At 45.2% G+C, this 52,326-nt stretch overlaps 1 protein-coding gene and 1 pseudogene across 1 annotated transcript; one reads left to right on the forward strand and one right to left on the reverse strand.

The window, feature by feature from the left end:
• Positions 1–26,675: 26,675 nt before the first annotated feature.
• On the reverse strand, positions 26,676–38,826 carry BNC1 (basonuclin 1). Its single transcript, XM_035024330.1, has 5 exons — positions 38,815–38,826; positions 36,994–37,258; positions 35,417–35,652; positions 31,748–33,609; positions 26,676–27,357 (listed from the first exon to the last, which is right to left on the reverse strand). Exons 1-5 carry the CDS (start codon positions 38,824–38,826, stop codon positions 26,676–26,678), a joined length of 3,057 nt encoding a protein of 1,018 aa, XP_034880221.1.
• A 578-nt stretch (positions 38,827–39,404) lies between these two features.
• Positions 39,405–39,969, forward strand: LOC118023203 (annotated as a pseudogene).
• Positions 39,970–52,326: the final 12,357 nt, after the last annotated feature.

Here is a 52,326-nt window from a genome sequence, read left to right on the forward strand (position 1 = left end):
GCTTAACGACTGAGCCACCCAGGCATCCAGGTCCATGTTAATTCTTCTGCTCTCTACCATAATCTAATCAGTAGGGAGATCTTGGTTGTCTTGACATCCTATAGAAAATCATAATAACCTACGACATCAGTGATATAATGATGAACAGTTCTGATGATGAACTGGAAGTTCTGATGAACAGGCATAACAAGTATTTAGGATGTTTTATTAACATACGTGTGTGTCAGAAGGTGGGAAATAAGAACCACAAGATTTCAGGGGCATACTTAACAACAGTTTTTGGAAGTTCATGGGTCTAAAGCTTGTTGGGATATTCCTTCCAAAGGGATCGACACATTCTTTTAGACTGCCTACCGTTATAAAAGAGATAAAATGCTTGACTTACCACTTGGAGGTCACCTATATGCTACATCTGAATGGGTTCCAGCTCCAGTCTTCTGCAGCAGGTCTAAGGACTGCCACTTGAGTACCATTACAGACATGGGGTAGAGTAGCCATGCCTATTTCTTCCTTGCTTGACATACGCATATACATCTGTATGTATATTATTTTTTCCTTCCCACTTCTCCTTGTTATTTTATTTTATTTTTTTTTAAGATTTTATTTATTTATTTGAGAGAGAGAGAATGAGAGAGAGCACATGAGAGGGGGGAGGGCCAGAGGGAGAAGCAGACTCCCTGTCGAGCAGGGAGCCCGATGCAGGACTCGATCCAGGGACTCCAGGATTATGACCTGAGCCGAAGGCAGTCGCTTAACCAACTGAGCCACCCAGGTGCCCTCCTCCTTGTTATTTTATATAAGGCTTGCTGTTAGTCTTTAGGTTCCAAATGGTTCATGTGGATTCCAACTGAATTAGAAGAGAAATCAGCCTCACCCAGAGATGTGTATGGGGATGGTTAGGATTTTGTGTTTCCATTTTTTTGGAAAAGGCAGAGGGCTTTGATGTACAAGAAATAGTCCCCTCCCGTTTGGTGGAATCGTGGAGCTATTGTTCTCGTCTTGCACCCCTGACTTTTGGCTTTGTCCTTTTGGAGACTTTGTTCCCCAAAAGAGGTGCTTGCCCCTGTGGCAACACTGTTCTTCAACTTTAGAGCTGAGAAACATCTTCAGGATATGTCTCAGCATTGATGTTAGTATATCATATTTCCCCCCAGCAACATGGTCACTTTCAGTGGCCTGACTTTGAAGATAATAGTTCTTTCTTCATTTCAGGGGTGTTTCATCTGTCCTAATTTTGGATACTTTTTTTTGCATCCCATTTGTTTATTCTTGGTTTAGGGACATCATTTATCTGTGTGTGTCTCCCATAGTCTTCATTTTATCTCTAATTACTTTCATTTGTTTGCCTTTTTCCTTTCTGTGGGATTTGTGTGTGTGTGTAATTCATTATCTTCCTTGAATTTTATTCTCATTTATGAATTAGTTCTCTACAGGCCTTTTTTTGGTCTTCAGTTTCTTTCCTTGCCTCTGAAATCTTCCTATTATTCTTAGTCTATTGAGTTATGTTTGCACATTTAACCTTTTCTTTCAGACATTTCATGGTCTTGAACTTTGAGGGCACAACACATTTATTCCTGGTATTTCCTTTTCCCCCCTAGGGTACCTCTGTTGCCTGAAAAGGACTTTTCACTTGTTTAAAGGTCTGGAATCATTTCTCTAAGGAGGGCCAGTCCATCGTTTGTGAATAGCCCTACCCATGATTACACTTGTTCATTCTCACAAAGAAATTACCTAGGTACTTGTACTAGTCAGAGTTCTCCAAAGAAAAAGAACCAAACAGCATGTGTGTATGTGTGTATCTGATGGCTTAGGATAGCAGGCTGGAGACTCAGGGAAGAGTTGCAGTTTGAGGCCAAAGGCAGTCTGCTGGCAGAATTCCCTCTTTCTCAGGTGAGGTCAGTCTTTGTTCTATGAAGGCCTTCAACTGATTGGATGAGGCCCATCCACATTATGGATGGTAATCTGCTTTACTGAAAGGCCACTAATTTAAATGTTACCGGGGCACCTGGGTGGCTCAGTTTGTTAAGCATCTGCCTTTGGCTCAGGTCATGATCTCAGGGGCCTGGGATTGAGCCCCATATCGGGTTTCTTGCTCAGTGGGGAGTCTACTCCTCCCTCTCCCTCTGCTCCCTCCCCCGCTTATGTGCACTTTCTCTCAAATAAATAAACTTAAAAAAATGTTAACCTCACCACTTTCTTACACCAGACACAAAAATAAACTCAAAATGGATTGAAGGCCTAAATGGGAGACTGAAACCACAAAACCCCTAAAAGAAAACAGAATTCTAAAAAGAAGGCAGAAATCTCTTGGACATCAGCCTTAGCAACATATTTATGGATATGACTCCTCAGGCAAGGGAAACAAAAGCAAAAATAAACTACTGGGACTACATAAAAATAAAAAGGGTTTGCACAGCAATGGAAATTGTCAATAAAACAAAAAGGCAACCTACTGAATGGGAGAGAATATTTATAAATGACATGTCTGATACGGGATTAATATCCAAAATATACAAAGAACTTATAAAATCCAACATCAAAAAACAAATAATCCTATTAAAATGGGCAGAAGAGGACCTGAATAGACATTTTTTTCCAAAGAAGACAACCAGATGGCCAACAGACACATGAGAAAATGCTCAGCATCACTCAGCATCAGGGAAATGCAAATCAAAACCACAATGAGAAATCAGCTCACACATGTCAGAATGGCTTGAATTAAAAAGACAAGAAATAACAAGTATTGGCGAGGATGTGGAGAAAGAGGAACCCTCTTGCACTGTTGGTGGGAATGCAAACTGGTGCAGCCACTGTGGAAAACAGTAAGGAGGTTCCTCAAAAAATTAAAAGTAGAAATACCCTATGATCCAGTAATTATACTACCACATAGTTACACAAAGAAAACACTAATTCGAAAAGATATATGCACTCTATGTTTATTGTAGCATTATTTGCAATAGTCAAGATATGGAAGCAGCCCAAGTGTCCATCGGTAGGTGAGTGGATAAAGAAGATGTGGGGCGTGTGTGTGTATGTGTGTATTATACATATATACTTATATAAAATACATATACAAAGGAATATTACTCAGCTGTAAAAATGAATGAGATCTTGCCATTTTTGACAACAGGAATGGACCTAGAGGGTATTATGCTAAGTGAAAAAAAGTCAGAAGGAGAAAGACAAATACCATATAATTTCATTTATATGTGGAACCTAAAAAACAAAATGAACAGAAAGAGACTCATAAATACAGAGAACAAACTAGTGTTGCCAGAGGGTAGGGGGTTGGGGAAATGGGTGAAATAGATGAAGGGGATTAAGAGGTACAAACTTCCAGTTATAAAATAAGTCACAGAGATGAAAAGTATAGGAAAGGGAATATAGTCAATAATACTGTAATAACATCATCTGGTGACAGATGGTGACTATGCTTGTCTTGGTGAGCGTTATATATATAGAACTGTTGAATAAAAGTGTTGTACACCTGAAGCTAATATAACATTTGTCAACTAAAATAATAAACATTAAAAAAATGTTAATCTCATCCAAAAAAACCCCCAAAAAAACTTCACAGAAGCATCCAGAATCATGGTTGACCAAGTATCTGAACACTGTGTCCCAGCAGAGTTGACACATAAAGTTAACCATCACAGTACTATGCTAATATTTTCTGAATACTGGTGTTATGAAAAAAACGGGTAACCAGAAATGGGCAAATTATCTTCAAACATGTAAAATGGATATCATCAGCCAACTGTACTTTCCAGAAGCACAAAGCTTCTGAGGTAAACACCTGTACTCTTTAATACAGGCTGATCCAGTAGGTGGCATTTTATTCATTCAAGAGGATGGCAACAACAATTACGGATGATGAGTCAATAATTGTACTCACAGCTTTGGGAAGACCAGAATTTCTTCCAAGCATTCAGAGAAAGAAGGTAACTTGCATCAGCTAGTGATTAAAGTAAAGCACTGTTATAGCTCACCCAGACCACACTAGACGTCCTATTATCATCTTTGTTCACTTTCTCTCTTCCCCAAGTTCCCTTTGGTTGAGGGTTCTCTCGCTTTGGGCCCCAATTTTGTTCATTTCTCTTGCACCAAAACTCCCCTCTATGATTTAGGTCCCTCTCAGATGCTGTAGCATTTGGTGTCCATACCAGGCATTTTATTACTGCCTGTTATTTATCCTACATATTCATCCTTCCCCTAATGCACAAAAGTACAAGTTTCTTGAGGACCATGTCTTATCTCTGGAGTCCAGCACACAACGTGGGCAGTTAATGAGCTGTTAACTTCTGTTAAGAATGACACTGTACATTTTTTCTTAACATTGTATTTAGATGTTGCTATAAAAGTATAATATCCTTATATAAGATTACAGGGTTAAATTTGGACTTGAGTAAAGGCAACCTACTCCTATCTAAATCCCAACGGAAATAAACAAGGGAATAAAAACACTGGAAATTGTCTTATCCCTTTCTGTGGAAGAGGACTGTCACATGACAGAAAATGAATTTCTGGAAGTCACAGTGAGCTGGGACATGATCAAGAATACCAAGAATTAATCTGTAATTCCCTTTCCAAGAGAGCAGCCTGAACTTCTGCATTCTTGAATCCAAGAATATTCCCTAGGTTTTTTCTTTTCTTTTCAGATTTATTTATTTGAGAGAGTGACAGAGAGAGAGTGCCTGCAAGTGAGCCTGCATGAGCAGGGGAGGGGCAGAGGAGAGAATCTTCAAGCAGATTCCCCACTGAGTGCAGAGCCCAACCTGGGGCTCATGACCCATGAGATCATGACCTGAGCCGAAACCAAGAGTCAAATACTCAACCAACTAAGCCACCCAGGCACCCCTCTTTTCTTTTCTTTTTTTAAGTTCAGGAGGAAATAGAGTGGGCTATAGGACACACTGGCAGCACTCAACCCAGTACCTTCTCGCCTATAAATATCAGTAACATTTATGGGTCTTGGTTCATGGTGCAGAGTCTCTAATAGATACAGAGAAGACAGAGACCTTGGCCCACAGCTCTGGCCCCCTCCTTGTTCCCTTTGAGGTCTTGATCACAGAACCATTACAAGGTCTTGATCTTAAGATATGAAGGAAGAATGCCATCAGCACCTGAGTCATGCATGCGATGATCTAAGGAGAATGTCAGGGGCAAATACAGGCATGGATGGAACTCTCAGCAGCCAAGTCTAAATAAATACATGTGCATAAACATAGAAGCAATATTCTATGACTTGAAAGGAGTCTAGCAAAATGCTCATGAGCCAGAAAAGCACATGTTTGCAGCAGACATTTTGTTGTTTGGGGTTCTGAAAGTGCAAGAGAACTACCAGGTATCCATGGTATGGGTGGGTCCTTAAATTTGTATCTCTCCACATTTTCTTCAAAACACTGTACAGAACAACAAGAACAAATAAAACTACCATCAACCCATAACTTTAGCATACTAGAAGACAAAGAATACTATAAATGCAAATAATTTAACATATTAATTGTAGCTCTAAGACTAAAACAAAGGGGAGGGAGGGGTGGAAGAAAAATATATAAAGGGACATTAAACTAAGTTTATAGATTGCTATATAGGCAATAGGGAGGAGTCAGTGAATACTTTTCAGAACTGAGAAACCAAAGGGATAAAAAATATAGGACAAAGAGTATTGTAAAAGGTTTAACTATAAAGGTAACTAAACAAATATTCTATGACTTGGCCAACCTTCCTAAATAACGAAACAAAATTTAAAAATTAGAACAAAGAAAATACATCAAAGAGAGAAATATAATAAATACACATATGTAGTAATTATAAAGTAATAAGACAGAATTGAGGCCAAACATATAAACCATATCAATAAATGTTAGTGGACTTAACTCACCTCATAGAATGATTTTCAAGTTGGCTCATAAAGTCAATATATATACAAGAGACATACCTAAAACAGTTTTTCAGAAGAGGTTTTTTTAAAAAGGCAAAATAAATCAGGTAAATGGAAATGAAAAGAACTGAAGTTGTGATCCTCATGTCAAACAAAATAGTATTCAAGTCAAAAAACATGAAGCATAACAAATAAAGATTTTAAAATTACAACTTACAGTTAAGATATAATAATGAATAGCTATGCACCAAATAACACAGCAACCAGCTATAAAACGAGAAAGTATGGAGAGGTAAGGAGCTACAGATAGAAAGACACTAATGATAGGAGACTTTAACACATCACTGTAAGTACGAGACAGATCAAATGGAGGAAAAACAAGCAAGAATAATGACTTAACATAACCAATAAGGTAGATTTTATGCATATATAAGTTTTACACCCTCATTATGGGAAATACATTTTCTCAAGCATGCATGAGTCACTAGCAAAAACTGGTCATATATAAGGTCACAAAGAAAATATTATTAAACTCCATAAAGTAGAAAATTACTAATAGTACTCTCTGATTATGAAATTAAACTAAAAATAAAAAAAATAATTTAAAAGAACCTTCCACTTAGAAATTTAAAAATATTAGATTAGGCTTAATTTTTCCAATATCTATGGAACATCTACAAAAATTGATTGTATATTAGGCTACATAGGAAACCCTGATTAATTCTTCAAAGCTGAAAATGTACAGGTCACACTACCTTAACACCATGTAATAAAGTCAGAGAGTAAAAACCCAAGATTAAGCAAACAAAGATCTTGTAAAACTTGAAATAAAAACAAAACAAAATGCTTCTTATTAAATCTTGGATCAAAGAGAAAATAAAAGTTAAAATTATAGTACACAGAAAATAATAATAATAGTAATAATAATGATGACATTACATTTCAAAACCTCCATAATATGAGGTAGATACTTGGTATGAGAATAAAAGATTGAGCATTCAATTCATGAAAACAGAAAACAAGCCCAAGAAAGGCAGGAATAAGGAATTAATAAGGATAAAGGTAGGGTATTAGTGAATAGAAAAATGAAGCAGTGTTATTGATAAACAAATTGAAGGAAAAAAATAATGTAGATTTCTGGCCAGACTCACCAAGAAAGAGTAAAGAAAACACATATTTAAATTAACAGAATTGCTCAAATAAACAATCTAATCTTACACCTAAAGGGACTAGAAAAAGAAGAATGAAGAAAGCCCACGGTGACTAGAAGAAAGAACATAATAAAGATCAGAGCAGAAATAAATGACACAGAGACTAAAATAACAATAGAAAAAAAATCAATGAAACTAAGAGCTGGTTCTTTGAAAAGATAAACAAAATCGACAAACCCTTAGCCAGACTCATCAAGAAAAGAGAAAGGACCCAAATAAGTAAAATCAGAAATGAGAGAGAAGAAGTAAAAACTGATACCACAGAGATATTATAAGAGAATACTATGAAGAATTACATGCCAACAAACTGCACAACCTGGAAGAAATGGATAAATTCCTAGAATTGTACAGTCTTCCAAAACAACAGGAAGAAATAGAAAATCTGACACTAATTTATAAGTAATGAAACTGAATTGGTAATCAAAAAACTACCAAAAAATAGAAGTCCAAAACCAGATGGATTCACAAGTGATGGGTACCAGACACTCAAAGAAGGGTTAATACCTATTCTCCTCAAACTATTCCAAAAAATAGAAGAGGAAGGAAGGCCAACATTACCCTGTCACCAAAACCAGACAAAGACACCACAAAAAAAGAAAACTACAGGCTAATATCCCTGATGGACATAGATGCAAAAATTCTCAACAAAATACTAGTAAAACGTATACAGCAATACATTAAAAAGATCATTTATCATGATTAGGTGGGATTTATTCCTGGGATGCAAGGAATGATTCAATATTTGCAAATTGATAAATGTCATACACCATATCAGCAAAATGAAGGGTAAAAATCAGATGATCATCTCAACAGAGGCAGAAAATGCATGTGACAAGATTCAACATCAATTTATGATAAAAACTCTCAACAAAATGGGGTTAGAGGAAACATACCCCAACATAAGAAAGGCCATATATAATAAAACCACAGCTAACATTATCCTCAACGGTGAAAAACAGAGCTTTCCCTCTAAGGTCAGGAACAAAACAAGGATGTTCACTCTTGCCACTTTTATTCAACCTAGTACTAGAAGTCCTAGCCATGGCAGTCAGACAAGAAAAAGAAATGAGAGGCATCCAAATTGGTAAAGAAGAACTTAAACTGTCACTGTTTGCTGACAGCATGATAGTATACATAGAAAACCCTCAAGATTCCACTGAAGAACTGCTAGAAGTTATAAATGAATTCAGTAAAGTGGCAGGATACAAAATTAATACCCAGAAATTGATAGTGTTTCTATACACTAACAGTGAAGTTGCAGAAAGAGAAATTAAAAAACAAATCACCACATACAATTACACCAGAAATAATAACATACGTAGGAATAAACTTAACCAAAGAGGTGAAAGATCTGTATTCTGAAAATTGCAAAACACTGATGAAAGAAATTGAAGAAGATACAAACAAATGGAAAGATGGATATACCATGCTCATGGACTGGAAGAATTAATGTCAAAATGTCCATACTACCCAAAGCAATCTACAGATTCAATGCAATCTCTATCAAAATACCGACAGCATTTTTTCACAAAAGTAGAACAAATAATACTAAACTTTGTGTGGAAACACAGAATATCCCAAATAGCCAAAGCAATCCTGAGAAAGAAGAACAAAGCCAAGGTATCACAATTCCAGATTTCAAAATACACCACAAAGCTGTAGTAATCAAAACAGTATGGTACTGGCACAAAAATAGACACACAGATCAATAGAACAAGATAGAGACCCCAGAAATAAACTCACACATATGTGGTCAATTAATCTATGACAAAGGAGGCAAGAATATACCATGGGGAAAGACAGTCTTTTCAATAAACAGTGTTGGGAAAACTGAACAGCTACATGCAAAAGAATGAAACTGAACTACTTTATAACACCATACGTAAAAATAAACTAAAAAATGTATTAAAGATCTAAACGTGAGACCTGAGACAATAAAAATCCTAGAAGAAAACACACGCAGTAATTTCTCTGACATCAGCCATAGCAACATTTTTCTAGATACATCTCCTAAGGAAAGAGAAACAAAAGCAAAAATAAACTTATGGGACTACATCAAAATGAAAAACTCTTGTACAGCAAAGAAGACAATCAACAAAACAAAAGACCTACTGAACAGGAGAAGATATTTGCAAATGACATATCTGATAAGGGATTAGTAGCCAAAATATATAAAGAAATTATAAAATCCAACATCAAAAAACAAATAATCTGATTAAAAATGGGCAGAGGACCTGAATAGACATTTTTCCAAAGAAGACATACAGATGCCCCAACAGACACATGAAAAGATGCTCAGCATCACTCATCATCAGGGAAATGCAAATAAAAACCACAATGAAATATCACCTCATGCTTGTTAGAATGGATGAAATAAAAAACACAAGAAACAACAAGTGTTGGTGAGGATGTGGAGAAAAAGGAACCCTCGTGCACTTCTGGTGAGAATGCAAACTGGTGCAGCCACTGTGGAAAACAGTATGGAGGTTCACCAGAAAATTAAAAATAGAACTACCATATGACCCAATAATTCTACTTCTGGGTACTGACCCAGGGAAAATGAAAACACTAATTCAAAAAGATATATGCACCCCTATGTTTATTGCAGCATTATTTACAATAGCCAAGACACGGAAGCAACCTAAGTGTCTATTAATAGATGAATAGATAAACTATGCTCAAATAAAAAAATAAATTGCCAAAATTGGAGAATTACTATTAGAATTGGCAAAATCAAGTCATTTTTCCTTCTCTTACTACTCCCTCTCTCAAAACTCACCAAAGAGAATGTAATTGAGGCTCTGCAATAGGACGAGACTTTCTTTGATCTGGAAGAGAGCCCAAGGTGAAGCAGTGAATTCCATTTTCTGGAAGGTTGGCTGGGGTGGGGGGCTGGCTTTGGGCGCAGTGTGGTGGAGTTTCAGAACATCCAGACCCAGTGAACCAGGTCCCAGGTGGAACAGGGTCTTCAGTGGGAGAAGAAAGGTCTTTGCTGGGTGAGTCCTGCTGTGGGACAGGTAATCATGCTTCTGGCTATGTAGCCTCCAAATCTGACTGACTTACCTAAAGGTTTTGTGAGCTACTTAATGTCCCTTGATAAGTTACTTTTTTTTTTTATTAAAATCGCTACAGTGAGTTTTATACTTAATGACCAAGAACCCTTACTGATAGGAAGAAAGTCAGAGTCCTGAAGGTCCATTGATTGGGGCAGTCTTCTCCAAACTTTTTTTTTTTTTTTATGGCCACCCATTATCAGAATAAACTAGGTGTACCTGAACATACACTTATTACCCTATAGCTTATACACAGATTATGATATGTTCACGAATCATATAAATGGTAAAATAGATTCAAGTTTTATTTTTTTAAGACTTATTTATTAGAGAGAGAGGAAGAGAAAGAGAGAATCTCAAGCAGACTCCCTGCTGAGCATGGAGCCCAACATGGGGCTCGATCCCAGGACCCTGAGATCATGACCTGAGCCAAAACCAAGAGTCGGACACTTAACCCACTGAGCCACCCCAGGTGCCCTTCAAGTATAAGTTTTAATCTGATGAGACAGAAGTAAACAATACTTAAAACCAACTCATTTTTATTTTATTTATTAACAGCACATCTTTACTGATATAAAACCCACACTCCAAGTAATTTTCTTGATAAAATCTGGCGCTTTTTTTTTTTTTTGGACTGACTTTCAGTAGATCTGATGAGACTGCTGTAGTTTCTACTTTGTAATGTGGCTGATGAAAAGTTCATTTCCAGCAGTAAAACGTCTGCCCTTTTGGTCTTACTGTCTTGCTTGTGTTTGCTTTCATATTATCTTCAGTCCATAGCCTTTTTTTGGGGAGGGGGGGGAGTGTTTTTTGTGTTGCTTTGTTTTGTTTTGGCAGGGATTTTTTTTTTTTATTTTTTTTAATTCTTATGTTAATCCCCATACATTACATCATTAGTTTTAGATGAAGTGTTCCATGATTCATTGTTTGTGCATAACACCCAGTGCTCCGTGCAGAATGTGCTGGCAGGGATTTTTGTAGCGTCCTTGTTCACTTTGCGCTGGCTAGGCTTTAAAACTAGGTAGTGTAATAATTGCTAGTCCTCTAAGCTAGGCACACGTAACCACACTATCTTGTCATACCCTGGGAGGGGACAAACAGCGTAGAAGTCACTGCCAACAACACTCCTTATGCAGCTCCTGCCTTCCCCATATGTACCACGTGTCCACCTGGTATACCAGCTGAAGGGGCGTGTCCTTCCTCAACTGTGTATTTTCTTTAGTTAAGATAAAAATACCATCACCTGGAGCTCCCTCTTTCCTTCTTGGACCCCCACGGGTCGTCTTGGGCATCCCCTAGGGAGTGAGTGCCCCCCCACCCCCCCACCACAGGAGACTGGCTGGGAGCAGTGAGATCCGGGAGGCAGTCACGAAAGGGGCTCTTCCTGCGTGACCGGTGGGACACTGCAAAGGCAGCAGAGGTGGACCTAACAGAGAAGCTGCCCTGGAAGGCTGAACGTTTAGCTCGTGACCTGGTCTGTGTGGCTGAGGATGGCTCCTGAGGGGAGGCAGGATCTCCAGACCACAGCACAGGGACTTGTGACTCAGCCTCTGAGCCAACCACCCACTTGAAAGTGGAATAGGAGGGGAGACTTATGCCCAGGACAAAGGAAAGACGTGGGAGCCACTGTTATTTGGCTAACTCAATAGACAGTTCCAAACTCTTTCTTTTTCATCAACCCCACTGTAGAGGGAAGGGAAACTGAAATAATTGCTTATTCTGCCACATGACATGATTCTGGTCAAGGATACACAAGTAGATTTCTGCTAGGGCCTTTTAGGAAAACATTTGCTCTTCCTGATAATACAGAAAACCACATAATTCCTGCTGCTTCTCTACTCCTTCTTCCTACCTTCGGTTCAGGTGTGATGGCCGGAGTCGCAGCAGCCTCGTTGTTCCCTGACAACATGGAGGGAGAAGTCAAGTGACCTGCACAGATGCTGACCCCCACAGGTTGGGCCCCTGAACAAACACCAGCCATTACTTGTGCCAGATAACAAGAATGTTATTTGGAATAAATTCTGTTTGACACTAGTTTTTGTGGGTTTTTTTTTTTTTTTGAATTTTCTGTTGTATGATCTAAAGCATTCCCAAGTGCTGCAGGACACCCACATTATAGAATAAAATTACAGACCATTTCCTGCCCCCACCCAGCATCACTCATCCCCACCTATTCTGCAGCATGTAGCTGGCCCCATTCACAGATAAGGCCTCAGAAACAAACTCGTACAGGTTTTGTTCATGAGAGCAACAAAAGCAAAGGAGGGAGGAACCATAGGCAGTTGGAAAACCTGCATCTCAAGAATTACTCTTTTTTTTTTTTTTAAGATTTTATTTATATACTTGAGATAGAGCAAGATCGAGAGAGAGAGCACAGAGGAACGGTGAGAGCAGAGAGGCAGAGGGAGAAGCAGGCTCCCCACTGAGCAGGAGCCCGATGCGGGGCTTGATCCCAGGACCCTGGGATCATGACCTGAGCCGAAGGCAGACGCTTAACCGACTGAGCCACCCAGGCGCCCCTAAAGAATTACTCCTTTGACACATGGAGTTCTTAGGGGTAGTATCCAAAGTAATAGAAACATAATAGCAAAATAAATATTACTTAGATAAAAATGAAAAGTCAACGCTTAAACAAACACTCCCCCCTTCAACCAAAGAAAGGAAAAAGATGGAAGAATGTTGGCAGGGTGGTAGAATTATTTGGGAGCTTTTCTCTATCTTTGTCTTTTTGTGTGTTTCCAGCATCCGCACCCCCACCCCACATGAGTTTGGGTTACTTTCGCATTCTGAAAAAAGCCCCAGTATTTAAGAAAAGTTAACACCATTATATTCTCAGGTCTCTCCTCTGGTGGCTTGGGTTTTAGGTCAGAAAGTACGAGCCGTGCTATCCTGTGTATGTATCTACTTTTCACGTGAGCTTTGTGCAGCCGCTTTCCTGCCCTGCCCGGGGGATGCCGACCTCAGCCCAGGTCCTGTCAACCCACGTCGGGAAGAGGGAGCACAGAGTGAAGGAGGAGAGGACAGGAAGGGCCGGATCTGGGAGTCAGGAGAGCAGGTGGCTGAGCGCTCTAACCTGTGTGTCCTTCCTCCCCAGGCCGGGGGTCCTGAGGGTCGGGGGGACCACCGGGCCTGAGCGCTGTCCCAGCTCTGTGCCTTCAGGCCCCTCCGGCTTTGTGCTCCTCTTTACCTGTAAAATGGAGCTGCTTTGCAGCCCTTACAGGGGTGTTGTGACAATTAACTGTGTTATCATCTTGTAAATTATATGGTGCTTTTCAAAACCACAAGGAATTATTAATTATTAATCAATATAATTTATTATAATAATGAGACAGTGGTGTTAGCTCAGTTTACTTCTGAGGTTTTGTTTTGTTTTTGTTTTTTTTTGCCTGGGAGCCTCTCATGTATTGAACATAGAGGTTAGGGTCTTTCATGACTAAGACGATTGGATTTTTTCCCCTGCAGCTACTATTGATTCAATTAAAGAATTTCAATAGGTATAGTGATAACTTTTAGAAAGCTATTTGTTTATAAACACAACAGACTTAAATCTCCATTTTCCACAGTAGGAAGAAAATAGTTACTGTCTAAAATGGATGATTAAGGGGCACCTGGGTGGCTCAGTCATTAAGCGTCTGCCTTCCGCTCAGGTCATGATCTCAGGGTCCTGGGATCGAGCCCCACATCGGGCTCCCTGCTCAGCGGGAAGCCTGCTTCTCCCTCTCCCACTCCCCCTGCTTGTGTTCCCTCTTTTGCTGTGTCTCTGTCCGTCAAATAAATAAATAAAACCTTTAAAAAATAATAAAATGGATGATTAAGTAACAGCTTTATAAGCATGTGACTTAGAAATATAGAGACAGATATCCTTTGTTCATGGACTGGAAGAATTAATATTGTTAAAATATCCATGCTACCCAAAGTGATCTATAGATTCAATGCAATCCCTATCAAAATTCCAATGGTGTTTTTCACAGAAATAGAAAAACAATCCTAAAATTTGCAAAAGAGCCCAAATAGCTAATCTTTTTTTTTTTTAAGTGCCTTTTTTTTTTTTTTTAAGATTTTATTTATTTATTTGAGAAAGAGAGAATCAGAGAGAAAGAACAATGAGAGGGGATAGGGTCAGAGGGCGAAGCAGACTCCCCGCCGAGCAGGGAGCCCGATGCGGGACTCGATCCAGGGACTCCAGGATCATGACCTGAGCCGAAGGCAGTCGCTTAACCAACGGAGCCACCCAGGCACCCCACCAAATAGCTAATCTTGAGCGGGAAGAAAAAAGCTGTAGGCATCATACTTCCTGACTTCAAACTACATTATAAAACTATAGTAGTAAAAACCACATGGTGCTGGCATGAAAACAGGCACATATACCAACAAGAACAGAACAGAAGAGAGAGCCCGGAAACACACATATATAGTTAACTCATTTTTGACAAACGTGACAAGAATATGCACTAGAGAAAGGACAGTCTCTTCAGTAAATGGTGTTGGGGAAACTGGACAGCCACATGCAAAAGAATGAAATTAGACTCATATACAATACACAATTAATGGATTACATACTTAAATGAAAGGACTGAAACCATTAAACTCCTAGAACAAAGCACAGGATAAAACACCCTTGACATTGGTTTTGGCAAGGATTTTTCGGAATAGATGCCGAAAGCACAGGAAACAAAAGCAAAAATAAACAAGCGGGACTACATCAAACTAAACAGATTCTACACAGCAAAGGAAACAATCAACAAAATTAAAAGGCCACCTAGGAAATGGGAGAAAGATATTTGTAAACCATCTATCTGATAAGGGGTTGATATTAAAAAATATAAGGAACTCCTAATTCAATGGCAACAAAAAACCAAATGAAAAACCTGATTAAAAAATGGGCCAAGGACCTGAACAGACATTTTTCCAAAGCAGACATACAAATGGTCAGCAGGAATATGAAAAGGTGCTCAACATCACTCATCCTCAGGGCAATGCAAATCAAAACTACCTCACACCTGTTAGGATTCTTATAATCAAAGCCTCAAAAAATTCACCTATATGTGGAATATAAGAAACAGGACAGAGGATCATAGGGGAAGGGAGGGAAAACTGAAGGGGAAGTCATCAGAGAGGCAGAAAAACCATGAGACTCTTAACTGTAGGAAACAAACTGAGGGTTGCTGGAGGGGAAAGGGGTGGTAGAGGGACGGGGTAACTGGGGGATGGGCATTAAGGAGGGCACGTGATGTGAAGAGCCCTGGGTGTTATATGCAACTGATGAATTGTTGAACTCTACATCTGAAACTAATGATTATGATATGTTGGCTAATTGAATTTAAATTAAAAAAAAGACTCAAAAGATAACAAGGGTTGGTGAGGATGCGGAGAAAGGGGAACATTTGTGCACTGTTGGTGGGAATGCAAACTGGTGCAGCCCCTGTAGAAAACAGGATGGAGATTCCTCAAAAAGTTAGGAATAGAATTACCATGTGATCTAGCAATCTTTCTTCTGGGTATAGATCTGAGGGAAATAGAATCACTATCTCAAAGAGGCATCTTCACTCCCATGTTCACTGCAGCATCATTCAGAGTAGCCAAGACTTGGAAACAACCTAAGAGCCCATGGGCAGATGAATGGATAAAGAAGATGTGGTGCACACCCACAATGGACTATCAGCCTCAAAAAAAGCAGTAAATCAGGAGCACCTGGGTGGCTCAGTCAGTTAAGCGTCTGCCTTCTTGGGTTGTGATCCCAGAGTCCTGGGATTGAGCCCTCCATCGGGCTCCCTGGTCAGTGGGGAGCCCGCTTCTCCCTCTGCCTCTGCCCCCCAACCCCGTGTGCGTGTTCTCTCTCAAATAAATAAATAAATAAATAAAATCTTTTTTAAAAAGCAGTAAATCCTGCAAATCATTTACAACATGGATGAAACTGAAGGACAAAGTGAAATAAATCAGACACAGAAAGACAAATGTTTTAGGAGCTCACTTATCTGTGGAATCTGAAAAAAAAAACAAACAAAAGCTGAACTCACAGTAACAGAGGAGAATGGTGGTTAGCAGAGGATTGGAGTTGGCGGAGGAGAGGGAGACTTTGATCAAAGGGCACAGACTTCCAGTTTTAAGTTGAATACATTCTGGGGATCTAATGTAAAGCGTGGTGACTGTAGTTAGTAATAATGTCCTATACATTTGAAATTCTCTAAGAGTAGATATCAAGTGTTCTCATCACATACACACAAAAAAGCAACATGGAAGGAGATGGATATGTTAATTAGTTTGTGGAAATCATTTCAAGACATATACATACATCAAAACATATTGTATATCTTAAATACATATAATTTTTATTTGCCAAAAAATAAAAAATATTTTAAAAAATAGAGATACAGGGATAAATACCTATAAATACCTTTATAGGGTCTAAATCGCACTTCATAGGCTCTGGCATATACCGTTTCCTTAGGCTTACATTTTATTTAAAGCAATTTTTAAAGATGTATTTATTCATTTGAAAGAGACAGAGAGCAGGGGGAGGGGCGAAAAGGGAGGGAGAGAGAGAATCCCAAGCAGATGCCTTGCTGAGCACAGAGCCTGACGCGGGGCTTGATCCCATGACCCTGAGATCATGACCTGAGGGGAAGTCAAGAGTCAGTGCTTAACCGACTGAGCCACCCAGGCACCCCAGGCTTACATTTTAAAAGCTAAACTTTGGAAAATGTACAATGGAGCCGGCCAAGGAGGCTGCACCCACCAACCTTACTGGCCAATTCCAGTGAGCTTATTTTTACCGACCAAACACAAATTCTTCTTAGAGGATAACTAAGATAACTGGAATCTGACAAGGTAGGGGGCTTGTTGCCACAAGATTGTTTTCAGAGGGGGCCACGATCACACACACACACACACACACACGGAGCACTTACTTTGGGCTGGGTGAAGAAAGAGGTCGCCCTCAACCCCTACCATTCTCTTTGATGGGGAGTGCCGGGGAGGGGGGGCCCGGTGTGAACCCTACCCTGACCAGCGTCCTAGCCCGAGGCACTCAACTCCAGGAAACACGTCCTCTTTTCAGCTAGCCCTGGAGCTGGAGGACATGGATGGGTCACCAGGGGAATTTCCAAACACAGTTGTCTGGGTCCCAGAGGACTCAAGACTAGCGCTCAGCGGCGATCGCAGTAACCAGAACATTCCAGCAGAGGGCACTGTTCCCCAACAATCCGAAATGGGAAGCAGTGTCGAGGAAGACGCGAGAGCCAAGAAACTTCTTTAAAAAAGTCTCCCCCCCCCCAATATTCCCAGCTCTCTGCAAAGAATATATAGAAAGTACAACATTAGGGCGCCTGGGTGGCTCAGTCGTTAAGCGTCTGCCTTCGGCTCAGGTCATGATCCCAGGGTCCTGGGATCGAGCCCCACATCAGGCTCTCTGCTCAGCAGGGAATCAGCTTCTCCCTCTCCTTCTGCCCCTCCCCATGCTTGTGCACTCTCTCTCTCTCCCTGTCTCTCAAATAAATAAAATCTCTTTTAAAAAATCACTTCTAGGGGCACCTGGGTGGCTCAGCTGGTTAAGCGTCTACCTTCGGCTCAGGTCATGATCTCAGGGTCTGGGATCGAGCCCCGCATCGGGCTCCCTGCTCAGTGGGAGGCCTGCTTCTCCCTCCCCCACTCCCCCTGCTTGTGTTCCCTCTCTCGCTGTGTCTCTCTTTGTCAAATAAATAAATACAATATCTTTTAAAAAATACTTATAAAAAAAAGAAAGTACAACATTCAGACTAAGTAGAGCTTACCAATCACACAGATTTCCTAGGGTGTAGCTTTAAAACATCAGGTGACCAGTAGACATTCAGTTCTTTATGTAGTTTGCCTCAAGCCACTGTTAAAATTTCTTGGAAAATCTGCTTTTTATGAATAGACAAAGCCTACCTTGCAAAGCAGGAGCTCCGGACGAGGAGGGGAGGGTGACAGGGACACCTGGTGTTCAGAGGTTCAGAGGTTCAGACGTTCCCACTCACCATTGCCAGGGAGGCGGGAACACGGTATCATTTCCCCAGATGAGGAAATCCTGGTTCAAGGGGGTTGCCCCACGGGGTCTCAGGCTCCTCTGTAATGCCCCAGGATCTGGGAGGAGAGGCTGAGAGAGGATGCCCAAGCTAGGGCTCAAGTCTGCTCTCCCCATGAATGGGACGAGAGACAGGACCCCTCCCTTTTAGGAATGTTCTAAACCAGTGATTCTCAACCGGGGGCTCTTTGGTCACCCACCCCACTGGGGGGGGGTATTTGGCAATGTATGAAGACATAATTAGCTGTCACAATTTTGGGGGTGCTCCTGTAATCTAGTGGGTGGGGGGGGTCTGAGAAGCAGCTGAACATCTTACAATACGCAGCACAGCTCCCTGCCCCACCCAGGACAGAATTATCTGGCTCAGAACGTTAACAGTGCCTAGTTTGAGAGACCCTAGTCTAGATTCTAGATCTGGGATTCTCTCTCTCTCTTTTTTTTTTAAAGATTTTATTTATTTATTCATGAGAGAGAAGCAGAGGGAGAAGCAGGCTCCCAAGGAGCAGGGAGCCCGATGCGGGACTCGATCCTAGGACCCTGGGATCATGACCTGAGCCGAAGGCAGTCGCTTCACCATCTGAGCCCCCCAGGTGCCCTAGATCTGGGATTCTCAAAGTGTGGTTCCCAGACCAAGGGCATCAGCAGCACCTGGGGGCTTGGGACAGGTGCCCTGCGTCGGACCTACTAAATCACAAGCTCCAGGGGCAGCCCACGCTTTAATGAGCCTTTCAGATGACGTAATGCATGCTCAAGTTTAAGAGCCACTTACCTGCAGACTCTACTGCTCGAGATAAGTAGTCTAACACTGTGCTTCTAAGATACTAGCGTGCTTACAGTCACCCTGGGATGGTGACAAAGCAGAGTCTGATTTAGCTATCGTGAGAATTTGCATTTTTTACAAGCTCCACCTGCTGCCGCCACCGCTGGTGACCGCCCACATTTTGAGAAGAATCCAAGATACTGGTTCCCAAACTTGCCAGATCATTAGACCCCAAGTGTCTGTTGAAATTTCAGATTCCCAGGCTCCCCCGCCCCGAGGCCCACTAAGTACTTAGGACATCTCCAGGGGGAGGGGTCTGGGAATCTGAATCTTGAAAGAGTACCCCAAGAGGATTCTCATGATCAAGCAGGTCTGAAAAAACTGACTTCAGAGGGCAAGTTCAGGAGTCATTGATTAATGATGTCATCTGTGAGTCCCCTTTGTCTATGAGTAGAAGTTCTCAGCCTGGGCTGGGAGGAACCCCCGGGAAACTTCAAAACTCTCCGTACATGGTCACAGAGCAGACCGATTATATCAGACCCTCTTAGGGTACGACTAGGAAGCAGTACTTTATTTTTAATTATTTTTAAAGATTTTATTTATTTATTTGACACAGAGAGACACAGCGAGAGAGGGAACACAAGCAGGGGGAGAGGGAGAAGCAGGCTTCCCGCGGAGCAGGGAGCCCGATGCGGGGCTCAATCCCAGGACCCTGGGATCATGACCTGAGCTGAAGGCAGATGCTTAACCAACTGAGCCACCCAGGCGCCCCGGAAGCAGTACTTTAAAAAGATGCCTCGGGGATTCCAACGTGCAACTGTGCTTAAGAATCAGTGACCTTCGAAGAGTCTGGAATCAAACAGAATTACCGTATGACCCAGCAATTCCACTCTTACATACCCGTGTGAACAGAAAACGTATGTCCACAACACCAAAACTTGTTCACCAATGTCCACAGCGGCATTATTCATGATTGGCCCCAAAGTGGAAACAACCCACCTGGCCATCAACTGATGAGTAGAAAGACAAATTAATATGGATGTGGTATATCCACACCGTGGATTATTACTGAGCCCCAAGAAGGACTGATGGATGTTACATGGTGGACGAACCTTGAGAACATCCGGCTGAATGGAAGAAGACCGCGTGGTGTGCAATTCCATTTATAGGACATATCCAGAATAAGCAAATCCATGGAGGTGGAAAGTAGATTAGTTAGCAGACTAATGGGGAGTGACTGTGACCGGGGATGGGGTTTTATTTTGGGGTGATCGAAATGTTCTGAACTGGACAGAGGCACACACAGCGGAGCATATGAAATGCTACTGAGTTGTACCCTTTAAATAAGCTTTATGCTGTGCGAATTTTATCTCCGTGAAAAAAGGAAAGAAAGAAAATGAGTCAGGGATGCATAAACTTTCCTAATAGAGGGGGATTTTGAGAAATCAGACAAAATCTGGGTGTGAGTCGATTAGCCACTTAGGAAAAACACCCTACGCTAGACCAAAAAGCCACGGATGTGCCCCCTCTGTGGTCTTTGAGTCAACTCTGCTAGGTTAGGGAGTAAAGGGTGTTTGAGAGCTTGCTATCAGATCCCTGTGATTAGGGCGAAAAAGCCAGTTTTCAGCTGTCAGCTGAACTTGTGTTGATTTGCAAGTATGCGCTCAGCATCGGGGAGGCTCATGCCTTTCTCTTGTTCAGAGGTTGATGGAGAAAGTGATCACCGAGGTCAGTTTTCTTAAGAGCGGGGGGGGGGGGGGGGGGGGGGGGGGGGGGGGGGGGGGGTGGGGAGGGGGAAGTTTCAGATTATTTAATTTGAATATAAACAGAAGGATGACCCCACAAGGCTGAAGGTTTAGCAATGTGCTGGCAATCGACAGTTAAGTTACGTTTATGTAACCCCCCCGGGCCCCGGAAGGGAGACCCAGAGTGCCCAACCTTGAGGTGGAGAGGTCATGGGGAGGTCACGACCCTGTGCCCTCAGGCCTGACCAGGAGGGGTGCTAGCGAGAGAAATCGGAGATCGAGACCTTTCTTATGGAAATTAAGCTTCTATAATTTTTATTTATTTAAGTTTATTTATTTATATATTTATTTAAGTTTAATACCTGCCCTCCTTTATTTATTTATTATTTATTTAGGTTTAAACCTGCCCCCCTTTATTTATTTATTATTTATTTAGGTTTAATACCTGCCCCCCTTTATTTATTTATTATTTATTTAGGTTTAATACCTGCCCCCTTTATTTCTTTATTATTTATTTAGGTTTAATACCTGCCCCCCTTTATTTCTTTATTATTTATTTAGGTTTAATACCTGCCCCCCTTTATTTCTTTATTATTTATTTAGGTTTAATACCTGCCCTCCTTTATTTCTTTATTATTTATTTAGGTTTAATACCTGCCCCCCTTTATTTCTTTATTATTTATTTAGGTTTAATACCTGCCCCCTTTATTTCTTTATTATTTATTTAGGTTTAATACCTGCCCCTTTATTTCTTTATTATTTATTTAGGTTTAATACCTGCCCCCCTTTATTTCTTTATTATTTATTTAGGTTTAATACCTGCCCCCTTTATTTATTTATTATTTATTTAGATTTAATACCTGCCCCCTTTATTATTTATTTAGGTTTAATACCTGCCCCCTTTATTTATTTATTATTTATTTAGGTTTAATACCTGCCCCCCTTCATTTCTTTATTATTTATTTAGGTTTAATACCTGCCCTCCTTGCTCTAAATGCCAGAGGGGCACGCACCGTGTCTATGCATTCAGCGCGGTATGCTCAGCAGCGCCTGGCGCATAGTAGGTGGGTTCTGGATCAATCTGTTGACCGGCAGCTGGAGGCCCCTTGGTGAGGGGTGAATGCTGACAGCAGAGCTGCTAAATGAGGGCTGGGGGTGGGGTAAAGCACATCTGTGAGCAAAGCCCCGATAGCACATGGGTGCCCAGAAGGACTCGCTTCACTCCTCGCTGAGAGAGAAGGAGAGGGAGGTCACCAGGGGCTTCCTGGAAGGGAGGGCCCGTGACCTGGGTCTCAGAGGAGGATGGAGGGTTAGGGGTCAGAGACTGGAGAGGTGGCTCCTGGAGAGAAAGCGACAGATGCAGAGCCTTGGGGACACACAAGCCCGGGCCTGTGGGGCAACCGCAGGGGTCAGCTGGGCTGAGGCCAGCCTAGCGGGGTCCCACCCTCACGGGGGCAGCGGGAAGCGCCTGGAGGGCGGGGGGCAGTCCGCCCTGTGCCGTGATGGAGCCCCCTGGGGCTGCTGTGGGGCGGGTGGGTCTGAGGGATCATGGACAGCGGGAGGCTGCTACCCCGCTCTCAGGGAAGGGGGACGTAGAGGACCTTCCTTGTTGGACAGACACCGGCCGCAAGCATGAAAAAGGGGGAGGATCTGAGGGCATTTGCCGGCAGGCGGACTCATTGGAGTTTGGTGACTGGTGGTTGCTGCTGGGAGTGGGATGAAGGAAAAGTCCAGGGTCGTGGTGGTGATGATGATGAAGATGATGATGGTGAAGGTGCTTACAGCCAGCGTGTGGTGAGCGCTTACGTGCCAGGCACTGTGCTGGGCGCTTTTCACGCACCGTGCCCTTTGAGCCTCGGTGAAGGTCGGCCGGATAATGGCACCGCTCCCTCGAACCTCAATCCAAGGAAACAAAAGGAGGAAGATGTTTGATTGGTGGGGGGATGACAAATTGGGTTCAGCCCCAGTGGAGCTGGACAGGGGTGTTGTGGATAATTCTGATATCCAGTGGGCACCTGCTGGTCAAGAGGGCAGCTCCGGAGGTGCAGCCTGCAGATGGTTGGAGTCGTGGGGATGAATGAGACGTCCCAGAGAGCATGAGCGTGAGGAGGGACCAGGGTGCACCACAGGGCCACGCGTGTCCTGTGGATAAGGCCTATCTGGGGAGAGGTAAATCGACTATCCTAAGGACCTCAGCTATCCACAGAGAAGGGAAGAAGAGTCACCAGAAGGGGCATGGGGTCCAGAGAGCTATTTTTTCTTTCTTTCAATCATTAAGACGAGAGAGACTTGCAAGAGTCACAGGCTAGAGATGGAAGTGGTAGAAAGGATGGGGTGGATGAGGAGGGGAGAGGGGAGAGGGGAGAGGGGGTGGGACGCCATCCTTGAGGCACCCGGCGGGGTGAGTGAGGGCATCAGCCTTCAGGAAGAGCAGGAACACTACTTTTGAGTCCAAGAAAAATACAGGTTTGAATGCACCTTGAACAGAACGCGGGGACTTCAGTAAGGTAGGATTTGGCCCAGGGCTCCAGGTACTGTGCCCCTGCAGGCTGCTCACAGCCAGACTGAGTGTGGCAGGGGTTAATTCCCAGGGAACCCACTCCGGGGAGATGGGGGGCTGCTCTGATGGCTGACCCCGGTCACAGCCTCTGCAGGGCCCTTGCTGACCCCTCCGCAGACTATATGGCAGCCTTGGATTCTTTCACCCAACCTTCCCTCCCTCTGTCCTTCCCTCGGGGGTCAGACCTGCCCTCCGTCTGCCAGCTCCCTTCCTGTTTCCAATAGTATTTTCTCTCTTAATAAAACCCTTGCATGTTGAGTCCTCTTGGCATCCACTTCTTGGGGGATTCAGACGAACGCAGCCACCCACAGGCACAAGCCCGTGGAATCAGAAAGGCTGAGCTAGAGGACCCAGATGCCTCAGGGAGCAGTGTGCAGCCTAAGGAGACCCCGGGGGGGGGGGTTCTGACAGCAGAGTCAGGCCAGAGGAGACCCCAGGAGGACAGGCGTGAAGATAGACAAATCGACAGGGGGGTGGTGCCCAGTGGGGGAGACCCTGAAGGGTTCCCAGCCAATTCTGAGAGCAGGAAGTGAGTCAGCTCCTGTAGCTGCCACGAGGGAAGAGAAAGCCCACAGAGGCTGTCATGAAAGGCGAGCGGGCAAGAGGAGGGAAAAGTCGCAGGGGCAGGAGGGCGGTGTATGACCTCGTTGACCTTGAGAGTCTCTGGATTTTATCCTAACTGCTAACGGCAGCCACTGTGGGGCTCTGAGCTGGGGCACCACGTGACCTGGTTACATCTTAGAAGGACCACTCCGGCTGCTCTAGGAGGCGAGCATGGGCACGACTGACCAGTTAGGAGGCTACAGCGGCCATACGGGCAGGAGGCGGCCTGGCCTAGACGACCGGGCGGGCACACGTGCTGGAGGGTGAGAACGTCCCCCTCTGGTCGCCTCTTCCTCTCAACCCACCAAGAAGCAGGGACATGGGCCTCCCCTGACAGGGGGGCTGGAGGGTAGAGGGGATCATGCTTTTTCTGTTTTTTTTTTTTTTAATTATTTAAATTCAATTTAATTAACATATATTGTATTATTAGTTTCAGAGGTAGAGTTCAGGGATTCATCAGTTACATATCACACCCAGTGCTCATCCCATCACGTGCCCTCCTTAACGCCCATCCCCCCACTGACCCCCCTCCCCTCCAGCGACCCCCGCTTTGCTCCCTAGACTTAAGAGTCTCTTATGGTGTGTCTCCCTCTCTGTTTTCCTCTTATTTTTCCTTCAAGGGAATCATGCTTTTATCTGTGTATTGGAAGGGCAGGTAAAAGAGGTGAGGAAGTTAAAAGATCAATTATAAAAACTGGCTTAAAAAAACCCCCTGCAACTGGGCACCTGGGTGGCTCAGTCAGTTACTTAATCTGCCTTCGGCTCAGGTCATGATCTCAGGGTCCTGGGATCGAGTTCCGCATCAGGGTCCCCACTCATCGGGGAGCCTGCTTCTCCCTCTCCCTCCACCCCTCCCCATGCTCATGTGCTCTCCCTCACTCTCTCTCTCAAATAAATACAATAAAATCTTTAAAAATAAAAAAAACCCCAAACCCTGCACGTTTAAGAATGAAAGCAGCAGAAATCGCTCACTGCATTCGACTTCCAGCACCGCCTGGAAGACTTATCTTTGACACCACAGGAATTTTTCAACAATCACTTTGTTTTGTATTTTTCTTAATAATAAATTGATGGCCAGCCCCTCCTCCCCATCAAGTAGCCACTCCCCACCTCTGGAACATATTAAAACCTGCCCTCCCTGTTTCCACGTGGCCATACTTACCGATGCTGTTCTGTGCCCACCCGCCCACCCTGGGTTTCCAGCTCCGTAAATTCACGCGAGCGCGTTTGTGTGCGTGTGAATGACCGCGGTGTCCTCACACCACGCCGTGCATCCGACAAAACCGGTCTTCCGAATGTTTGCCTCTTTAAACAAAAACGTGTGGCATACATTTTTATTAAATCATAGAAAACTCATTTGTATACAAATCGTTCCACTTTGGGCAAACTGGAATAATAAACAGCTGGGTAACAAAACAGTGGAAAGATACATCTTTACTTTAAGCCAAGACCAAGTGTCGTCACATTTATTAAAAAAAAAAACAAAACAAAACGCTGAAACAATCCATAACAGGTTGTTGGCTTTTTTCACCCTTGGGCCGGAGGAATCCTCTCTCTTATAACCCCCAATTCTCTTTGAGGATGTTTTTCATTACTTAAATCCACTGTGAGTTTAAAAGACGGTTCACCTGAAGTCTTAACGAGAAGTCAATTTCTCCCTCCCGAGTACCGTAAATGCCAAATTTCAAGAGATGGTCTCTTTTCACAGGACCGATGAAACTTCCCTTTTTACAATAGCAAATGTGTACCATGGTGTGGAATATATTTCAGAATAAGTTAAATATTAAGACGTATGGTATGGCAGTCCTGCCCTACTTTTCTTCTACCGTGTACATTGGAATGTTCCTAACCTTACGCATTTATAAAAGGAGGAGGGCTGAGGGACCCAGTGATAACTGAAGATCAGAACCGCATTCTCTAAACGCTTCGGCCGAGTATTTACAGGTGGTCCTGCACTCCTTCCACAGGGGACCGAAATGACCAGACTCCGAGGTTCACCGAATGGAAACGGGCAGCCGTTCTCAAGTTGAGGCCGGCCCTCGCTCTGCCCTCGAGCAGAGACCCAGAGGTCACATTGTGGCACGTCTGCACTCACCCCAATGACTCACGTAACAAACACAAATTAAATATTACCAAAGTCATTTTAAATTAAATTGAAGACCACTAGGTTTCCTGAATGCTTGCCACGCAGCGAGCACAGACATCCTCGTAACATCTTTGTTCCTGCGTGCTGGAAACCCACCTGCCTCCTCTCGGGGCTCCTTGAAGGTCCATGACACCCCCGAAGGGGAAGACACAAAGTAAAAGCAACTCTCCTCTCCAAACGGAGGCATAGTCTCAAAAAGCCATACTCCCAACCCCGAGTCTGGATTTCAGACTCATTAAAAGCAGGAACTGAAAAAATGTGATCTTGGGGCCTGGCTCCTCACCCGCGGTGGCCGTCTGCTTCCCCGGGACACTCAGCTGACCCTTCACTTCAAGCTGCCCCAAGGTCCTGGGCCCCCTGGTCAATTTGCAGACCTGGCGCGCTCCCGGGGAATGTGTAAACAAATGTGGGAAAAAACCGTGTTTCTGCCAGTGTTTGTTATGTCAGGGAAAAACCCCTGGGGCTAAGAAAAAAAACAAGGAAGGGCTGCCCCCTAAAGTTGACTTCCTACAAGGCTTGTCTTTTGCTCATCCCGCCGCACAAGACGAGAAAGTCAACTCCAAGACCTTTTGCCCGGCTTGCCTCAAACGTTATTAAACAAAATGAGAGCCCTTATCACTCCTGAATTAGGGTAAACGCTTCTCCTCACGGACTCGGTCCGCCCTCTTGTTACTATAGATGACCGGGAGAGGAGGCCAGGCTTTTATGCAGGTTGGGATTCTGGCTGTGTCTGTTCCGGCTGCGGACAGATGAGAACGTGGTGTTGCAGCCTGGGATCTTGCATTTGTGGGGCTGCCGGAGGTGCACGGTTTTGTAGTGAGCCCTGAAGGTCCCTTTATTACTGTACGTCTTTTGGCAGAGGTGACACGTGATGGGCAACCCAGAAGGCAGGCTGGCGAGGCTCTGGTCAGCCTTGTCCATCAGGACACAGATGGGGTACTCATCTTCCCCAGGGACAAGGTTCGGCCCGTCACAGTTCCCATCGCTGTCCTCCATGAGCACGGTGCCCTCCTCGCTGGCCCCGTCTGAGTCCCAAGAGGAATGGTTGCTGCTCTCCGACTTCATGCTCGAGGTAGTGCTCAGATCCAAGACGGTGCCCTCGCTTGGCGGACCCGAGTTGTAGCTCTCCAGGCCGGCACTGTGGACTTGGGTTATCGGGTAAACCAGGCTGCCCATCCGACTCGCTCCCTTGAAGATGACAGACGTCTGGGAGGCTTGCTGCGTGAAAGCCACATCCTGGAAGGTCTCCTTCGCCACGTCCTTCAGAAGGTAAGCCGCATGGAAATGGTCTTCGGGGCTCTCGAGTGCTTTCTGGGTCAACACTTTTTGGTGGAGGTTTAGGTTTGAACTGTGTCTACAAGAGTGAAAACATGGTTAGCGGTGGGTTGGGCTGTTGTCGTAAAAACAGTCATCATTCCGAGTGGAGACACTAGGTAGATACCAGAAAAATCTTGTGGCGTGGAAGGAGTGACCATAGAGGGGATGGGATGAAATATGTGTCCAGTGGACAATGGCCCAGGGCTGTTCACTGCCTGTCGGAAGTTAGCACTGGCCAGGAAAGCCGGCCGTCTGGAAGCTGGGAATATGCAGTTCTTAATTTCTACCATGTGACGGACATGTAACTTCCCGCACCTCATCTACTGAGGACGGCCAGCCTACTCCAATTAGGTCACTTCCCCTGGGACCCTGGAACCAGGGGATCCCAGAGAACACTCGTCCCCATAAGTTAAGCAGAGGACTTTATTGCAATGAAACCAAGAAATACCTTCTAGAGCGGCACTGTCCAGTAGGACAGCTACTCCCACAGGACGAGCGAGCACCTGAAACACGGCTGCGTCATACGCAGAAATGATATCTGGATAGACTGACTAAAACAAAATACATTATTAAGACTTATTTCGCCTGTGTCTTTTTATACTTCTTTAATGTGGTTCCTAGAAAATTTAAAATTTTCTATGTGGCATCAGGGTCTACAGCATTCACACTCACATGACCACAGAAGTGCTACAGGGGAGAAAATCTGATTGGCTAGACATTGTGTGTGTGTGTGTGTGTGAGAGAGAGAGAGAGAGAGAGAGAGAATTTAAGTTCAGTTCATATTTGCAACGTTTCACAATAAACCAGACAGGAGTTTTGCAAATGCAGCACTGAACCCACCACCAATCTTCTACCCACTGATTATTCCTGAAGGGCAGATAATGAGTATCCATCACGACACATTCTTGCTCACACAATATCATTTGGATGTAACCTGTCAATCAATGTTGGCCGTGCTCAGAGATCCCCTGCTGACTTCGGACTGGCAAAAATAGCCCTAACTGCGAGGGTATGAGCTTAAAGGTGATAGGAAAGCGATTCCAAACAGAGAAAATACCTCCCCCACCACCCGTACAGATCAGAATGCCTGCCAGGACCACCAGGTGAAAAACACCCCCACCAAAATAACTAAGAATCGAGTTTTCTCTTTGAAACCTCCAAAGACACAGTGGGGGTGGGCTGGGGTGGGCTGGGGTGGGGTGGGGGGAAACTCAGTCTTATTTCATAAAACGTATCAAATCTGCTATTCCACGTCTCTCTTCTATCCCTTACACATTCTTTCTCTGGACATAATCAGAGCCGTGCTCCCAGATCACCCACTGTGCAAACAACTCTTATCAATGGCAGCTCCGCCCTGTGATTATGTCGGCGTTCTGGGTAGAAGGGGCAGGTATGTGTCGGCAGAAAACCAGACACTGGATTGACACGCAGGTCCTGGCACATAAGTGGTAGGAAAAAAAGTCAGACACGTTTACCGGAACCTTGCACAGGAAGGTCCCTGAGACAACAAAGCAAAGCTCTGGGCCTGAGTCCCCCAGGAACACCAGAAGTGAACCTGTGGGATCCTCCAACCTTCTCCTTAAGCCCTGGAGGGTTAGGTGCATTTCCCGAGGTGCCACGTCTCCTAAAACCAGTGACGACCACAAATGCAAAACCCTCTGGGCCACGTGCCAGGCTTCCTGTTGCTATCAGGACTGCTGATGCCGAGCATCCCCATCCCCACCCCCTCCTCCTCCTCCGTTTTGGCCTCGTCAGGCCAGTGGTTCTCAAAGTAGGGTCTGGGCACCCCTCGTGGTCCCTGAGCTTTTTTCAGGGGTGCCCTGAAGTCAAAACTCATCTCATCATCGTGATACTCAGACATGATCTTTTCCACTGTCGTTCCTTCATGAGCCTACCGTGGTTTTCCAGAGGCTACGTGACATGTGGTATTGGAACAGGCTGAAGGCAGAAGCCGATGTGAGAAACCAACTGTTTTCTGCTAAGCCAGACGTTACAGAGATTGGCAAAAATGTAAGACAAAGCCACTCTTCTCACGGAGTTTTTGTGCTGGAAAACGGGGTTATTTTTCATGACATGTTATGTACGGTTTTTTTTTCCCCCTTGTTTTTCATGTTATGTATGTTAACATATAATAGGTTTATTATTTTAAGTGATGAAATAAATATTAATTTTCTTCTGTTTTGGTTTCTAATGCAATGAACATCGATAACTTATAAACCCAAATAGACAAGTTCTTGAGGGCCCTGAAGTTCTAAGAATTTGCAAAAGGGGCTCTGAGACCAAAACGTCTGAGAGCTGCTGGTTTAGTCATGCCTCTTCCTCCAGGAAGCCCTCCCTAACTTCTCAGAAGAGTCTCGTCAGGGGCCCCCACTGCGTGCCCACAGCAGTCTCTCTCTCCCATTATAGCGGCTGCTGCAATCAACCGTCAACGCCTATTTACTGCTGTCTCCCCCACTGGCCTTTGTGAGCAGGGACTGTGTCCACAGCACCTAACAGAAGGTTTTTAAATATTTTTTGGCTAAATAAGCATCCGTGGCATCGTCCCAGTCCCTTCCTGCGGGCTCCTACTGACTACTGTTGGCATCAGATTCAAGAGGGTAAGACACCTGTCCTGACAACACAGTTCTCATCGCTGGCCCGGAGAAAGGGTGGTGGCCCCGGCCTGCCAACAAAGCTCTTTTTAAAATGGTGCCATTTTGGGGCGCCTGCGCAGCTCAGTGGGTTAAGTGCCTGCCTTCGGCTCGGGTCGTGATCCCAGGGTCCCGCGGTCGAGCCCCGCATCGGGCTCCCTGCTCCGCGGGGACTCTGCTTCTCCCTCTGCCTGAGCTCCCCCTGCTTGTGTGCTCTGTCAAAATAAATACATAAAATCTTCAAAATATATAAAATAAGATAAAATGCTGCCATTTTAATCAGGTTCTAGGTAAAATGAATTCCAAGTTCTAGACCACCAGAACTAGTAGTCTAAATTTAGAATTCAAGATGCTTTCCTGTGGTGGGGGAGAAGACCTGTGTCTACAAATAGCTCAGAATATAAGAAAATATTAAATATATGAAAAAATAAATATAAGACAAAGGCGAGTGTTAAATTCAATATGCCTTCTAATTTAGTGCACACTGTAGGCCAGAATGGTATTATAAATATCAAGGATGATCTGACTGATGGGACTGTCTCTTCTTCCAACACAGAGCTCGTTCATGAACAAACTCTCCTCTTGGAGGACGAAGGAGAAGGACAGCTTTGCTAATCTGGGGACCCTGGTGGTCTGGTTCAACATGCCAGCAACAGAAACAGGAGTTTTAACTAGTATCACCCATGCTCTATCCTCTTAGCTCAATGGGAGGATGTTCTCGCCCAAGTGCATCAAGTCAAGCTCCTCTGAGCAAATGTAACATTTTACTATTCTGCAAACCATTTGGTATATTTCACGTTGCATTTCTTGGGAGAGCTAGTCCTTCCCCTAAAGCCTCCGGGGGTCACCTCTGGGTTATACGTGTCCTCCCCTTCCCAGGCTGGGGTGATGGGACTTGAGTTCATGAAGAAAAGCACAAGGCAGTTGGGCCGGTGCTGTGTCCCAGAGTGATGGCCGACTCTCTCCGCCTGGGCGCTCGGCAAACAGCGAGACGCTGTGTGGGGCTCATGAACACCCCCCACCCAAAGACTTCTCAAGCTTTCAACCAACATCACAACCCCCGAAGTAACCTGCTAATGAGTGCCTCTCTTCTCTGATAGCTTAATAATGAAACATTCTCCAACCACACAGTTGTTCTTCCCTGCGAATGTAGCTGGTTAACTGGACGTAAGAGAAAACGTTTCATTTGATGGGCTTCGTATCATAAAATGGAAAAGTAGACAAGTTTTGTTGTCTTTGGTGATGCTTTAACCCCCCCTTCATGTGAGACTAGTTCATAATTCCTTATCCCAAACCATCTGCGCCAGACACGTTTCCGAATTCAGGGTTTCTCAGACTTGAGAAAGGCAGAGTGACGCATAAACTACTATTTTGTTCATGTCCCCGTAATAAATCCACGAGTATTTCTGCACTGAATGTATAATTTAAAAAATCCACACAAAGGGAGACTTTAAAAAAAACCACCACCACAACAAAAAACAAGACAACCCACAGCCTCATGTGCTTTAAAAGGTCAGGTTTTGTGGTCAAATGCGTTTAGATCTGGAACTGAAAATTCCAGCATGCGGAAGTAGAGAGCAGTGTTTCTCAAGCCGTGGTCCCTGGGATGGCAGGAGAGTATGACCTGGGAACTCAGAAACGCAAACCCTCGGGCCTCATCCCATACCCGCGGAAGCAGAAATTCTACGGGCAGGGCTCAGAAGGGTGGGTTTTCAGCAACCCTCCCGGAGATTCGGGTGCATGCTGGAGTTTCGGCATCACGGCTCTGGAAGAAATGATGGCCAAGATGCGTCTTACCTGTCTCTGCTCCTGCGCGAGGGGAAGGTGGCCCTGCAGCCCTCCACCGTGCACACGTGCGTTTCTTTAGCGTGCATGTTCTTGTGGTGCATTTTCACACCGCAAGCGTTTTTGAAGGTCTTCTTGCAGATGTCACACTGGAAGCGAGTGTCTTCCTTCTGCCTCCCTAACGCGTGCTGACCCACGGGTTCCTGCTCCCTGGCGTCCTCGAAACAAGGAAAAGCCATTCCTCCGCCGGACAGAGCGCTGAAGAGCCCGCCAGCCAGCAGGCGCTGCTGCAGGTGGATGTAGTCAGGGAAGGGGACACAGGGCTCTGTCCCGGCTGTGAGGCGAGGCTCGCGGCCACCAGCCTCCGGCTCCCTTGGCATGGCGGTCAGGGCCGGCTTCTGCTCAGCCGCCCTCTCTGAGGGCCGTGTGGCCCGCTCGGGGGTCCTGCTCGTGGCTCCACTCGACTCCGTCCCTGAGTCTAGACGGCAGACCCTCTCCCCCTCCGGGAGGGGCGCCCCCGGGCCCCCGGACTGTGCGTGCCGCGCCCCAGGAGCTCTGTCCGACGACCGGGGGCTGCAGGCCTCGGGCTCGTCATCCCCGGCCACCCGCAGGGGCGCGTCTTCGTCTGAGCTGAGAGCGTGCCTCTTGTCACTGGCTACCCCCGCGGCCTCCTTCTCTATTTTGATGGGCATACTGGACTTGCGGGATTTCTTCTTGGGAAGGGCATCGAACGGGCCTTCGTTTGAAACCAGCTGCTCTGGGATGGAAGAGGACAGGAGAGGGAGAGAAGGGAGCACGCCGGGGGTGTTCGCCAACTCGGCCGGGGTGGCCGGACTGCGGTAGAAAGGAAGGACCGGCTGCACCGTCTTCAGGTTGGGGAAAAGCACCCCGTTTTGCCCCACGCTCGGGAAGGCCGGCTGGCCCCCCGGGTCGTCCCCGGACGCCGCGTAGCCAGGCAGGGGCCTGCAGTCTGGGGCCGGGAAGCCCGGGCGCTCGTAGCCCCCCGAGGCGGCCAGGTGCAGGCCGTTCCTCAGGTCTCTGTCCCTGTTGTTTCTGTTCATGGGCATGTGCAGCCGGGGGTTGGGGTTGGCACTGTGGCGGTTCCGGCTCCTCAGGGAGCTGAAGACCATGTTGCACCCCTCGATGGTGCACTTGTGCTTGATCTTCAGGTGCACGGCGTTGTAGTGGATCTTGAGCGTGCCTTTGTCGTAGAAGGTCTTCTCACACGCCATGCAGAACACGCGGCCCTTCTTGGCGCCCAGGCTGTGCCTCTCGGGCCTCGCTTTGGCCTCGGGGGACAACTGTGTCCTTTCAAGCTTAGTGACAATGTTGTAGGGGCTGGAATCACTCAAAGGGACGCCGTCTTCCTTTTTGGGAACCGTGTCCGGGCAGTTTAGACACGGCTCTTTTTCCGCCTGAAATGACGCGGGACTGGAGGTCAAGAAGCCGCCGCCGGGGAAGGGGCCGTGCATCTCCTGTTTGGGCTCCTGACTCTGGTCCTGCCCCGGCTCCAGCACGTACTGTTCGGGCAGCGACCCTATCAGCGTGGGGGGCACGGGGTTGAAGAACTGGAAGGGCAGCATGAAAGTCATGTTGCTTATGAGGTTCTCAAAGGGGTGCAGGCTGCTGGGGGTCCCCTTGTCCGCAGGGGCGGGCAGGCTGGCGCTCCTATGGTTGCAGCTCTCGATGAACGCCCTGATGTCCACGTTCGCCGCGGCCGGCGGGAGGATGATGGACTGCTCCTCCTTCTCTTGGATCGCCATGAGCTCCACGATGGACTTGGTCTCCCCAAAGCGAAGGAACTGCTGCAGGGTGGCCACCTCTTCCTCACTGGTCATGATGCTCCAGTGATCCAGCACCTTTCCTGACGCATCCTAAACCAGAATCGTGAAGCGCAATTAATTTCCTACTCCGCACCCTCTTCTCTAGAAGGGGTCATACGGTCGGGGCCTCCACTAGCACACGTGAGTATCAGAAGGTGACACCCCCTCTGGCCAGCCCCCCACTCACGCTACTCTCCTGGGCCAGAAACCCTACACGGAAAACCAACTGCACGAATGTAAACAGTGCTCTAAAAGAGAGCAGTAAAATGCTAGGACTCCGGCCGAAGGGAAATTGAGTGATTCTTTTCCATCTTACTTCAAACCAATTGGTTGTCTTGCATCTGGTGTCATACCTTTCCCCACTATAAAATGAACATCTGTATCGTTTGAACAATAGTCACTTCTAGATCTCAGAAGGAGGGAGGGAGCAGTCAGACCTAGACAGAGCTCAAGTATTTATTTGCTGCAAGGTTAATAATCTTCCCCAGCAACTAACATCAGAAAACAAATGAACCCGTATCGATCTACCGCCCGTGTTCAAAAAGCAGAGCTTTAATTACACTGGCGTGTTGGAGATCTTTCAAACTCTAGCAAGGCCTAACTTTTCCCAAAACTACAATAAATATTTTATCACAGAACATGTATTTGATGGCCTACTGAGATTTTTCACAATGCATGGAAGAGTTTTGAAGATGATGAGGGATGTAACGTCATAAATTTTTGATGCACTAGAGGTTCAAGGTAATCGATTCCATATTTTTAATCCTAACACTAGAAAGCAAGATTATTAGGATCATTAAATATTGATCTATGTCATAATGTAAGATCATAATGCTACCCTACGTAAAAGGTTGCTTCTAGCCTGCTGGGGGTCCTGCACCCGAGGTGAGCAAACGCGCCTCCACAGGATGATCATGGGCTTCAGAGTCAAAAAGAAACAGGTTCGAATCCTGGGTCTGCCACTTACGACCTGAATGCCGTTGGCCAAGATTCAGAAGCACTCTGAGCCTCTGGCTTTTTCAACTGGAAAATGGGGATAATTCACCTGCCCTGAGAAATTTTACTGGAAGAGGGTCCAGGCTGATAAAAGACTAAGTGCTTGTGTTGATGATGACATGGCCTACCTGGGGTAAGACTCAAGTGCATGTTAGTCTTGGAAGTATATTCATCCCCCCATTTCACTGAAATTTTGACGTTTTCTAGTAGAGTGTCAAGGGGTAAAAAAAAAAAAAAAAAAAGCTGTCGTTGCTCCCTACGTCGCAGAAATGATATAATTCGTCCCAGGAAATTATGTTCTTTGCCTGTGGATATGAAACACGAGGGCCTACCTCCATGACAAGGTCTAGAAGGACGTAAGACTACTCTGCAAGGGAACAGACAGGGAGAAGGGGCTAAAGGCACAAGGGAGGGATGCAGAGAACACGTGAAGAGGCCAAAGGGGAATCGAGGGGAGAGAGAACAAGCAGGAGCCAGAACACAGACGCATCACAGGGTGACGGAGCCTGGGAAGGAAGGCCAGCTTCTGCAATGTGCTTCTGGAACATACGCTCCTCTCACCCCCAAACCCTCAGTCTTGTGTCCGTAGGTGGCCTGCGGATAGTAACCCGGGGGCCAAGGCTTCACTGTAGGACAGTCGGCTTAGTGATAATACCCAGATCACAGAATATGTCCATGCTCCCGTGTCTGGAAGTTTCACTGGTATCGAGGAAAGCACCAGATTCTTCCCAGAACATCAGGTGGGGGTTCAAGCCATTACGAAAGGATGCCCGCCCACGGCTGGAGCAACCGGGTTACACCAGTTACACGCACGTGGATTGGAGAAGACATTCCAGGAGAACCGTGCCCACGTTCCCCATACCTGAAGCACGTATCCCCGGATGTAATCCTGGAGGGTCCAGTCCAACGCGTGCAGGATCTGCAGCACCTCATCTTGCTTCAGCACACTGAAGAGCCGGTCCAATAGGATTTTCAGGCGGACAGGGATGGCCTGGGTCCCGTAGAGCATGAGGCTGCTGATATCAAACGCCACATTGGGCTGGACAATTTCTACCTGGCTTGTGGGATACACGGGGGGGATCCTCAGCTTGCTCAGAGCTGAAAAATCAAATCGAAGAAACACCCTTCATAAAGATTTTTACTTCTCAGAGAAACACTGCACGGGGGTGGGCTAGCGCTATGTTTTCCGACGGGAATAGGCAAATGGCTCACAATCCTAACAGCTACCAGGCTCTACGTTATTCACAGGAATTTCTAAAATAAAATGAACTGGCCTGAGACTTCTTTTCTCCCGTCCCTGTCCCTAAGGGGTGAGAAACAGCCCCATGTAGGGCAGGTGCAAGGAAAAGGGATAAAGACAAAGGTGGCAGGCACATGAATCAAAAGGCTGAAAAATCGGGCAGAACAGGGTCTGCTGGTGAAGAGCTGGGGCTTGGGGATCGGATGGATCTGGGTTCGTCCCCTCGTCTGCCACGTCCTGGCTGTCAGGCTTGGCCAGTTAAGCTGCCAAAATCTACGCTGTCCCATGCGACAGTCCTCGGTTGCACACAGCTTTGTAGATTTAGATTTTTAATTTTATGGAATTATTTTTACTTTCTTAAATTATTTTATTTCTTAAATTAAATAAAATCAGAAATTCAGTTCTTCAGAGTCCCACTGGTCACATTTCAAGTATTCAGCAGCCACATGGGGCTAAGTGTGGGATCAGCAAATAAAAATACGGGGAAAAGGGGGGGGGGGGGGGGGGGGGGGGGGGGGGGGGACAGGTTAGCCTGGTGATGGGTATTAAAGAGGGCATGTATTGAATGGAGCACTGAGTGTTATACGAAAATAATGAATCATGGAACACTACATCCAAAAGCAATGATGTCATGTATGGTGATTAACATAACATAACAAAATAAAATTAAAAAAAATAAAAAGAACTAACGAAACCTAAAAAAAAAAAAAAAAAGATATTTCTCTAGGCTGGAATTTAAAGTGTATCTTATTTAACCATTACAAAAAAAAAAAAAAAAATACAGGATGCCCAGTGAAATGTGAACATGGATTTCACATAAACAGGGAGTAAGTGGGATAGGTTTATCCTAAAAATATTCACCGGGACATACGTAGGCTAAAGTAATCATTTTACCCGGCAATCCTGGAGGCTGCTGCGTTAGGACAACGCAGGACATTTCTGTTGCTGCAGGAGGACCGCCCCGAAGCCCCTGCTTCTCTGTCTGCAGAGCGGGGCTAAGACAAGACCCCACCCACCATGCAGCGTCCTTAAGCTTCAAAAAGGGACCATACAGAAAGCTCTCAGCCTGGCGGCTGGCAAGAGCGGGGACACCCGCGTGTTGGCTGTCCTTCTCAGGCATGAGCTCCATTTGCGATTTACTCTAAGTCATTCAGAGGGGACACGAGGGGCCGAGGGAGGAGGAGGAAAAATAAGGTTACCATGGGCCACCCATCCGTGTCTGCACTGCTCACACTGGCGGTGGTTTATCTTCCCGGGTTTGAAACTCTGGCAGCTACAGTCCAGGGTGCAGCCGATGGCCTGCAAGAGAGAACGCGGACCGCGAGCACGGGAGTGGTGCGCAGGGGCCCGGCCGCGCTCGCAACACCCGCCGTGGGCCGCGGCCCGGTAACGTCCACGGGGCAGCGTGTGCCCACGCCGTGCCAGGCCCAGGCGGGAGGCCCCGGACCCCGGACCCAAGAGCGACTGGCGAACACATCCCACAGCGGCTCTGCGCGCGACAGGGGGCCAGGGACCATCAGCACGCTCTGTGGGAATATTCTGGACAGAGGTATCTTGCTTGTTAATCTTTTTTTTAAGATTTTATTCACTTATTAAAGAGAGAGAGAGAGAGAGAGAGAGGGACGCCTGGGTGGCTCAGTCGGTTAAGCGTCTGTCTTCAGCTCAGGTCAGGATCTCAAGGTCCTGGGATCGAGCCCCGCATCGGGCTCCCTGCTCTGCAGCGAGTTTGCTTCTCCCTCTGCCTGCCACTCCCCCTGCTTGTGCGCGTGCTCTCTCCCCCTATCTGACAAATAAATAAGAATCTTTAAAAAAGTGAAATATTTATAGAAAAAATAAAGCACACGAGTGGGGGGGGGTACTGGGAGAAGCAGAGGGACAAGCAGACTCCCTGCTGAGAAGGGAGCCTGACTCCCGGCTCGATCCCAGAACTCTGGGATCATGACCTGAGCCGAAGGCAGATGCTCAACCGACTGAGCCCCCCAGGTGCCCCCTTGCTTGTTATTAAGAGCACAGAAAGGGTGAACAGTCACATCTTCACCAATCTCTAAGTTGACCAAAGCAGTCGCCCCCGAAAGTTACACGGGGACCGTCCTGGAACAAGTGAGAGAGAATGATCTGAATGGAGAATCATCCAAATGTGGACACAGTTATTTCCCCACGTGGGCCGAGGCTAAAAGTCCACATGGACAGAGGACATGCCGAGGCCGACCACACTGAGGACGACTCCCGGGTTCCACCCCCTGGGCTGCGTGGCTGCCGAGGCCCGGCCAGGCGGGTGGACCCGTGCGCACGCCCAGCTGCACGTTCACGTTCACTCGGCCGAAAGAGAATACACAAAGGTACGTGTCGGCTAAGTTCTGGTATTGAGAACAAAGCTTCCCATGCATTTTTAAGACGAATTCCTCCAAAGGGGATAGAGGTCTGAGGAATGTGATGTATTATTGAGAAAAAGCTCCCCCGGGAGCTGCATCAGTGAAGCTCCCAGAAGAGCCTCCCTGAACTGGGGTGTGCGTGTTTGGGGGGGACCTCCATCTGTCAGTTAAGGGACTCTGTGGCCTCGTGTGGGGACAGGAAAGGGTACACTCTGTCCCAGGACTTGGGAAACTCACTTTAAGGAGAATGTGACTAGTCTTCACTTAAAAATCAGTTGCCGAGGGGCACCTGGGTGGCTCAGTCGGTTAAGCGACTGCCTTCGGCTCAGGTCATGATCCCAGGGTCCTGGGATCGAGTCCCGCATCGGGCTCCCTGCTCGGCAGGAAGCCTGCTTCTCCCTCTCCCACTCCCCCTGCTTGTGTTCCCTCTCTCGCTGTGTCTCTCTGTCAAATAAATAATAAAAATAAAATCTTAAAAAAAAAAAAATCAGTTGCCGGTGGGAACGTAAAATGGCACATCGACTTTGGAAAACCAGTCTGGCAGTACCTCAAAAAGTTAAACGTGAGGTTACCATGTGACCCTGCAATTCCACCCCTAGGTATGCGCCCAAAAGAAATGAAAACACAGGCCCACGTAGAAGCTTGTACCCGAATGGGCATAGCTACATTATTTATAGTCAAAAAGTGAAAACCACCCCAGTGTCCACCAACTGATGAATGGATAAACAAAATGGGGCGTATCCATGCAATGGACTATTCAGCCATAAAAAGAAATGAAGTACTGACATATACTACAGCATGTATGAACCTTGAAAACACGCTCAGTGAAATAAACCAAGGAAGAAAGTCACAGGTGGTAGGATTCCATTCACATGAAATGTCAAGAGGAGGTCAATCGACTGAGGCCGGAAGCAGCCTAGCGGTGACCAGGGCTGCGTGGAGTGGGCAGGAGTGAGGAGGGACGGTTAATGGGTGGCATTGGGGGGAGGAATATTGTTATTTTTGTTTGTTTTCATCTTTTAAAAAATAGCTTTAAATTGAGATACAATTCAGATATCACACAATTCACCCACTTAAAGTATCCAATTCAATGATTTTTAGTATATTCACAGAGTTGTGCAAACATCACGATCTGATTTTAGAACATTTCCATCACCTGCAGAAGGAGCCTGTGGGACCCAGTTCCGTTCCTTGCTGCTGTGGTCTCTGGGCCGCCGGGGTCGGTGAAGGATCTCAAGATGGCTGCGTGAAAACTTGCTCTAAAATCCATTGACTGGGTAGCTTTTGGGGAGATCATACCCCGAAACCAGAAGGCCATTGCTAACTCCCTGAAATCCTGCAATGAGACCCTTACCTCCAGGTTGGCTACTCTCCCTGAGAAACCACCTGCTATCGACTGGGCTTACTACAAGGCCAATGAGTGAAGGCTGGTTTGGTAGATGCCTTTGAGAAGAAGTTTAATGCCCTGAAGGTTCCTGTGCCAGAGGATAAATATACTGTTCGGGTGGATGCTGAAGAAAAAGAAGATGTGAAAAGTTGTGCTGAGTTTTTGTCTCTCTCAAAGGCCAGGATTGAGGAATATGAAAAAGAGCTGGAGAAGATGAGGAACATAATTCCATTTGATCAGATGACCATTGAAGACCTGAATGAAGTCTTTCCAGAAACCAAATTAGATAAGAAGAAGTATCCCTATTGGCCTCACAAGCCAATTGAGAATTTATAAACTTGAGTTGGGGAGAAAGCTCTGGCCCTCGTATTGTAAATGCTGGACATTAAAAATAATGATACGGTGAAAAAAAAAAAGAAGGAGCCCTGTGTACATGTTTATGATGGGCATAGGTATTCATTTCTAGGTCTTCCTAGGAATGGAGCTGCTGGATTGTATAGTAATTCTGTTTAACTTGAGAATCCATCAAACGGTTTTTCCAAAGCGGCGCACTCTTCTGCATCCACATCAGCAATGTAGGATGGTTCCAATTTCTCCATGTCCTTCCCAACACTGTTGTTGTCTGTCTTGAAAGAGCTAGCCTAGTGGGCACGAAGTGGTATCTTACTGTGGTTTTGATGTGTATTTCCTCAATGGCTAATGGCGATCAGCATCTTTTCATGAGCTCATTGACCATTCATTTGTAGGTCTTCCCTGGGGACACGTCTGTTCGGATGGCTTTGCTCATTTTTAACTGGGCTGTTTGTCTTTTAGCTTTCAGTTGTAAGAGTTCTTTATATATTCTTAGTATAAGTCCCTTAACAGATAATTTGCAAATGTTTTCTCCTGCCCTTGGATTATCTTTTCACTTTCTTCATGGTGTCCTTTGAAGTACAGATGTTTTAAATTTTGACCAGAGTTGCTTTTTAAGGTGAAGATGTTCTAAAATTACATAGTAGTGATGGTTGCACAACTCTGTGAATATAGTGAAACCACTCAGTTATAGACTTTATAAGGGTGAATTTTATAGTCAGTAAATTATATCTCAATAGAAATATTACTGAAAAAAAAAAAAAAAAAAAAAAGCCAGTCCTCTACACACCTGTTAGAATGGCCAAAGCCCAGAACCCTGACAACACCAAATGCTCATCAGGAGAGCAACAGAGACTCTCATTCACTACTAGCGGGAATGCAAAATGGTGCAGCCACTCTGGAAGACAGTTTGGTGGTTTCTTACAAAACTAAACATATTCTTACCATACAACCCAGCCATCACATTCCTTGGTATTTACCAAAAGAAGCTGAAAACGTATGTCCACACGAAAACCTGCATGCACATATTTATAGCAGCAGCTTTATTCATGATTGCCAAAACTTGGAAGCAACCAAGATGCCCTTCAGTGGGTGAATAGGTAAGTACACTGTGGTCCATCCAGGCAATGGAATATTACCCAGCGCTAAAAAGACATGAGCCACCAAGCCATGAAGAGACACGGAGGAAACTTCAGTACATATTACTAAGCGGAAGAAGTCAATCTGAAAAGTCTACACACTATATGACTGCAGCATTGGAAAAGGCAAAACTATGGAGGCAGTAAAAAGAACAGTGCTTGCCAGGGGTCAGGGAGAACACAGAGGATTTTTAGGGCAGTGAAAATATTCCGTATGATACTATAATGATGGAGACATGTCATCATACATTTGTCCAAACCCATAGCATGTACAACACCAAAAGTGAATTCTAAGGTAAACCACGGACTTTGGGTGATGATGACATGTCCATGTAGGTTCATCAGTTGTCACAAATGTGACAACTCTCCGGTGGGGGATGTGGATAATAGGATGGCTATGCATGTGTGAGGACACGGGTGTATGGGAAATCTTTATTTTCAATTTTGCTGTGAATCTGAAAGTGTTCTAAAAAATAAAGTCCCCCACCCCAATCAGTGACTTTGCTTGAATACAGGCTAAAATCTCCCTGATGTGACAGTTATTTATGATTCCTTTCGGGTTACCATGGGCCTGAACAGAGCAACTAGATGAGATTTTCAGGTGAAGGAACAGGGCTGCTCATAACTGAGGTATGCAGCAGAGAGTAATGGTGTTTCCTGATCCCTTCCAGAAGGATCACAACACAGAAAAGAGAAAACACGTATCAGAAAACAGAAAACGTCTTTGCTCTTTGTAAAGCCATGCAATATCCTACAAAGAACTCCCTGTGATCACAACCACCTCTTACTGTAATAATGCATGCACTCTTATCAGGGTGGTATCATTCCAGTGGGGTGAAAACTAGTTCTTGGGGGGAGGTAAAAAAAATAATCACTTTACGTACAAAACACAGATACATATACATGAACAGAAACACAGTATATGGTATACTAAAATTTCACTGGGGGAGGCACAATTAGGGAAAAAAAAAAAAAATCCAGTCTCCTAATGAAGAAAAGATTGAGAAATACTGTGCCAGAAATTATTTCGCCTTTCGGTTATAGAGATTCTACTCCTCTGTACTGAACACATACATCTAGATTCCTATGCACATGATGACATAATATCCTTTGACTGGAAAGATAAAAACGAGTACTGGTTTAAGTTCTATTACACGTGGTCCCAACAAGAACGGCCCATTGTCGGTAGCATACCTAACGTGCTGTCCAGATTCTCAAACAACCCTGTGACTCTCAACACCAGCTGACCCAGGAACCAGCCATCTGTATTCTCAACAGCTCCCAGCATACCCTGTACTAAGCCTCTGGAATATTTCACAACCTACATTTTGATAAATATGACTGCTTTAAAGGAAATTTTTAAAAGGACAAAAAAAATCCTTATTTTGGACCCTGTCCCTCAAGATGCCATTCGCTGTTTGCAAGCAAGACGCTGGAACAACACAGAGTGAACTCACATTCATTTATTCAGAGAATAGGACCCGCTTCACGCACAGAAAGATGTCCGGGAGCACACACTTCTTGCTTTCCTGAAGATTTTGCTTAAGAGGCTCTCGCTCGGGCAAAGCCCCGGGAAGCTCTGGGTGAGCCCATCTCAGGCCCAGCACAACAAAGCTACAGAGGGAACAAGCCCAAGCACATTTCATCGCCTAAGATTGAAACTCACTTCTTCTGTATCTCTTTGACACCTGACTCAGGGTTCTTCAACTCCAGGATGACTGACATCTTGAGTCACGTAACTCTTTGCGGTGGCCGTCCTGGGCATTGTACGATGACCAGCAGCATCCCTGGTCTCTACCCATCAGACACCACAGAAACGCCTCTCCCTCTTCCAGTTGTGAAAACCAAAATCCTCCCCAGACATTGCCAAATGCCCGTGGGGCAAAACTGCCTCCAGTTGAGACCCACTGGCCGAACCTGACTATTCAGTTTTCGCAGCTTTTAGTTTGGGGACAGAATTTTAAGCAGCTTTATGTATAAATTCAATGTATGAATGCTGTTTTATTAGAAATATTCATGTGGCTCTATATGAACCTATTTGAATAAGGCTTAATAAAGCTCATTAAACATCCATGGAAATAAATCTCAGAGGAATTATTTATGAGCTAAAAAAAGCTAATTACGGTGCCTCAGAAAACTTCCAGTATTAAGGCCCTTGAGTTTTTCTACCCATATCAGAATTCCACGGTGTGGTAAAAATTATAGCACCATTATCTAAAGACAAATTAAAACTTCTAAAATGAAATCAAACCAAAAAAAAATTCTAATTACAGGACGAAAAGTACTCATGCAAATCAATATGGAAAACTCTTAAAACTTACATCCTTTCCCCTGGAATCCTAACACTTGTTCCATTCTTCAGAAACATAAAGCAGATGTTTACAACATTCTGAACTCATCAAGACATGATTATTGCTTTTTATGCACTCATTTTAATCAGACTATTTCCGAATTGTTATTAGTCACTTTGATGTGCTACGAATCAACATTCAAAATTCTGGTTTGCTTTTTTTGTAGCTATCATCTGCTCCTTCATTCATCCAGAAGTTACTGACACACCTAGTATGTGACGGATGCATCCGTGATTTGCAGTCTGTGGGATGGAAAGTTATGACCTCATTTTTAGGTAAGCTCGAGGGTCCCACTTCCTTCTGCAGACACCCCTGGTCTACCCTCCGTCTGGGGAGATACTGACAGCGCCGGCCCAGACACACAGCGGGGTCAATGCCTAGACATCCGTGGCTGGATGGTGCAAGGCCTCTGACCGGATGTGAATGCTTGAGCTTGAGAGTAAAAACCATCCACTTTAAAGCTGATTTCATCTTTAGCGCATGCAGATATTTTCCTATCCCTGAGGATAAACTCAGGGGGATAGTCTTAGGGATAGAATGCAAGAGGAAGAAGAAAAATTAGAGGCCCTGGGATCATGACCTGAGCTGAAGGCTGATGTTCAACCGGCTGAGCCACCCAGGCACCCAGCCTATTTAAACTTAAATTAATAAAAATGAAACAATGAAAAGTTCAATTCTTTGGTCACACCAGCCACATTTCAAGTGCTCAGCAGACACACGTGGTTTCGTGGCCACCATACTGGACGGTGGACATACAGGGCACTCCCACCATCACAGAAAGTTCTCCTCGACACTGTGAGTCCAATGGTGAGACTGGATGTTCTTACAGCACCTGGCCTTTCATGTGGTGGCAAGCCTTCACAGCTGTCCTCATTCGACCCTCACTACGCGGCTGGGAGGAGGGCATTCTTCCCAGGAAACTTATATTTACGGAAGATTCGTAATTTTCCCAAAGTCATAGTTGGTGAGCTTTCCTGAGCATTTCACTGCGTGTGAGGTACTGCACTAAGCAGGCCCCTGTACGGTCTCATTTCTTCATCACCACCTCCCGGGAGGCAGGTATGACTGTCCCCATTTTATGGATGAGGAAGCTGAGGAACTCACGGGCTGTCAGGGTGGTCTCTAATCTGGATACTAGAGGTAGGTTCTATATTGAAATATCAGTATATGGCACTAACATTTATGGTTTCATTTAATTCCTACAGCAACTCTGGGAGTCAGGCATTATCATCCACATTCTGCAGATAAGGACAGTGAAGTTTCACACCGCAAAGGAACTTCACTTATAATACATGAATACACAGTTACTGAACGTTAATGAGCCAGGCACTGTTCTAAACTCTGGGGTTAAAGTGTTGAACAAGACCAACGAGGTCCCTGCCCTCCAGGGACTTACAATCTAGAGGAAGACAGAAAATAAACAATAAACAGTACCAGTTCAGAGTAAGGTAGTGCTATGAATAAACTAAACCGAAAGCTATGCTAGCAATTTTACTGGGTGGCATGGAGGGCTAGGGGTATAAGTAAGTGCCCCTTAGATAAGGTCATTGTTGGAGACTTTTGAAGAGGCGAGAGCTGAACTGAATCCAAGGGACACCAAGGAGCCAGTGAAGAAGTGGAGAGGGAAGAAGTGTTTTAGGGCAGAGGGCATAGTCAGTGCAAAGGCTCTGAGGCACGAAGAGGCTGAGTGCTTAGGAACAGAAAAGGAGTCTGTAGATGGAGTGAGTTACTAAGGTTAACTGTAGAAAACGTGGGTCAGAGAGGTGGGAGAGAGCACTCTGCATAGGATCTTGTGGGACAGGCCAAGGAGTCTGGATTTTGTTCTAAGTAATCTTTTTAAAAAATTAATTTGACAGAGCACGCGAGAGAGCACAAGCAGGGGGAGTGGCAGAGGGAGAAGCAGGCTCTCCACTGAGCAGGGAGCCTGATGTGGGACTCGTTCCCAGGACCCTGGGATCATGACCTGAGCTGAAGGCAGATGCTTAACCAACTGAGCCACCCAGGCGTCCCCTAAGTAATCCTTTATAAAAAAATACGAACTGAGTTTGCTCTGCCTGTGTTAAAAAGAGTCCCTCTGGATGCAGAGGTGGGGAGCCTGCGCTCCCTGCCCCTCACTGAGCATCTTCCACTGGGAGGCAGTAAAACCTACAACTGGCTTCAGCTGACTTAGGTCTTCCTTTCCATTAAGCCACAGAACCTTCAGCTCCATGCCTTGGAGCCTTTGCCTACAAAGGGCTGGGGATCTGTTTCTGCCGACCTCAGAGGCCTATTAGCCATATATATATATATATTTTTTAAGATTTTATTTATTTGACAGAGAGAGACACAGTGAGAGAGGTTCGGAACACAAGCAAGGGGAGTGGGGGAGGGAGAAGCAGGCTTCCCGCGGAGCGGGGAGCCTGATGCGGGGCTCGATCGCAGGACCCTGGGATCATGACTTGAGCCAAAGGCAGACGCTTAACGGCTGAGCCACCCAGGCGCCCCCCTATTAGCCATATTAATGAGGATATACAGCTAAGAGCTGAAAAGAACTATCCGTACGATGGGAGTGTTGCTGGACAAGGCCCACACCAAGGTTCTTGGGTCCTCTGGGCTCTGGTGGCCTGACTCAACACAGACAGAGCTACCAAAAATACCTATTATAAAATCCTCCATAAACATTGTGACACAATGAATCACTCCTAAAAGAGGCGAGGAACCCATGAACCCTAACCTAGCACCCAGCAGCTAGCAGGGGGCCTGATACTCTGTAGGCCCTCCACTGGGACTAGCTGAGAGAAGAATGAGTGAAAGAACGAGGCAGTGGCGCTGTGCTCACTAATTATAGATGCCCACCCAACAGCCTTTCGCGGGATCTTCCTTTCTGAGTCTCTGTGGGTGGCCGGGTGACTAAGCATTGGCCAGTGGTATGCACGTGGAAGTTGCTAGGTGGAGCTTTACAGAAAGCTCCTTGTAAATGGGAGCTGACTCAGTGGAGAGACTTCTTTGCTTCTCCTCATTCTTCCTTCTTGGAACAAGAATATGATGGCTGGACTGTAGATGCCATTTTGTGACCATGAGGCAACTCTGAGGTCATGTCCTAAGGAAGGTTGCACGGAAAGGATGGTGACGGTTAGGAGCTTATACTAGCAGCAGGATGTAGTTCCTAATTTACACACCGACTGTCCTGCTGGCCATGGAGAGGGCCACATAAAAAATCATGTGGAAAGTGGCTAATGAGGAGAAATCACCGAGGCCAAGTTTAGAGTCTGTAGTCATGTCTTAAGTGTGAGATTCTAAGACTGTGCCAGACTCTCAGTGGTAAGAATCATAATTCCCTAACTTAAAATCAAAGGAGCCAATCTGCTAAATCACAAATAACTTTTTAAGTCACCAACCTTTAGCATAAAGCTGATTCAGGTTTTTCCAAGTTATATTTGTAAGTGTTGATACAGACAATCATTAATATGTTTGCGTCTTGGAAGGCTACAGTGCAGATCAAAAACTGCCAGTCAGGATTTATACTACACAACGTCTTCTAAGGACCACCCTCAGCTTGTGGGGTGAGGACCTGGTTTCTCCCACAGTGAAATCATCACCCCATTCTCACGGTGGCTGCAGGGCTAGGCGTCGTGGTTCAGGACACTGCATCATTCAAGGGAGGGAGGTCTCTACCAAACTGCTCTTTGGGCCGCTCGGCATCTACCTCTTACACACATTTTGTAACTTCTTAGGTCTTTTGTGAGAATTGGATTTTTTTGCTCCCTGCCTCCTGTTCTCTCATTTTTCTGTGCCTTCTTTCAATTTTTAAGTTTTCCTTACATATACAAACCCACAGAAGCACAACTAGGATTCTGAAAATAGTATCCCCATTTGCCAGATGGGCAACAAGGACAACGGGGAAGAAGAGAGGAGAGAAGCCATGAGGGCCTTTCGGGGGAGGCTGCAGGTGGCCCTGGACTGAAGGCGGCCTAGAGAGAGAGACACAAGACCAGACGTTAGTCTCATGCCATCTTCCTCCATGAGAAGTTCAACAGAACGGTACCAATTTATTTAACAAATTGCTTTTGTTGTTGCTGGTGGTTTTTGTTTTTAAAGCATCTACTATGCACTGGTAATTGTAGGGAGCCTCCTGGGGATAAAAAGACGAGGATCTCTCAGCGTCTGCCCTAAGGGAGCTCATGTCTTCACCGGAGGAAGAAAGCCATACAACTTGACTGGTCAAGAATCGCAGAGCAGACAATATGGCTCGTCAAAAATTGGCGTGAGTCATTCACTATATTAGAATCTAGCAATTCAAAAGATACTAAAGACAAAAGAAAGGCTCATTGGCCGCCTTTAGGAAACCAATGAATTGTTCCCCAAACTGGTAAACAGAGGGAAAGAATCAAGTATATATCTTTTTTATACAACTGTATTTCCGGGTAACCAAACCTCTGATGAGACAGAGATTCCCTTTAGAGAAGTGTCCAGTGAATAAATGAATGAAGAATTAGAATTCCACAAGTCCTAATGTGAAAGATGACGACCAGGCCATTTGCCCCTGGATGGAAAGATAGGTACTACTGTGGACGGTGTGCTCTTGTGGAAAACATTCAAATCTGAATCAGATCAAGCCCCTCGGTCAACTCCGGTGACCAGAAAACACAGGGACAGAGGAATAACCACAATGTAAACAATACCATGAGGAAGTAATCGCTAATCCAGACTGGGGAGCATCCTACAGAACAAATGGACCAGCTTTTCCCACAGAGAAACTGCGAGGAAAAAAGTCTAAACCGACACATGAAGAGAGACACTGTAGGGATCTTCTCTGGATCTTGATTTGGACCCATCAATGGTTAAATAAGGCTTGCCAGACAATCAAGGGCATTTGAACACGGACTGGGAATTTAATGACATTAAAGAGTTACGGTTAATTTTTTTTAGGCGCTCTATGAGGCCGGAGGAGGTGTGCTCTCCTCACCGTGTGCAGGAAATGCCACGGTCCTAGGCTCATCCTGTCCCCATGTGTCAAGGCCAGGAGGCCCGGCCACAGACCAGAGGTTTCTGCCCTGGGCCAGGGGAACACACCTCGAGAGGCAATGGGGTGAGATGGGCGTGGGCTGTCCAGATGGGCAGCCAGGCATCTCTCTGTTGGCTTCATGGAACCATCTGGATTCCCAACAACTAGGGGACACCCTTTACCATGAGCACGGTTGAAAAAAGGGCCCTGAGAAGCCTCCCAAACCAGGTAGGCATCATTTGCAATACAAAAACAACAGAGTCTGCTTTCTCACTGCAAGCACGGGGCTGAGAAGAGAGGCCAAGGAAGAAAGAGAGCATGGAGAAGGGTCTGGCAGAGGAGGGGCAGAGGGGAGATAGAACCCAGGGCACAGATGTTGGGCCAAGTCTACCTGTGAGTAGAAAGTATGCGGGACACCCTTGCCTTGTTCTCTTGTTGCTTAGTTCAAAGAGGATGGTGGGGGAAAATACTTGTTCTTTTGATCTCTATAAACCAAAGTATAAACTGTGCCAAAATAATTGAACAGCTGTGCCCTTTTTTCTTAAAATTATTAGTTCTGAAAACAGAAAACACAAAAACTAGAAAAACATCCAAATGTTACCTTACGAACCAAACCAAATATTTCTTCATTAAAAAAAAATAAGGCAACCTAACAATAACAAAAAACTATACGAAAATATAAATGACAATGGACACATTTTTTTCTCCCTCCTTTATAACCCAAATTTGGGAGGACCTCCGAGGCAGTCTTCAGAAACCTTTGATAACAAAAAACGGAGGGATGTTAACGGACTGTGCAGGAACTTCTGAACGCAACAGAGTCAGGGGGAATAAAAAACAAAAACCAACACACAAAAAAAGACATTTATACTTGAGGATAATTTAGGATAAGGTGGCCAGTCACACAGGCGATGCAACTTTGCGTATGGTGCCCACCACGGCAAGATAATGAAATTGTGAACATTTCTAAGGAAAATTCTGCAGATGTTTCTTTTAAGGACTTAACGAGAACTAGAGTTTAAGAACGAAGGGGGAAAAATAAATAAATAAAAGCAACCCTAGATTTTCAAAATGAAATTTTTAAAGAGAAAAGACCAGAGTTAGCGAGTTATGCCGTCCTGATCCCTGCCTTAAAATCCAGCATGCTGTATCATGAAATGTTCGAGAGGTCCATATAAAAATTTTACCTTTGTAATGAATAATGCAAGAAACAGTCAGAGGGCTACAGGACCGGGACAAGGCTTCTGGAAGCTGGTGGAGGGCTGGAAAATAATTGTGATGTTTGTTTGAGTGTGTGGAAGGATCATACAAGTAATCTGTAAGAGGAGACAGCAAATATAACCATATGCAAGAAAAAGTTAGTAGCCTGAATTAAAGTTTTCCTTCACTGAGACAACCATTCCCCTCCACGTTAGCGGAGTGAAATTATCATCCCCCCAAGGCAAACTTCTCCTATGATGGGTTAGGCTGGTTTATAGTAATGAACCCAAGCGTGGATGAGAATGGCGAGAGCCCTTTTGCCTGGCTCACCTATATGAAGTTTGAGAAGGCCCCAAATCGGACTGCGGCAAAACAGGTCTGCTCTTTGTTTTGATTCACCCTTTTTGGGATAAAATAGGCATGTGTCTATGCAGAGGGGGGCTACACCGGAAACTGAGAATTTTCAGAATTAAGAAAAAGAGCTTCAAAGAATGACAAGATTAAGAGGAAATAAGGTTTTCAGGTGGAAACCAATTTAAAAGAACAAAAAAAAACCACACACACACACACAAAACTTTCCAGATGTCTCTTCTGCACCGAACCCAGTTATCTTTTAACATCTCTCAGATAAGGCATCGAAAATAAAAGAGGTAAATAAATAAATACAATTTTAAAAATCTGCAGTAGGATATTTGGAGTAAGGTAATTAAAAAAATTTATTGGTTCTCTAAATCTTGATTTTAGATATATAAAAAAATGGGTGGCTCAGCAATTGAAATTTCTTCTTACTTGGGGTACTTCTAGTTCTTTTTAAACAGGGCTGTTTCTGACAAAAGTAACTCACTCTAAGTGACATTTGTAGAGGTGAAAATTCACCCTGGGGTAAAACATGCTCCTCCTGCAAGTAATTTACCTGTGGAACCTTCGGGGCAACTTTTTTAATGGCCACTGTCAAAATAACTTCTAAAGCCATATACAAAGACTAAAAGACACTTCTGCCCCTCACCCCGTATGCTGCGGTTTAATTTTACCGACAAACTGAACTTTTAAAATGTTTATATTTATCCCTAGACATTCATAAATGATAACAGTATGCTTAAAGGACAATTATTATTTGTTCCACGGGGAAGCTTGTATGGTTTTTCTCACCCACTGGGGTGGATCTTTCTTCTTTCCAAGCTGATGGTTCTGAGATACGGAATATGGGCCTGGGATGCAGGCCTAACCATTTTAGGACAGAGATGTTAAAAATGAACGAATAAATAAAAATCACGCCCTGTGCAAACCTTATGCTTCCATGGGAATTATTTCATGTTGGTTAATATTTCTAATGTGAATTATAACTAGAGCAGACAGAGGTCTGCTCACCCCAGTGAATATCAAGGGCTATATAACCCCTCCCGGCTAACCACTTTCTGACTGAAGGAGGGGTGTGTGGTTCAATCCTTACTATTCTGAATGCAATAGCATTTACAGGTACAGATGATTTTCCAAATTAAACTACGCAGATGTCTGAACATAATTACGAGTTCCCAGAGCACGAGCCGTGCCGGCGCTCGCTGGAGAGCTCACCACCCTTCCTTGGCATTGAACTGCAACACCAACACGTTCAAACCAACAGCTGAGTTGAAATCCTCATGCTTTCTTGGTGAAATTCAAGTTAGCAAACCTATCGGATGAGAAATCAAATGATGACTCACATCTCACTCTTTTAGGTCTGCCAGAAAGGATAAAGTTATTTATCAAGACTTATCATAGCAGACGTGGTGGTTATCTTTCCACACCCACTGAAAGCAAAAATCAAATCCTGGACAACTGGTCGTGTTTGCGAAGTCATGTTGTTTTACGCGCCACACGAAAATGCTATTCTGACTTATTAACACCGCAGATGAGGCTTTCATAATATATATCAACGGATTTGGGAAGGGACAACCGAGAAGCCAGGATATTTACCACTGAACAAAAGTTTTAACACATAAGCACGCATCTGCAAGCGACGAGTCTAAGAGATCGTTCGAAAAGGCTCCATGAACTCTGCAAATTAAAACGATAAACTGGGAATGAAAAGGCGCCAGAAAGAAAGGAATAAGGTGATCTGCCAAATGCTGGTTTTCAATTCACTTTCAAGCCGAAATCTTGGTCACTTTGATGGGAATATATTAAAAAAAAAAAAAATCGCTGCTAGCTCTGCTGTGTCAGCCCAAAGCTGCAGGAACACACGTCTTCCCCTGCACACACACGCGCACACACACTCTCACACTCACTCACTGACAGGGATTCCCAGGACACCGGGCCTCTTCTAGGCCCCTTAAGTGTTAACAGCAGAGGCCTGGCTGCGACCAGGCGTCTGGCCCGATTTAAATGCCCTGTCTTCAGAGAACTGCGGTGAGCATGGCCATAAAACGAGGGGACATAACTGAACCTTAGAGTGTCTAACCGCCCCCCCCGCCCCAACACACACAATTTTACTCCTACAATTACGGCTGCTCGTTGGCATTCCATTTAACTGTCAAACCACGACCGGTGGCAGCCCCACAGCCACAAGGGATGCCTTAAATGAGAAGAGCATGTTCCCACACCGCATCTGAGAAAGTTTGGCTCCGAGCTATGCACTGATTAATATCAGATCTCCTCCTTCCCTCGCCTCTCCGCGATCTTGTCACATCTGGCTGACAAATCCGTGGAGGCTGATGCAAAGCCAGGCGGCCGGCGGGGCCGGGGTTTGGCGGGGGGCGCGCGAGGGCGCAG

Source organism: Mirounga leonina, unplaced genomic scaffold, assembly GCF_011800145.1.
Source record: "Mirounga leonina isolate KUSES-001 unplaced genomic scaffold, KU_Mleo_1.0 Mir_178, whole genome shotgun sequence".
NCBI classification, from domain to species: domain Eukaryota; kingdom Metazoa; phylum Chordata; class Mammalia; order Carnivora; family Phocidae; genus Mirounga; species Mirounga leonina.

Excerpts from the sequence above, each read along its gene's own strand:
- BNC1 (XM_035024330.1), bottom strand. Across the intron at positions 33,610-35,416 it reads TCCGGGGATACGTGCTTCAG|GATGCGTCAGGAAAGGTGCT; the intron begins GTATGGGGAACG and ends ATTCTGGTTTAG. Across the intron at positions 27,358-31,747 it reads TCGCGCAGGAGCAGAGACAG|ACACAGTTCAAACCTAAACC; the intron begins GTAAGACGCATC and ends TCACTCTTGTAG.